We start from the raw sequence: 72089 nt of genomic DNA, 5'->3' as shown, positions 1-72089 counted from the left end.
AACCTCTGTGCACTGGAGGCGTTTTGGGTGATTTTTGCGGTGCTTGCAACTAAACCTTGATTTCAAGGACATTTGTTGTAAGCTGTTGGGAGAATGAGTGTAGATGTGGGAAAGATAGTAGAGTTGTCTTTAATGCACTTGTTTCACGACTTTGAAATGAGTGTCTCTTTTACTTAAAAGTGTAGTTCACCAAATCTGTGCATCGGCAGATCATCTTAACAACATGTTTTGAGGGATAGTTCAACTTTATGTTGAAAATAGACTTATTTTACAAGTTAAAGAATTGAGTTTGATCATTTTTTAAATCCATTCAGCTGTTATCCAGGTCTGGCAAAAGCACTTTTAGCTAGGCCTGTCACAATAATCAGTACCTCGACTTATTGCACAACAAATGAACATGACCTCAATCATTTTTGGTGATGCAATATATATCACCCCATACATAATTAAACACCAATTCTAGCAATGTTTTAGCTTATTGCACAACCTCTCTATCTCTGTTGAAGGTGTCAGTATGGTTGAAAAACACTGTAGTGCTTACTTTAATTACTGTAGTATATTTTCATGTGCGTGTCTGACAACTGAAAATCGATCTGGTAGCAGATATCGCAGCCTCTATTACTTTTTACCTTGCACTTTTTTGTTAACATTTATTATTATTTTTTATTTGCTTAGGATATACACGTTTACGTTTGGATTTCAATCCCTAATTATTTAACTGTTAAAATGACAAGCATTTTAAGAAATATATTCTTAAAAAAATATATTATTTGTTCTCTGGTAGAATGTACTTGCATTATTTAGCTATTATATTGTTCTTCTCGGATTATATAGGGAGTTGCTTAAAATTGTCTTAAAAATTACAATAATATTGTTTATCGCAATATATTTTAGTGCAAAAATAGATATCATGACAGGCCTACTTTTAACTTAGCTAAGCATAGATCATTGAATCGTATTATATCGTTTGCATTTCACCCAAAAAATGATCAAATACTTTTTGTATTTAAATCTTGACCATTATGTAGTTACATCTTGCTCTAAGACCGACAGAAAATGAGTAGTTGCTCATTTCTAGGCTGATATGGCTAGGAACCACATCTGTTCAAGTATAATAATCAAGCAGCAACCAGTAACGATAACCAGTGTAGCTGCCTGCTTGCACAGGCAGTGTGTCTTGCTGTGGAAACATTGGTGAGATGATTCAGAACATTTTTAACTGAAAGAGAGGCCATATTGACTTAGAAAATAGCAACTTTTAATTTTTAATTAGTCTTAGTACACGTATGTATATGTGTGTGTAATATATTATATGAAAAGATAACTGCATTTATTTTTTTGTCATTTGTAGATATCATGCTTTTGTGTAGTGCATTTAAACTATAATTGCAAAAAAAATGCTTCTAACAGCTTTTTAATAGGTTTTAAATAGTATTACGTTGAGGATTCAAAAAACTTAATTTCTGAAAATGTTGAAATCTGTTATCTTTTACCTTTTGTTAATGTGTGTATCTTTTTTTCTTTCTAAAATTAGGTCCTGTTCATATTGCAGTATTTTATCATAATTCCTGTATAGAAGAACTTTATTGTGTCATATCACCATATCTTGCCAGTACACAACCCCAATACTTGATATAATGCTGTTATTTAGTAATTTTGTTTTTGACTGAAATGTCATATTTCCCTTTCACCTTTTATGACATCCCAACTAAGACCGGAAGCTTTTTGTGTCTTGCTCAACATTATAGGGTCAAAGTGTGTTCATCGTGTGTTTAAGTGATGCTTTATCTTTGTGTTTTATTATTTTCATAATGCCACCATACACACACAGAATTATGGGAAACTTATTGTTACACAAGTCTTGTTGACTCATGGACCATCGAAATGAGTTGTTCGTATAGGGTTGGATATAAAATGTACACATGAAATGTGCACAAAAACCTATTTTTACATTCAATGTTCAGAATGCAAGTACTTGTTTTACACCCTCAAAAAGTGATGAGTAACACTTTCAAAATAATTTATTAGTTAATGTGTTCACTAACATTAACTAAGTATGAATAATCTTGTGTAGCATTTATTAATTATAGTCCAGCATTTATTAATGTGTTATTAAAATTCAAATTTGTGCTTTTTAACATTATTTAATGCACAGGGAATGAACATGTTAAGTTAACAATGACAGAGATGAACAAATACCATAATAAATGTAATTTGAATTGTTTGTTCGTGTTAGTAAATACATTTACTGATGAATGATTATTTTTAAAGTGTTACCAAGTCATGTACTCGCTTAAATGTGAAACACTGCACTTCCAGTTAGATTATACCTCATTTTCAATATCACTGTTTATAAAAGAAAAATTATTACTTTCACCCTCATTTATGATTTTTAAAAATAAAATAAATAAATAAAATTTGCCAATTAGCAATGTCTTCTGTATTGTCTCTAAACATTGGAAATTCTTTAGTTTCCGGAGTTTTCTACTCTTTTCAAATAAAATTTTATTCATTTTTACCATAATTTAAGGATGACCTACTAAAATGTCATTGATCGTGATGGGTCATTGATCTGCTTTGGAACAATAATTATTGTGAAAAAGTAAACTTGTACCAATTTTAACTGTACCTGTATTGTAACAATTGCAATTGTAACAACCGTTAATACAAAAAAAGGTCAGATTATTTAAAATAATAATAGTTTGGTGCCAAGTTAAGAGCGCAGCCACTAAATACTAATTAATTTGCCAAAAATAAATATATTTTTACATGTTTACTCGTTTGTCAGCAAGAGAAGTTTTTTAAATCATTCATTCATCTTTTGGCTTATTCCCTTTATTATTCAACAGTTGCCACAGTGGAATGAACGCCAACATCCAGACACTCTTGCATTCACACTCATACACTACAGCCAATTTTTAACTTATTTAATTCACCTGTACCACGTCTTTGTACTTGTGGGGGAAACCGGAGCATCCAAAACATGCAAACTCCACACAGAAATGCCAACTGACTCAGCCGAGGCTCGAACCAGCAACCTTCTCGCTGTGAGGTGATTGTGCTACCCACTGCGCCCCCCCGTTTTTTAAATCATTTAAAATATCTAATTTTACACGTCTCTTTTAATAAGTACATTTTAGAAGATATTCATTTTTACATAATGATAATAGAACTTTATTTCACCAATATTTTGACATTTTATTTGAAACACTCGAATTCAAACTTCTTTCCTTTTGTATAAAGTTGCTTATTTTTGTTTGATGCAGTCTTCAAAATGGCACGTCCTGACTTTATAAACAGGAAATGAAATGATGACTCTCCAGAAATATTCTGCTCTAATCTAACATAACTTGAAAACTACTTTCATGAAGAGTTGCAGGATCTTCTCCATACATGGCAGTCTTCTCCATCTCCATGACTTTCTCTTCGTGTTTCCATTTGACCTCTACAATGGCATTTTGCCAGAGGGAATCATTTGCTGTTGTGTCTATCTCCAGTGAGCTGAAACACAGAGCCTCTTTTCTTTCTTCTGCTTCTTAGCCTCTATTCCCAGTCACTTCCAGGAAGTGTTTCCTCCTCGCTGGAATGTTTATAAAGTTTGTCTCTCTTTTTTTGCTTTTATGTCGCAGTGCAACTCTCATCCTCCCTTCCGCTCTGGAATGAGTGCATGTTCGTGATGCCATTTTTAGTCATGTGCTCCTGCTAAATCAGTTGAGCTGTATTCTCTGCCAGGCTTCATAATTGCTCATTTCATTGTGCATAAAAATGTATATAGATATATTCTTATGTTCGGAATGTAATGTATCACAGTTCTCTCCTACCATGACTCTAATTTACATCCTCCAAAACACATGTCCTGACATTTTATCCTACTCATCAGGTTATGCTACCAACCCTGTATTTGAATAGCTCTGGGGTTGAAGTTAGAGATTAGCTAGGTTAAGGTGATATTACAGCTTCATATCACACTACTCCTCATTAAAATTTACACTGGTAGAAAAATCTGATGGGTAGCATATTACGTCATCAAAATGTGCTACCTATGTTTTGAATGGGAGGTAGGATGATTTGATCGATCTATATAGGATACGTGGCTGGCCGGAATGGCGATTTGCACATCAATATAGCAGCATTTTTTATGACGTTGTATAACAATGTTTTGTTTTTACAGTACTGTGAAGGTTGGGGTAGGGTTGACATTATTAAAATAAAATTAATGGGAAATTTAATAAATAATATAAATCATTTTCGTTAACTTCCGGCCGCAACCATATCTGATCTAGCAACAACCTATTTGCCTTAAGCGATCTGATTGGCTGATGCTTCCATTTGGCGCTTGAAAACTTGAGAAATTCCCAACTTCTGCAGCGAGCAACACCGCTGAATTAGCGCAGATGGGTCCACAATTCAGTTCAGCAATGTTTGACATCACCCATTGAAAGTGAATGGGAAACGTTGACACTGACGCCCCGTGTGAATGGGGCAGTGACATTACAACATTATTATTTTGTGCTGTCAGGCAATTATTTGTTTCCACAAAAAAGCTATGTACATAATAGTGTATGTTTTGACTATTTTTTAATATGTATATATAATTACACTTGCGTATAAATAAATATTTTCATATTTGTATATATACATTAAACAACAAATCTGTAAATGTATATTATATATTTTTAATGTAACAATCAGCGTATAAATTGTTTTTATATGTAAAATATATATATATATATATATACATATATATATATATATATATATATATATATATGTATATACATATATATATATATACATGCAGACATACAGATAGATAGATAGATAGATAGATAGATAGATAGATAGATAGATAGATAGATAGATAGATAGATAGATAGATAGATAGATAGATAGATAGATAGATAGATAGATAGATAGATAGATACTGTGTTTTATGTAAAAATATTTATTATATAAATAGACATTTTCATCCATGTGTATTGATTATATAAATATGCTCAGAAAAATGACAATGTCAGTAACAAAGACATTACAAAATTATCATTACTTGCTGCTTGGGAAAACTCGGGTCGCCGTGAGCACCATGGTTCTATATGTCAGCGCACTTAACCACTAGGCTATTGGCGCCGAAGTCTGCGTGAGTTCTAATGCCCCAGTAAAAAGTGAAAGGGACACCAAACTGTTATTGGGCACCGTCTTTCAGATGAGACGTTAAACTGAGGTTCTTACTCTCTGTGGTCATTAAAAATCACATGACACATCTTATAAGGAGTAGGGATGTGGCCCCAGTGTTCTGGCCAAATTCCCTCCATCAGCTCTTACGATCATGGCCTCCCAATCATCCCCATCTACCAAATTGGCTCAATCACTGTCTCTCCACTCCACCTATAGTTGGTGTTTGGTGAGCGCATCGCCATTGTCCTGTGGCTGCCGTCGCACCATCCAAGTGGATGCACACTGGTGGTGGTGTGGAGATAACCCCCTCTCATGACTGTGAAGCGCTTTGGGTGTATGACCATACACAATAAATGCGCTATAAAAATATACATTACTTACTGGCATACAATAATTTAAAAAATATTCTGTATAAATATATTTTTGTTTGTATACATTTTCATATGTAAAAATAAAAGGCCATTTTCTCAAATAGACATGTTACAAACAAACCGAGTTGACCAATGTACTTAATAACAGTAGCTAAAAGCCATAAACAACAAGAGTCAAAGACAAAAACAAGTTTAAACAAAATACAAAAATAAAAAAAATAAAAGCTTTTACCTGGGAAAGTATGAAAAATAAACCCGATTATGTGTTAAATGGGACAGGAAAGTTTTTAGGTTTGATGTAAAAACAGACAAAGATGGTGCCAATGTAATAGAAAGGGGCAAATTATTACTAATGATTTAGTAGCATGTATGCGTGTGTTTATACATATTAAATATATACAGTGTATTCAAATATATAAATGCAAATTTATTTTTGATTGCAACCAATTACTTTTGATTCTATAATTAAACTTCCTATTAAATTTTCCCAATGTGTGTCCTCGTCACTCAAATATTTATGTTTGTCTTTCTTTTTCTTCCATGTGACAGTGCAACTCTCATCCTCCCTTCTGGCCTGAATAAGTGCATGTTGGTGTCTTAAGGAGTGTTTTCAGCCATGTGCTCCAGCGGGCAACCTCTGTGTGCGGGAAACAGACCCAGCAGTCGTGGGGGCTCCAGCTCTGGCTCTCAGTATGCCCTGTGTGCTCTTGGCGTGGGTTTGGTGGCACTCGGAGTGGTCATGATCGTATGGAGCATCGTCCCTTCTGAAGCTGCACAGGTGCACAATGTTACAGCCGCCAATAATGGAAGTACCAACACCGACCAAACCAAAACGTCATCCATCGCATTTGTGCTTGTTGGCTCCGGGGCTGCCATGCTCTTGCTCGCCATATGTTTAGGGGTGAGGAACAGGAAGCGGAGGAGACAGGGGGAATCTGCAGGTGCGAACGGTGCTGATTATGTGGATCATGTGCGTAGAGTTCCGGATGAGGAGTGAGTATGAGCTGTGCTTTTGTTCAAAGGGATTTTTAATTTAGATTAAGGAAATTCTTTTAAATAACTGAATGCCACAGTCATATTAAAACCACAGTCAAATGTTCAGATATGTTGTCATTAGCTATGTTTCCATCCGCCTATTTTTATGCGCATTTTGAAAGTGCCGTGCACATAAAAAAAAAACCATTGATGGAAACGCCAAGATGCGCATCAATTTTGAAAACGCACATAACTGAGTATGATAAACTTTTTATTCGATAAGAAAATATGCTCATAAACTACAATGGAAACACTTTTGCGGAACAAACTCCAGTATGCACATTAAAAAAGGTCATGTGATTTTCTTATAAGAGTTCATGTGATCAGAAAAATGTGTGTGAATGGACAAACCAGCAGGCTAAGCATCTGATCATCTGAAATGTTGTTTTGTCCATTCTTAAACGTCCTGACCATCTCAGTATTAGTGTTATATTAATATTGACCTCCAGAATCAAGAGCGTCTGTGTTTCGCTTCTCACGCCTTCAAATGCCAGAGTGTGTTCACTGTGTGTCAGCATTGCCTTCTGAGGTGCAAGTCATTTATTAAATGAAGAAAAGATTCACACAGCTTCTTTTATCACAGCAAATTCCGTTTTACTGTTGATAATTGATGCTAGATAATCAGGAAGTGACGATTTTGTTTGCTTTTGGAAACGCTGCTTTATGCTTTTGTGCGGTAATCAAGTTTTGCGCAGTTAATTCGCATTTTTGGATGGAAACATAGCTACTGTTGAAAGTAAATATGTGCAATTAAGCAGCATGAGATGATAACAGTTCAAAGCAAATAAATTAAATTACTAAGAAATAAATAAAGGAAGGAGAGTGCATCTATTAAATGTAAGGCATGATCCAAAGGCTTTTTAAAAACTGTTTCAAAGATTAAAAGGTTACTCACAGGTTTGTCATGGAATTTCTGGAATATCATGGAATTTTGCAAGGTCTGGCCACTTGTTAAAGGTGCCCTATGCAAGTTTGACACTCAGTGGTTATTGCACTCCTGGATCAAAACACAAGCAAGCGCAGGCTGCCAGATTGACATGAGTGTACCTGACAATTGAGCCTAAAGGTTAATTTGAACCGTTTTCTAACTGAAAGAAACGGTACAATAAAAGTAATATTTTTCATACTAAAAGGAGTCAGTTTTTGGCTTTACCATTATAAAAATGGTAATTTACAGGGTATTTTAGAAACAGCTTCTATTTCACACAGATGAACAACAGGATGTACTATGATCACCTCATGTCCTTTTTTCAGTGTTGAATGCTAATAATGTGAGTTTCAATGGCATTTTACATTTTATATTGCCATTTACTGAAAGCAGCAGCAGATAGTTTACCTCAGATCTTTAAAAAAAAAAAAACTTTAGAACTTTGATTCAGTGAAAGCCAAGGTACAAAACAAATATAAGTGATTCAGCATGTTCATATAATAATTTTAAAGTGGTTTAAAATATATTAATTAGATTTTAAACCGTACATTCTATGCTTCTGAATGACCGTACTTAAATTTCTGTCATGTTTCATCTGGTGCAAATGGCCAAATTGCTTATCACTGCAAATCTCATCTTGTAATATGTTGTTAGGACAAAGGTTATAATGTAACCGGCTCACCTAATGTTTGTTTGTAATGTTTATATTATTTGCTAATTAATAACCTCATGTGGACCTATGAAATTAGGGTTTGGTTGATAGACGATGCCATCGTCCATTGCGATCGCTAATAGACAAACCAAGGCTGAGCCGGCGAAACGAAACCGATCTACGTCGACACTGGCGTTTCATCTAGCTTTTCTGAACAGATCTTCGTCCACACTATACCGCTGAAAACGCACATCACGTGACCACACACACAAACACACACTGGTATGCCTGCAGCATATGCACACATCTGAGCTTCAGGCAGTCAACAGTTGCTTTGAGCACAAAAATCCTGCGCAAAAATCCTGCGGGAAAAGTGATTTACAGGTTGTAATTTGTGTGTAACTTTTTTTTATTTAATATGGTTATGGGTAAATAAAGACCAGGTGGGTCAGGTAGTTAAAACGGCAGGCTACAAATAATTAATTTGTTATAAATATTTAATTATTCATAAATAATTAATTCAACGCTGCTTACAATGATGATACCATCATCCATTGCAATGCTTTACATTAGACATCGTACGATACCAAATTGGTCGACATCGCCCAAATATAGTCTGAATTTGCATCTCATTTCGGAGTCAGCTTCCACCAGAGGTCACATTTCAGTCATGGACGCATACTTTGAGAGCCTTTATGACTAAATGAATATAAAACATGGTTTTCCAGCTAGGCAACCCGGGGTGCTGAAATATAATTGGTAAACTGGCATTAGGTGGGTTAAAAGAACCAAGACAAAGACAGCGTTATGACACAGAAAACATTCTTAAAGCATAATATCTGACTTCAGCATTTTTTTTCAGATAAACAAGAATGTTCTTTTGGCATGTTTCTTTAATATTTGAAAACATATTATGGTATTTTTATGCTTAAGAAGATTAAAAAACTTACATACAGCACTTTTAAGTGTGATGTCATGCGAAGCGGTTTTTGTGTCCAAGCTCTTTATCAAACTGTATGGGGAGACTGTAATACTTTTGAAAATCTCGATCGCAATATATATGTCCATGCCTAATATTCAAAAGCCAGAAAGTGATCAATTTTTTATATGTTGTTAAAATATTGGTGTCTGTGATTCAGCAAGCCCAGAGACTGTTTTGTACACCATGGTTGCATTTAAAATTCACTTTGATGTGTGATATGACTAAAAAGTGGTCATGAATGAATATTTTCTCAATACAATTAAGCAGCACCTTTGACCCGATTCCATACCTTGATTATTATTCTATATGTCAGGATTTAACAACTTAACTCCACAAGCGGATTCCAGACATTTATTTCATGCAGGCATGTTTTATTTATTCATTTATTTATTATTTATTAAAAGTCATGGAATATCATGGATTTTTGTTTGTCAACTAAATTGTACTTTTTATGTATTTCTTTTCTATAAAATGTTTTTTTTTTATCAGATTGTTTCACGTTTTGCCTATTGTTATGCTTAAGGCTATTTTTTCGAGCCATTTTATTTTTTTCCCCGTTGTCATACGGCATTCAAATAGATTAAAACATTATAATAGGAAAATTGGAGTTAAATTACAACATCAAAAAGCATCACACGTTGTTTTGTTTTGCTAAAAATTATTGGAAGTAAAAATCTTGGCACATTTAAAGGCCCCCTAAAATTAAAATATTGTTTTATAGATATTACTATCAGTATGTTAGTCTTATGATATCTATAAACTAGTGTGCTGTGCACCAAAACATTGACAAAATTGGCATTTGGAAGATTTAAACATCCACAGCTTGCAGTTTATCATGTCATTGTCATCCCCTCATACTTTAGTTTCTTATCAAATCTTCTAGCCAATGAAATGCTCTGTAGTATCTGACGTGTCCCGTCGGCTTAATTAGGCTTCTCATTGCTTTTCATTTGATGCACTTGAGCTCCGCCACTCTAACTTTCAGAGCTATGATTTAAAACTAAATGCTACATTATTGGCTGTTTTGTTTTAAAGAGGAGGAGTTACTTTGTCCCGCCCTCTCTTCATGCTTCATTTGAGATTGTCAAACGTTGAATAGAAAATGCACATTTTAAAGCACCTCCCAGACCTTTAAATTACAATGACCATGCTGCTCTTATAAGAAAAAGAAGGTAGATGGGTTATAGAAAATTTGCTTTTAGTCAGTAAAATGAGGGAAAAGTCAGGGAATTTGACATTTGACCTAATGTGGGAACCCTGTGCTCGCCTTCAAGTGATTTCAAAACATTGAGTTTGTTTTTGTTTTTGGGTTTGAAGATATTTTGATGAATGTTAGTGACCTGTAGTCTGTTGGTGGCCGACTTCAATAGAAACAAAAATATTTGGAAGACAATGGCTGCTAGTTTAAGCATTCTTCAGAATATTCTGTTGTGTGTAAAAAGTAAACAGAACTTGATGAGACAAGTGGAGAGCGACTAAATGGTGACAGGATGTTCATTTCTGGGTGAACTGTTGCCTTTAATGTCTGTTTAGGCTATGAATGAGTGAGAATTGGTTAACAATTAAATATAAAATACTAAATAAAAAAATTAAAGGCACTTTCATAAATATATATGGGGTTATATTAATGAAAAGAAAATGTGTTTCAATAAATTGTGATAAATTGAAAATATTTCAAAATATAATTTATTTATACATTAACAGCTGTAAAACTTTATGTATTGCATATATATATATATATATATATATATATATATATATATATATATATATATATATATATATATATATATATATATATATATATAAAACAAACTATTTATTTAATAAATATATACATATTTAGTAAATTAAGAAACTTGTTTGAATTTTTAAATGTAATCACACACACACACACATCTTTAAGGATTCATTTAATTTCTTTTGCTAAAATTAGTTACACTGTACATTAACATGAAAAATAATTCTGTAGTATTTATTAATCATAACATTAATTTCAACTAGGGTTGTGCAATTTGGGGAAAGTAGCTAATTGCATTTTTTTTTTTGACAGAAATTTCTATTTGATCTTAATTTTGTAGTCAAGCGTCAGCTTAATAATCTGTATCATAGCTTCTAAAATGCAGTGAGGGTTTGTAAAAAAAGGAACTGAAATTATATTACCATAAGTTAAACATTGGGCGACGCTGTAGCGCAGTAGGTAGCACAGCAAGTGCCTCACAGCAAGAAGGGTCGCTGGTTGGAGCCTTGGCTGGGTCAGTTGGCATTTCTGTGTGGAGTTTGCATGTTCTTCCTGTGTTTTCGTGGGTTTCCTCCGGGTGCTCCGGTTTCCCCCACAGTCCAAAGACATACGCTATAGGTGAATTGGGTTTCTGATAACTATTTTTAATGTTATCAGACAATGATTTTATCTGGAGAGACTTTAAATAATTTTTTTCAATGTGAATCCTTCTAAAATTGTACAATTTTTATCAAAAGTAAACCTTTAAAACAGTTTTTATTTTATATATTGTCATTATTATAATTATTATTATTCATGTATTTTATCTTGTGTCTTTATTGCTGTTGATGACTTTTAATTGTTAGAATATTTGTAAAATTTTAGAATAAAAAAAAAAAGCGATTTATAAAATGTGGTAAACTTGATCTTTTTTTTTTTTGCCATGAAACAGCTAGAGACCTCAACATTCTCTCTTTCTCCATGTCTATATTAGCTCAGCTGATGAAGCAGCACCAACCTACGATGTTCCGACCTACGAGGAGGCAGTGACCAGCGGCCAGTACCCCATTCGTCAGAGCAACTTACGCCAAAGCTACCAGCTACCCTCCTACGAAGATCTGATCACTGCTGTTGAAAATGAAGGCCAGCCACCGAAAGAAGGTAACACCCAAGAAGCCCTTCAGCCTCCTCCAGGCCCCGAACCACAGCCTGCAGCCCCAGCTCGCAGCACCAGCAGAGCCAGCCGAATCCTCAGACCCCTGCGGGTGCGCAGGATCAAGTCCGAGAAGCTCCACGTCAAGGATATTCGCCTGAACATCCAGAACCCTGCGCAGGGTGGAGTGGTGACCATTGAACCACTGACTCCACCACCGCAATATGAGGACAAACCCCCTCAGCTGCCCACCGGAGCAGTATAATAAGTTCTGTGCACAAGCCTAAAGTTTTCCATGGGTTCAAAATATGCCAAATGATGAATTAGAATATGTTTGTGCGTGTGCACTGTCTCTGCGCTTTTTGGACAAAACACTAAAGCCTACTTGAATGTGTTTCAGCAGACCTTTTCTTATTTGAAGAGCAGTATGTTGTTGTTGTTGTTGTTGTTTTTTATTTGAATCTAAATGAGGAAGGATATGAATGCCACTGAGCAGCTCTTGTGAGAGAGAGAGATTCATAGTTTACTTCCAAAGAACTACAATGTACGTTGCTAAAGCTAATAACAATAGAAATTATTATTAGATGATGACTTAGTTTTGTCATTTGCCAGATGTCATCTAGTTACTGTTGAAAATACCTTTTTGAAAACAAAAAAACTAAAACATTTCAAAAACATTGGGAAGGCTTTGTGAAAATCTGAATGTTCTGGTTGTCCAGCTTCATTTTTACTTTCAATTTTTATTGCAATTCTCTCAAACTGGATTCCTGGAGGGCCGCAGCTCTGCACAGTTCTGCTTTAACCCTAATCAAACACGGCTGATCCAACTAATCAAGGTGTTCAAGACTGCTAGAGACTATCAAGCAGGTGTGAGTCAGCCGTGGTTGGATCTAAAACTATGCAGAGCTGTGGCCCTCCAGGAATTGAGTTTGAGACCATTTATTTAATGCATTTGCACCAGATAACCAATTTACGTAAATGCTAAATTAATTTGTACTAATAACTAATTTGCTAAACTAATTTATTAGGTTTTACTCTGATTATTTCAATTCTAACATAATTAAATGTTCTGTATGTTTTTAAATATGCATCCCTGCCTGATCTGTTTGGAGTAAACCGTTTTAACTTTTTTATATATTGCTTACTGTATATAAAGGGTGCAAAATTTCCCTAAACTAATGGGAATTTAACCTCACCCCAATCGTGTTAGTGTGCATTACTGTAAAATTATATGATGTGTTATTAAAAAGAATTTCTGGCAACAACAAATGAAATTGCACCTTGGGGGACTTTAGTTTCTTGCAGAACTAAAGACTAATTTACTGAAGTTTGAAAGATTTGGCTCCCATTACACCTGCAGTTTGGAAATACAAACCATCATACAGCAGATGACGTAGTTTCAATCATAAAAAAAAAAAAATTTTTGTGTACGTGAGCTAAATTGCCTTTTCAGTCAGCACCTTTTAGGAAATGTACTTTTTTTTCTTTTTTTAATTTACAATTGTTGCTTAGTTTTAAGTCAGTGTAGTTTTTTGATTGGGGTGATCAATCTTGGAAACTTCATGGTGTTACTGTAGATTTTCCTTGTAAAAAAAAAGCAATAGGATTGTGGTAATTGTGACAATTAATATTTTAAAGCATAAGTGCTGTATTTTATTTATTTCTTGTGGGATTAAATAAAACTCTCTGAATCATTTTTTTTGTTTGTCTCTACAGTTCCCTGTATACGTTTAGAAAAAAACGTATGGGGGGGTTGTAACGCCCCCTAGTGGTTGACAATTGTACAACCAGCATTGCGTTACTGTAAATCATCAGAGATTCCCAAACTATGGCCCGCGATTTGGCCCATCATCCCAAATGAGAAGAGGGAGAATTTTTGTGGAGCGTCGGAGGTTAATGCTCTTAATACACATTGCCATTTCTATAGAATAGATAGAGCACAATTCAGAAGTCCTCAGTGAGCAAATCAAGGATGACTAGTGTATTCGGCAACTCCAAAGAGTTATAAAGGGAATTCTTATGTTTTCATTATAATAGGATATATATATAGCCCCCCTGTTGTAAATTAAGACAAGTGTGATTGCATTTTTCCAGTCTCATTTTTTTTCAGTTGTTGTTTAACAACCTGAATAATGATTTCAGTATTATGCTTATTTGACTCTGTGACTATAGCAGAGTGAATGAAGGTGAGTAAATTATTCATTCATTAATTTTCTTGTCGGCTTAGTGCCTTTAATTAGTTTTTTTTTTTATTTCTCTGAAACAACAGAACAATATTATGTATATATTTCCATAATTCATTTTATTACTCTTACCACACTCACTGTATTAATTTCCTCTTTAATTTTTTTCATTTATTTATCATGTTATTGTCTCATTTTGTCGCACTTGCTTTGTATTTCTTTTTTCTCATTTTAGACATCAGCCTGTGTGTGGACTGAAACCTGACAGGTATTTGAAGCCAAATCAAACTGTAGTCACGTGTCGCCCATGAGAGCTTAGCACTCATAATCAATCACTACATGAACAAGATTTCATAGGAAATTGATTGAACCTAGTGTTGAATTTCACACCACCCCACTCGAGGCCTGTGTGCCAAAATGAACCATTAGATAAATGCCTGTGATTTTCTAAGTTCCATGAAAAACAAATTAGGCTGTTACAGTTTCACCCAATCTAAACAGAGCCGTTTGAGTTATGCCTCCACTAAACTCTGCTCTTGCAGTTTACAACATTTCTCATAACGGCACTTTGAGATAAAAGTGCATTTTTATTGTTGAGTAGGTTTTGTGCAAATATTTTCAGTACTGCACAGTTGTTCTCAAGAAATCAACACTGAATAACCTAAACTAAAGCAATCCAAATGTTTCAGATTTTTGGGTTTAAAACTGTGCAACACTTTAAACAACTTTAATTAGTTGTGGCTTCAAACAGTAGTATATCAGCATATTATATGGCGAGCTTGAATGTTTTATTTTCATCAGTCAATCATGTGGTTTATTGTAGCTTTATGACATGGTAATAACTGTGCAGAGTTTTTAGTTCTTCTAGATGTTTTGTTTTATACATGATAATCAAGTGTTTTAGTGAAAACTTCCAATTTGTATTTAATGTCAGCTTATTTGTATCTGAGAGTGAACAGATGTTTTTAATTGTTTATTTCTTGTGTGTGTGTGTGTGTGTGTGTGTGTGTGTGTGTGTGTATATATATATATATATATATATATATATATATATATATATATATATATATATATTTATTGGATAAAAGTTTTAATAGATGCATTGTTATAGTTTGCATGAATTTAAATATTTATTTAAATTTATTACAAAATTAAAATTAGAAATCAGAAATTAAATAGTGTGTGAGTGTGTGTGTGTGTGTGTGTGTGCGTGTGTTTGCGCGTTAATATACATTTTAATTAACATGTTTTAACATCTCTCAGTGTGTGCTTATAAAATCATTTAAATATGTAAATAAGACAACATTTATTATATATTTAAATGCAAAATCATATATAATAAATTTATTTCCAATATCTAAAATTTAAATGTAAGGTATTAATGCAAAAATAGTCATTTTATTAATATATTTAACAGTAATATTTTATTTAAAATCTTAAATAATTTAAAACAAAAATACAAATATAGTTATTCCTTTTAAAATGCATAAAAATGTGTGAAAATTATTATATTAGAAAAAAAATCAATGTATCTATTAAGAAAGAGTGTTCATTTTCACCGCGTAAAATATTGAAACACTTTGGCAAGACGATCAAAATAAAACATAAGCTGACATCAATGATTAAATGACTTATCGGTTGTTCCACTCAAAGGTATGTAATCCGCTGCTGTTCATATGTATAAGCTTTAAAGTTTATTAATGAAAGTTACTATAGACCGTGTACGTAGACTCCTCCTCTTGCTGCAGCGCCTTTACGTGTAGTTTGTGTTCCCGCTTTTGCAGCTGCTCGGGCTGCGGGGGGAGGCGGCGCGTCTCCTGGAACAGCCAGCCCGGGGAGTCAGTCACATTCTTGGCCGGGATTCAATGACTGAACCAGACACAAACAAACACTGAGGGAGAGAGAAAGAGAGAGAGGGAGAGCGAGACTTGCACACACTCTCATAGTAAAGCGGAGGCAACTGCGCTTTTACACCAGCCACGCATTTTGCGCGTGAGTACTGTGATTTACACGGATTGAAGAATTACATTTCGACCAAAACTTTACACTTTTTGTGGGGGAGGATTTTCGCCTCGCTCGGAACTCCGGTTCTTTCTGGTACGACTTACAGAATCGGACATGAAGCAGTTGAATGGATTACGAGGCGGTGTTTTACGCTTTCGGAACTGACACGGACTGTCGCGACTCACATTTATGAATCTGTTGTGATTAAACTGCCCAGGTTTAAACATGGAGGCTCCTTCCAGCTTTCAGCCGCATCCAGGACTTCAGCAAACTCTCAAGCAGTTTCACTTGAGCTCCATGAGCTCCCTCGGCGGACCGGCAGCCTTCTCGGCCCGGTGGCAGCAGGACATGCTGTTCAAAAAGGACGGTAAGAGCGCCGAGGTGCTCGTGAACCTCCCCGCGCAGACGCCCCCGGTCATGCCGGGACCCCTGTTCATCCCGTCCGACCGCTCCACCGAGAGGTGCGAGACGGTCCTGGAGCGGGAGACTATTTCGTGCTTCGTGGTGGGCGGCGAGAAGCGCCTGTGCCTGCCGCAGATCCTCAATAGCGTCCTGCGAGACTTTTCCCTCCAGCAGATCAACTCTGTGTGCGACGACCTGCACATCTACTGCTCCAGGTGCACGGCGGACCAGCTGGAGATCCTCAAAGTTATGGGCATCCTGCCCTTCTCGGCCCCCTCGTGCGGACTCATCACACAAACAGACGCCGAGCGCCTCTGCAATGCCCTCATCTACGGCGGCACGTTCCCCCCGCACGCCGACAAAGAGTTGTCCTGCTCCATTGAGCTGGAGCGCACAGAGAAGAGCTTCAAAGTTTACCACGAATGCTTTGGGAAGTGCAAGGGCCTGTTCGTACCCGAACTCTACACCAGCCCCAACGCGGCGTGCATACAGTGCTTGGACTGCAGGCTCATGTTCCCGACCCACAAGTTCGTGGTGCACAGTCATAAAAGGCTGGAGAACAGAACCTGTCACTGGGGCTTCGACTCGTCCAACTGGAGGGCTTATATTCTTCTAGATCAAGACTATAGCGAGAAAGAGGAGAACAGCACACTGCAGCAGCTCCTCACTGAGTTAAAGGGAAAATTTGAAATGGGGAACAAGCACAAGACATCTTACAAGGTGAGCTCAGCCCTTCAACATGCAAATCTGCATGAAAATCTAGTGCTCCAGAGTTATTGTGCAATATTTTACTCCTATATGTTTATGAATGGTGTGTAATTTTACTTTATTGATTCTCATACTTTTGTATTGATCTTTTGCACTGTCTTGTGCGCAATTTGATCACACACCACCTATTAAGCTTGCCATCACCTAAAAATGTCCTATATCTGTGGTTTGTAATTAGTTTTTTCTACAAGACCCAGATTTAAACATACACAGTAGTGATCACTAATTTTTTTTTATTGTAAAAGCAAAAATGTTTTGAGACCATCCATGTGGACCTTAGATCTCCAACAATTTATTAATTTAAAAAGTACTTAAAATGAGTCGAGACAAGGTGACCTCAGCGTAATAATCTGGCCTCTAGTGCTTCAAACATATTATTGTGTAATTTTTTACTCCCATATATTTATTACTGCTGTGTAATTTTTCTTTATTGATTTTCATATATTGATCTTTTTTCCTGTCTTTGGTGCAATATGATCACACAACACCTATTACACTTGGTGTCACATCAGAAAACTGTCCTATAGCTGCGGTTTTACTTGCTGTTCAGATTTAAAGTAGCGACCACATTAAAATGGCTATTCAATCAAGAAAAAATGGTTCACGTCAAATAGTTTCATTGCACAAACACGCTGTACAATGCAAACCTTGCCTTTCCTTTCAGTCTATATTGTTTGTTCAATTTTAACATAAGGATAATGGGTACTATTTAATACCCATAGACCCTTTTATTGAACAGTTCTTAAAATAAAACCTATTTTGTTTGTATAAAGAACATTCCAGTAATCTTAAATGTTTTTTCTGGGTTATAAAAAAAGGTTATATGGATGTTAAAGATTCCAATTAGGAGCACATACACTGGTATAAAGCCTTTATGTTTAAGAATATGTTTTTGAATGCAGCACAAGCTCTCCTCTGTCAGAAACATGGGAAGTTTTATCCCCCTTTCGAATCATTTTGCATCATTCTTTACCAACTTTTTAAGATCATAACAGACCAACTGAAAACCACTGACCTATTGGTGACTTCCAATGCCATCTTGGGGGAAAAAAGTGCACAGTCGGACCACCAACCAACCTCCCCAGTGCATTTGTCTTGTGCCTCTGGATGCACTCAGGGCCATCTGCATATGATAAATGGAGCCTCAATTATGTATTTTATAGGAGCCAGAGATAGATGGGAACGCTTGGGGAAGCCAGCCGAGGAGGAGGAGGATAAGGGTGCTGTGTAGGACATTGTTTTGTGTGTGTGTTTTGGGTGGGGGGCAGGTTGGGGTTGAGGTCAATCTCCAAAAAGCAGTTGTTGTGGGGTCAGCGCTGCCCTTGGTCTGATCAGGCTCCTCACCAGGGTCAGAGACACGGCAAGCGGACAAAAGCATGGCAGTCTCGGGCTGGCTGCTCCTTCCACGCAGCAGCTGTTGAGTGTGATTGTGCTAATGGGTCTACACACATATATGTATGTGTTACCATGGTGTCACTTCGTCGGGCTTGGGATGCATGGTGTGGCGAATGCAGTTTCGTTAATGTGGGAAATGTGAGAGACATGGCACATTTTAGAAATGCAGCGTCATGTATATTTAATAAAAATGGCTTCTCTATATGAAAATGCTGGCTGATGTTTTGTCATGGCTGACTTGCCCTTTGGTGCACCTTGCATCTGGTTAGTTTAAAAAAGTGTAGCTTTTATGTACAGTTATCATTAGATGGTTTGATGTAACCGTGCATGCATAGCCTATATTTGTTTAAAATGTGTAGTAAGCATATTCCACTATCAGGATGTTCGTACAGTGCAGTAGTCGTAATGTATCCAGTAGGGTGGATTTTGTACAGTTTCTATGGTTCATTGTCAGAAGTGTCCCAGTTAGCAAGCTGGCTGGGTCCATGGGGAACGGTGTAAGAGTGAACCTGTATATTAGCCATCACCGCATGAGGTTGCTTGCAAAAAATTCAAGAAACAACAGCTAAGCACTTTTCATCAAACCTCAGTTTAATTGAAGCTTCTTATTTATTTGTTTTTGTAATTAAAACATTTAACTCTTAAGCTCTTTTCCTGTCTTGGAGAGAATATTTGCTTCATTTTGTATCTTGCAGAGAGTGTATTTTAGAGAATTACTGCTTCCAAATATTACTTTGATGGGAGACTGGTTGCCATGGTTAGAAGGTTTCTGAATCCTCAGGATTTTTATGTAATATACTTGTTCGCTGCAGTCAGGGCATACTGAGTTTGCTTTATTTTTAATCATGTTGGAGGATCTGAATTACAACTGGGCCGAAAAACAATATTATATTGAATTGCGATAAAATTTATGTTAATAAAAATAATAAGCTCCGGACTTTTTTACTCTAAATTGATCTATGAGCCAATCACACAGCAGAAATGTGCAACAATGGGAATCTTAAAGTGTGTTGATTAGGCATGGGCGGGTATAAGATTCTAAGATAACTTTGGAGAAAAATATCACTGTATCACGGCATTGTGATAACTGCACTAAAACATATATATATATATATATAACAATTAAAACAATATATTAAATTTTTTGAGAGATTTATAATATATATATATTTTTTTTAATTTGGAGCAGTAAACACATTAGGCTAAATAATGAAAATAAATTATTGACTTCTGTTGTCTTCATTAGTTTCAAAAACACTGATTTCTTTACAATTTAAAACAGCATCGTTGGAGATCTTTTCTGCTGGAGATACTATTCTAAAAAAATGTAAATAAAAAATTGTACACATACTTTAGGAATGGTATTACAGAAAATTTTGGAGGTTTTAAAACCCTGACTTTTCCAAACTGTGGTATACCTTAAAAACGATTATCATCTCATGCCTAGTGTTAATATTAGAGACTTACCAAATTTTTGGCCACCAAAAATGTATTTGCTGAAAATGTTAGCCATTTAATGGGCCCTCTAATTGTGGCTTCAGTCTTTGTTTGGGAACTCTTTTAAATCTGGAAGTAGGGTTGGGGGATTAACCGAAAAGTAATCAAAGTCAACATTCATAACCTATTATCGATCTATTTTTTTCAGAATAATTTTTTCAATTACTTTCCCTACCGTGTGTGGAGTCACGTGACCCCACTTTGTCAAGGCTAATTTATAGTTATTATATTAGGATTTCTATATATTATATTATTCTGATATTATACGTCTGCCAAGAGACCGTGTACGGTACGGCGCAGCCTTTGTATACCTGTGCACCTCAAAAAATTTAACTACACGTCAGCGTTACGTAGCAAAACTCTTTGTGATTGGTTGGTTTGGTATCACTGATGAGGGTGGGTGGCGGAGAGAGCCGCGTTTTAGCCAATGTGTGTTTTAATTTCAGTAGTTCAGCGTTGATGCTCAATAAATAATCAGAGATAGATAGTGCATGTTTACTTCAATTATTTTAAAATCAAGTAATGCACCCTACATTTAAAAATCTCTAACTTGTAACTTGAATTATGAGGGCAAAAACATAAAATAAATAAATAAAATAATCGTTCATTAATTGTAATCGAGTTAAAATGTTTTTGATTTTAGGCCAAATCACTCAGCCCTATCTAGAAGCATTAAAAACTTATATGGAAATATATATTGTTATCCGTCAATATGGAAAATAATTATCGAGCTTGCATTTTTGCCATATCGTCCGGTTATAATCTGAATTCATGTCTGGACTAGCTGAAATAATGGGGTAGATGGCTGGAAGATGGTGGCGAGTTTCTCATTAAGAATCTGTCGCCTCTGTCCGCCAGGGCCTTGACGTGCCGTCAAAGGGCCGTGACATGTGACCTCTCTCCAAAGCCAGTCAGCCAACAACCCCACCCCCTTTCCTTTCAGACAGTCCGGTCATTCGTGCGGCCCATGATTCTGCTACTGGACAGATGGTTGTTTGATAAAAGACAGAAAAATATATTACAAATAAAAAGATAACCAAAAATCACACTAGATTACATTTTGCTTGTGTCATTTGTGGGGTTTTAAACGTACTGTTTTTATCCAGTGTTGTCCTCTTCTATTTTTTATTATTTTCATATTCTAATATTAATTTGACATAAATTTTATTGTATTACTTTATTTTAAAGTACTTTTTTCACATTTATTAAGTTTAATATCCAAGACTGAATATTCCTCAGAATTTTGTTAAATGTCATGCCAATTAATTCCCTGATTTAATTATAATTTTCATATTTTAATATTAAATTTTGTATACTAATGTTTTGTGTTCCAGTTTTATCAGTATTGAATGAACCGATGCACCTTGTGTTGTTTAATTTGAGTTCCAGCCTCCTCTTTAACTGCATATTTCAAGTGCATGTGTATTGTCCTGCCAGAAATGAAGTAAGACTCCAGCGAGAAAAGTGCTGTGTAATAAATTGGATGCAGTGGGGCTGCGGAGCTTGGGGTGGGGGGATATCAAACTCCCCTTTGTTCTGCTCTCTCACTTTATCAAATTACAGATGACTCCCAACCTGAGACCAAACCAATCAACTGAGTGTCCGACCCAAGGTGGCTGCGGCCAAAATAAATGCACACGGCCTGGGGGATGGAGGTCACAATGTGCGTGCGAGTTTGCATTTATAATGCCAGGATCAGCTGTGGGGAAAGGATTAAAATGAACGCACAGCCTACTCATTTCCATTCCCATCTGTCTGCTGACCTCGCCGTTGCAACCTGCACTGACCAGCCATGCTCTGCTTCCAGACTGCCAGCAATTTCATCCCATTTCCCCAGCCTCCTCCCCACCCAAACATTGCAAGTGCTACTTATTCATCCATTGCAGCCAGGCAGGCCTATTCATCCAGAGTCCATAGCACATCACGTCAGCCCTCAGCCGGCACACAACCCCCGCTGCTCAGAATCAGATGCTCAAACAACACTGGCTGCCTGGGGTTTGACTTAGCTGAGTCAAAATCTACTTTCAGACGCCTATTCTCTGAATTTTAAAAGGGCCGCTTGATGGCTTAACAGTCCCCAAGAGATGCTGTCTCATCCCCTCCCTGGAGGGATGGAGGTGAGGGGGTGGTCAGAGGCTCTCAGAGGTTGTGCCCTCTATTCTCTGCTGTGTGACCTCTTGTTTAAAGGGCGTCAGCTGGAGCTCTCCACTGGCTGATGCTGAGGTGAAGACCTGCCACCTCTTTTGTTCACAACAGCTTTGTTACTCAAGCCGTCATCTCTTATTGTGTCTCTGGCTTCATTTCGGTGCCCGCTGCACGACCGATGGCTCCATGATAATGAGTTTGTTGTTGTACCGCACAATAATGGATGACATAAAAAGCTGTCTGGGAAGAGTTGATCATAACTGTAGAATTTGTCAACAGAGGGAGTAAAAAGAACATTTTTGTCTTGTTCTTTTGACAGTTTTTAGGGCTGCAGGATATTGGATAAAACCTTTTGGTCCATTTCCACTGAGGGGTAGTCAATTGTTTCCGTTTTCAGTGTCAAAAGTTGTGAATGGTACCAAATTAGTTAACTGTACCATGCCACTTTTTAAAATCCTTTCAAAAGGGAACCAAGCATACTAAGTAGAAAACTGATGGATTTACAGATAGTCACTTTTGCATAGTATGCAATTTGATGATTTTTTTTTTTATCAAAATGCATCCATGATCTACTTTTGAAGAAATATTGTGGGATCCTGCTACAGCACACATTGTATCCTGCAATTTTGGCACCTCTGTCTCAATAAGCTTTATAACGCAACATACATTCACATCATATTAACTCAGTGATAGAGCTGGGCGATTTGGCCTAAAATCAAAAACTTGATTAATTGAACTTTTTAACTCTGCTACGATTAATGAATGATCATTTTATTTATTTATTTAACAAGTTTTGTATGGTAAATATGCTGATATTTTTGAATGAAGGGCGCATTACTTGATTTTTAAATATTAAAAAAAAACTTGTACCATCTGCTAACTATTGAAGATCAACGTTGAACAAATTAAATTAAAACACATTGCTTAAAACCAACAGTCACCTTTTTCTTATAAAAAAGTAAAAACTAATAACGTGCACTTTTGGAAACAAAATTTATTATTTTCACTGTTAAATTTGTAATATTTAAAAGTAGAAAATAAGCAGTAAATAATATTTTAAACATTGAGTTTCTTGAATCTTTTCTAAACAAATAATTGAATGTAAATAATCATTTTATTGTAATGGAAATGTAATGTAATGGAAAATATGTCTTCTCTGGCACAGCTTCCAATTATCGTCAATGTAGTGCAAACTTGCACATGTAGTTATATTTTTTGTGAGGTGCACAGATATGTGATGGATATGTGCGTTCAACGCAGAAGTGTAAAGTAGCCAGGGTCATGTGACTCCACACGTGGTAGGGAAAGTAATTGAAAAAATAGACCTGGAAAAATTTGATCGATTATAGGTTCTGTTTGTCGATTTCAATTACTTTTTGAGTCTAGTCAGTGGCAAAGTTACACTTACAGGACACTGGACTAATACGTTTTTAAAACGGCTAACACATCTTATAGGCGACTATTTAGTAAGACTATAAATTAATAAGGACTGTGATTTTCTAAATTATTATTAAACAAATGATTCATTGCTAAATAAGAAACAGCAAAGGGTGCCAATGTGCGTTAATGATTTACATTGCAAAAGCAATTTAGTCACGGATGTTAATTCTAGGTGAAATAGGGGCTTTTGTAATTAAAACTTAGTTTTATTTACAGTATAATTTTATGTAGTGCAACTGTGCAACCCAAATCTGTACACTTTTGTTTCTGTCTGCTGCCAACATGAAATGGTCCTCTTAGGTGTAGTGTTGATTTGCTACTACAGTAATATTGATCTTTAATCAGTATGTAATTAGCGTTGAGTGTCACCAAATCAGGCGTCTGCTTTCTGAGTAAATCTCTATGAAGTCTGATGACGGCATCAGTTAAGGTTTAGAGTTGCGCAGGCTGGCACTGCCACCAGTCTGTGGGAACAGATGGCAGAATGATGGTGGTGTTGTTTTATGATCAGTTTCTCAGATCAGGCCCCTTAGTCGATAGCGATCATCAGCTTCATGATTAATATGGCAACCCATCTGCTCTGGAGATGGAAAATCCTGGAGTACACAGCTGTCACTGTGCAACAAACCCAGTGTCTTAATTGAGCCCCTTGCAAGTCCGCTAATCCGCTATTGCTTGGCGAAGTCCAACTTTCATTCCGATGGAAATGGCTTAAATGTAGCTTTAATTTAGTGTCGCTCTTCCTCATTACATACATGTCCTTGTATGACTTGCTATATTCCCTCCCTGATTCATGAGCTGGAGGATTCATTTTTATTTAATCTGTTTGGAATTTCAATCATTTCTTGGCCTGCTCGAGCAAATTTGGACTATTAAAAAGCCTGATCTGAATGTGCTCGAATTACTGATACGCACCCATTTTTATTTCATCCAAAAGAAATGGTGAGGAATCCAAACAAACCGTACTCTAGCATTGTGTCTTGCCCACAGTGATTCTTTTAAAATTACAATTTAGTCCAATAAAGCCATCTAAACCACTGCTGAAGGAATCAGAGATGTACTTGAGCGCGTTTACTTCCTACAGATGTCGGCTTTTGTTAGAGTTGCTCGGGGAAGGTTGAGGACTGTGTGGTGAAGATGTTTCCTCAGGGTCTGTCAGTGGGATGATGTAGCTTCGGTCTGCGTGCGTGTGCCATATGACAAACTGGCATGTTGCTCTCGCCTACGAACCTCCCACTGACCGCCCCCAAAGCTACCATGAGGATAAGCTCATGAATCTCAAATGAAGCTGATTTTGCAATCTTTAGATATCATATGGATGCACACGTATCACTGTTGCTGGGTCACATCTCATGTATTGGTGCTGACTTGTGGCATCGTATGTTTGTCCTCTGGTAATTACCAAGTAGGCATGGGATGATAACCGGTTTCAAGGTATACCGCAGTTTGGAAAAGTCAAGGTTTTAAAATCTGCCAAAATTTTCTGTTATAACCCATTGTATGGTATGTGTAGGATTTTTTCTAAAAATAGATATCCAAAGATGCCATTTTAAATTGTAAAGAAATCAGTGTTTTTAAAACTAAAAAATACAGCAGAAGTCAATGAACTATTTGAATTATTTAGCCTGACGTGTTTACTGCTTCAAAATACATAAAATGTCTCTCAAAATAAAATATATTGTGTTCATAGGGGAAAAACTTTAAATTTTTTTTACCTAGACATTTAAAAAACATATATAAGAGCAGTAATCACAATCTAAACTGTGATATTTTTATCCAAGGTTATCATACTGTCAGAATCTTATACCAGCACATGCCTTTTACCAAGCGTAATTATAATGTGTTTTGTAATAAAATTGTTGTACTATTAGTAGTGGCTATACTGAAGTCAGAGCTGTGGTCTAGTTAGCGCACATGACTTATTGTGTTGTACTACTAAGTAGGTGAAGTGAGTTCAAATCTATCCGCTTACTCTGTTTCCCAAACTTGCTCCCCCCTCATCATTTCCTGTCCAATCTTGGCTTTCCTCTAAGATCTTAAAGTGGAAAAAATGAAAGTTTCTCCATTACTTGCTTGAACTTGTGTCTTATTTTCTTCTCTACTATCTCACGCTCATGACACTCATGAGCAAAAGAAACAAGCATTGCAAAAGTGAAAGTGTTCCTTTTGCACTATCATGCACTCTAAATGTGAAAAACTAAAAGAAATGTAAGTTTTAATTCACTGAAAATCTTCCTTCCTTGTTCACTAGAAAAGTAGATCCTGTTTCATGAATATTATTAACATGCATTTTCAGTGATCAGATCATGAGTGGTCAATTCATCTGGTGCATAAGCGTCCACCTGTGTTCAGACTTTAAGAATGCAGAGAAGAATAAATACCTTGTTTCAGTGTGCTTACACATAACATTCCACATAATCATTACGTTTGGTTAGTATTAGATGTTTTTGTTCAAATGTATTCAACTACAGCGTTTAAGGCTCATTAATACTTCTGCGTCAAGCGCATGCGTGTTCCGGCATATGCACAGTCGCATAGCCCTCGCCATGGCTGACACCGATGCTGACGCACACCTTTCAAAAAATGTAACTATACGATGTAACGACGTGAAGCACAAGCTCAGTGATTGGTTAGCTTGTGTAGTGAGGGCAGTGCTGAGAGCCGTGAGCGCAGTGGAGCGAGTGTTTATAAGTGTCGAACCTTGTAAAGGAGTTCCAGATGGAAACTTTTGTTTTGTGTTTACCTTATGATTAAAGTTGTTGCAGGCCGCCGGTTCCCACCTCTAAATAAGCGAGTTTTAGCTTCTTGTACATTAAGGTAGCATTCAGAAAAAGCTAAACACCCTGAAGAAACACAACACAGAGGAACATAAAAGCCTACTGCCAGTTAATGTTTCGGACGTGTTATTGCAGAGCAACACAAATTGCACGCAGAAGTATACATTCACAACTACACACAAGGCACGCACTGTGGGTCACGCTGATCACTCGACGCAGAAGTAGAGACCAGCCTATACACTACAGGAGCAATCCAAATATTCTGAAATTAATCAAACGATCAATACTTTTAATACTTTGTTTACCCCTGTTTAGTGTCATTCAACTGCAGTCGAATTGACAAAAAAAAAATTTGATACAAGGTGTAAATGAGCCCATTGTAATTTGAAATTTTACCAAACCAGTTTGAACTGCTGTGTTTTCTTACTAATCTGCTTCTCTAATTTAACCAACCATGTCAAAGTGTCATTGAGTAGCCCACTAATCAATAATCAGTAAGCATGACACAAGTTTTGGTTTGTCATGTGAATGGAAAAGACTTTTAATGTAGTGCAAGACTACACTAAATTCTTACTTTTATGGTGGTTTTAAGCTTGAAAGCTCTGGCCCTCATTCATGTAATTGCACATTATTCCCATTTGCTTTGGTGGATCCATAGAAGCAAGCACGTCCTAAGGCATCAGAGCGTGTATATAATGAATTTTCATTTTAAGGTGAACGGCTGCTTATGTATATAAAATGGCAGTAGTTTAATTAAATTACTAGCAAACTGGCTTTTGCACATTTGATTCTTTACTAGGCTTAGGGGAGAAAAGCTTCAGTTTTTTGTATGTGAGCTGTCTGGGCATTTATAAAAAGAGGGATTTTGTGTTTTTAAGCAGCCCGTGGCCTCTCGTTCACTCCTCTGAGGCACGCAGACGGCTCTCGCTCCACGCCCAAGCAGCATTATTCAGAAAACTTCTGTGATTGGAGAGTCAGCGTAGTTGCTAAGCAAAGCTGCTCTTCCTTTGCTAAATAAGAACTTGATGCTTCCTGGCTGGTGGGCTGAGGGGAGCGTGCCAGCTCTCTCATGCTCGCTCACTCACCGCTCACTCTGCCTGTCTTTCTCTCGCTCACACGCACACATGCACTTTCTCTCTTTAACACATACACAAACAAGTCTCTGCAACACTCGTATTCAGGCCTTCTTGTGGCGATTGTGTTACCGTGGCTCAAGCCTAGCCTTGCAAAAAAGGGAGAAGAAATGATGATGTCAGGATGACCTGATCCATAACCTCCATTTCCCTATGCCTCTCGGCTTCGGATGAGTGCAAGTCTGTCTCTCCCTCTCTCTGCTCTCTGGGTGGTGCAAGGATGGAGGTTTTCCTGCGTTTGCCCTCCTTGTGTTTAAGGGTTTGGGTTATGAGGCACGTTCAGATTTTTCCAGAAAGGCTGATTCACTCCTCCAGCCCTCAGACAGCTGGCAAGACCTCCATTTTCCACTCGCTGCGATGGTCCACCACAACATGGTGTTTCAGAAATGCTTCTGGAACGCTCTCCAAGATGGCGTTCACAAAAACGGAAAGTTTTGTGGCTGGAGAGGTTGCATAGAGTGCTCTAGCTTTCTAAGGCTAATGCTATCAAGTATCATGTCTAGTCAGTGAAAATCAACTGTTTAAAAATGTTCCCTTTTCCACGCTTCAGCAAGTCGAATGCATAATACATGCAGAGGAACTGCAGTTGCTTAAAGAGGTGGTTCACCCAAAAAGTAATGCTCATTTGCTCACTCCTGTGTGGTCTAAATTTTTCATGTAGTGACAGAAAGTTTTAGGCTTTATAAACTCAATGTTTCCACTGAGCATTACGGTTAAGTTCAGTAAAGTACAGTATGGTTTGGTAAGGTCACTTAGATTTTTCTCTGCACACAGTACCATTTCAGTCGGTGGGGTGTACGCTGTGCTTAATTTATGAATTGTGAGGTCCCGGAACAGATCGGGATAATGGATCTGGCATGTTACCCGTGGATGGAGAGGTGCCACGCACGAAAATGGAGAGAGAGGCGGAGGTTGGTGCGGTGGAAGGCGGAGGGATGTCTCGGACGAAAGTGAAGAGGGTTGGGACTGGGGAGTAGTGGAAGAAAGTAAAAGTAAACAGCAGACCGTTGGGGGGGGGAGCAGTTGAGGAGAGGGATCAGTAAAATATGGTGCTAGATCAGATTTCAGAGGTTCCGGATCCGCCGTGTTCCAGCACAAATTAAGCCCTGGGTGTACGACAAAGTTGCGATTGACGCCATTCTCTATCAGAAGAATATAGATGTGCGGCATGTTCACGCAATTAGAGAGGGAAAGCGGCACCTCTCATTAGCTATGTTTCCATTCACCTATTTTTATGCACATTTTAAATACATTTTATGGATACATTTTGAAAATGCAAATAAACTATAATGCAAACACTTTCACCAAACAATGTTCCAGTATGTGCATTAAAAAGAGTCATGTGATTTTGTTATAAGAAATTGTGATGATAAAAAATGTGTGTGAATAGACAAACCAGGCTGAGCACATTGTAAAACATCTGAAATGTTGTTTAGGTTAATGTAAAGCGCCTCACCCATTTCAGTATTACTGTTATTATTAATTACCTCCAGAATCAAGAGCGTCTATGCTCCATGCCTTTAAACGCCACCATGTGTTCATTGCATGTCGCCATTTGTCTTCTGAGGTGCAAGTAACTTATTCAATAGAGAAAAAGATCACGCAGCTTCTCCTACCACAACAAATTCTGTTTTTACTTTTGATATTTATGCCAGTTAATCAGGAAGTGACGATTTTGTTCACTATCTCACTGGATGAAAAGTTTTACGCATAAATTTAATTCACATCTTTGGATGGAAACAGCTATTGTTTATGCACATTTTAGACACCCTAATAAATAATGTATAATATAGGTTGGATTCTGTTATTGCCTCTTGGCAAGATAGCTTTTTTTAATGGTTTCAGTTATGCTTTTTCAAAGTGGTACAGGTTACGTTTTTATATTTCATCATTCATTCATTTTCTTTTCGGCTTAGTCCCTTTATTAATCTAGGGTCGCCTTAGCGGAATAAACCGCTAACTTATCCAGCATATGTTTTACACAGCAAATTCCCTTCCAGCTGCAACCCATCACTGGGGAACATCCATACACTCATTCACACACATACACTGCGGACCATTTTAGCTTACCCAATTCGCCTGTACCACATGTGTTTGGACTGTGGGGAAAACCGGAGAGAAAACGCACGCGAACACGGGGAGAACATGCAAACTCCACACAGAAATGCCAACTGACCCAGTTGAGGCTCAAACCAGCAACCTTCTTGCTGTGAGGCGACAGCACTACCTACTACCTAACTTTTTTTTATTGTTCTGTCATTTTGTTTTTAATGTAAAACTATTACATATGTTTAAAATCAAAAACTTTTTTCAATTATTTTTAAGTCCAAGAAGTTTTTATTATTATTTTGTGCTTTATTTTTTGGTTACTGATTGATTACCATAATAACACTTTAACATGTTGAAATATGAGTTTTCATGTACATTTCTAAACTAGTAGTGTTTTGAAAGTTATGAATGCATAATAATTGTGATAACTGTGATTATTTCTCAGACTATAATCGTACAACCAAAATCTATAATTGTTGCGGCCCTACTCCCTTCAATATTTCTTGTTGCATGTTGAATGTGGTTGTGTTGAATGTTCTTTTATTGTAATTTAATATTTAAAAAAAATACAAAAGCATTGTAACAAAAAAGCTTTAAATTTTTTTTTTGTTGAACCCTCTTTTCTTGTTACACTTTTCTGCGAGTTAAAAAACAAAACAGCGATTAATAAAAGTGACCGTAAAAAGGATACAGATGGGAGAAGGAAACTTGGTCTTTTATGCTTCTCCTGTGGCACCAACAAGCAGACCTCTTGTAAGCCATCTCCCCCAGTGGCTTGAGTGTATGCCAGATTTCTGCTTGGCACTGGAGATCAGGTATTAAATGCTAGCGAAGCACAATGAAATGTGGTGTGCTGTTAAACACGTACTAAATTTCTGCTATTGGAGCCTTTAGCAATGCGACGCCGAGGCCTGGAGCGAGAGCCCATATCAAACGCATTCAGCACGGCTGCCTCCTCACTCTATACAGCACAGCAAGGTTTGTGTGGGACTATTTATCCAGTACCAAAACTGCTGCCACTTTCTCCTTTTTTTTTGCGGATGACACCCCCTCACTGGCTACTCTAATTCCAAGCATCTGTTCCATCGCTTCGCTCTCTTTTTCTATTCTCTCCATTTCTCTAGAAGGAGCTTTATTCAAACAGCCTGATGTGTTGTTACAGACATGTCACCCTCAATTACTCAGTTGTGCTCTGCATTGGCTTCTTTCTCGCTTCTAATCCGTCCATTCTCTCTCTCTCTCTCTCTCTCTCTCTCTCTCTCTCTCTCTCTCTCTCTCTCTCTCTCTGTCTGTTTCTCTCTGTCTCTGCAGTTAGCAGGACCGTCAGTGGAAAGACCGTCGGCTCAGCATATTCTGCTTATTAAAAATCTAGAATTTTTATACTTGGTGTCAATGTGAAATATATTGCACCAATATTTTAAGTATGTATTTGTATGTATTTAAGTGCATCTGTTGTTAATTTTGTCTGTCTGTAGTTTGTTTTCAAGTAAATAATACTTTAATTTGAGTGAAAATACATTATTAGAAAGAAAAATAAACAGCAATGATGTGTTATGTTACAAAAGAAACTATATTTCTAGTGGGCGATGCACGAATAATCGGAAAAAAAATTGCCATCTCGATTTGACCCTACACACCATCTTAATTCTGCTTTTCTATGATTCAGCCGATTATATTTTCAAGGTCAGTAGAGGAGCGTAAACAAAGTCCCTTTAAGGCAAGTCATTTCACTTAGCGGCCCTCTTTGAAACACCTCTCGGGCAGTATGCTCGGGCATTCTCTCTGAATGGGGAATTCTTCAAAACTGCTTGCTAAGCTTGACATTGAATTTCATATTAGGAATCACCAATAAAATTAAACAACAACTGTGTCTTTAGATTCATTTCTGAACATCTAAATCACGCAAAATCTGCAGAAACTCATGTCTGGTCTGAGCCCCTCCCCGGAGAATCGTCAGTCTATAGCGAACGATAATAAACTAATAGGCGGGGCTTTATTCAACATATTAACAGTTACACTTTTCCCCATTCAAAAAGATATGATTGACATGTCTTGTGTATTATATAGTCTTTGGCATAAAGACAGTCGCACAAGTCTTCACATTGTTTTACATACGTTGCTTAGCAACAGGGACACCTCCAAATGGTGTTAAATTGTCATATACTGTATTTATAAGGTATAATTTACCCCAAAATGTCATTTCTCCCTTAATGTAATGACATTTGCGGCCACGAAATCTTGCAAGGGCTGACACACTGTTTGTTTACTACCGAGAGGACCCATCAAAGGACATCATTGTGCCCAACAATGATGTCTACTTTAGTAAACAGAACCTGCATAGGCTGTGAATAAGAGGTAATAAAGTTGTAAATAACGTTCAGAGCGATTGTTTGGTAGCCGCGAGGAAAGTATTATTTTCCTGTATGTTTTTATTTGAAACCGAAAGCATGATCATATCGCATTGTAGAGTTCTAATTACGTCAAGCGTTTGATATGTTTTTTCTTTAAAAGCTTTGAGATAAGATTTACTTTTTGCAAGTATATTAATTTAGAGTGGGTTTCCCAGAATAAAGGCATTAGGGGCTATTTACATTTGACGTCTTTTGCACAAGCAAGTTATTCTCAATGTACAACCGAAACAATGCTGGTGAAAGCAAACTGACACGTGTGCAGAAAGCCAGTCCCTGATCCCGGTTGTTTACATGCAAGTCGACAAAACTAAAGTGTACATCATATAATGATGATGTTACTTTGACTAAGCATGGCTATGGAGCAGAAAGGAGGAATAATGAGTCGGGGAGGTAACTAAGACTTCATAACGTTAATTCTCAGCCATGAGTCGGGGTCTAAGACAATAGATAATTCTATAAAACCTTTTTTTATATGTAAGTATTCATTATTTTATATTTTTTAACATTAATTTAATATTCATGCCAAAGTCTTATATAAATAAGACTTAAAATATAAAAATATTTACAGACACTTAATTGTGTCTTTACGTTGTTTTTCAGTTACATTTAGGATTGATTTCTGTTATTTATTTAGAATAGTAATTGTATAGTAATAATAATAATAACAATAAACAACTTGTTATATTTATTGAAAAAAAAGAAATATATTTAAATGTATTTATAATATTTTTTTAAATTAATTTCTAACAAATGCTTTTTATTCATTGAAGAATCCCGACGAATTGTAGCACTTTCCACAAGTACTAGCACTCTTTAGGGTCACTGTACTTCTAGATCACGCTTATTTTGAGCCCTGGTTGAGTTTTTCTGGCCGGGGTGTCATTCCTCCCTCTCTTTCTGGCTCTTAGGGCAATGTGATAGCGTGCCTGCACCCAGTGTCTGCTTTTATTTATAGTCCACCAGTGACCACAGACATGGGCAGCCCAAGCCCGGGCAGGCCAGAGCTGAGCAGCTTGAAATAGAGAGCTTTTGATGCCATAATGACCCAGCTATTATCAGGTCTGTGTCTTAAAATGGGGACCAGCTATAGTGGTCAAGGAGGACGGAAAGCTAGCTGCTAGCTTACACCATCTCTTACAAAAAAACAAGCTGCTTTGCGGATTATCATTATAAACAGGGTAATCACTGCTCCTTCAGGCAGCAACAGCTTAATTGGCTTCGCCATACACCGGTCTTGGTTTGCTCATCTGTGACTGTCTCCAGGTAGACTCATGAGCTCACCTGGGCGACGGACCACTCAATAGGGCCCTTTTGATTGTCTGGGCCTTCGTTTTGGAGGAGGTGGTGCTGAGGAGTGCATGCAAAAGCTGAAGAGGTTGAGTGTGAATGAAGTGAGGAATGTGTGATTATGGTGTGACTGGACTGACGCACAGAGCTTTGATGTGTGGTAGACGTGAAGTCAGCTTGTAAAAGATTCACTCAGTATGCATATGGGAGGTGAGAGATTCATGACCAGTTGCCAGATGAGGTTTCCAAGTGCCTTTTTTTTCTCTAGACTTCTTTTTAAATAACTTTTTGTTTATAAATGGTACATGCATTTATTTGGTCTGTAAAAATTGAAGATAGTGGTAATATTTTGGTAATATAAATAGTAATATTTTGAAATATTTGTATTGTTAAAATTTTTTATATGAACGCATTTTAAATTGTACTTTATTCAAGAGATTTCAGGACCATTTTTTAAAATGGGAATGCTGGGAATAGGGCTCTGCAATTAACCGCTATCACAATCACAATTTAAAACATTACAATTTAATTTCCCCTGCCCAGAGCAAATGCGTGACTGCCGTCCATGTGTGATAGTCATACTAGCTAATTGAGTGAGCACACTTTCGTTGTTAAAAAGAAAAACAAACAGGAAAGCGTTTATGACTGGGATGATGGCGTCTGCCGCTTCAAAAGCACTAATAAACAATTGAATGCCAACGAAAAACAGGACATTGGTAATATGATAATATTTTGGTTTCAAAGTCACAGGCAACGAACAAAAACAGGTCATTTGTAAGAATTGTTGCCACAGCATGAGGAAAAATAACAACCAGCACCTAAAAAAGCACCACATGCTTTTTGAGGAGTGTCTTGCTAAAGTCAATTGAAAGTATTGCCAATGGCTCTCAATCTAGCAGCAAGCAACTAATTAGTTTGCTGAGTGTTCTGTATTTTTATTATTATTATTATTATTTTGTTTGTATAATAAGCTATACTATATTCTTAATTTGAGTTCAAAATATTAACAGAAAGGAAAAGTCATTTTGTTTGTTTACTGTTTGCTCTAGAAAAAAAACCAGTGCTTCATTTCTGAATATTTAAAAACAAATTTGAATAAATGTTTAACTTGAGTTAATATAATTTCAGTTCCTTTAACTAACCCTCACTGCATCCTAGCAGTAAGAAGCTACAATACAGATCATTTAGCTGAAGCTTGACTACAAAATTAAATTGCAAATCAAAGCGAAATAGTAATATGTGTAAAAAAAAAATCACAATTAGATATTTTCCCAAATCGCACAACCCTAGCTGAAAGCATGATGAATATTTAGCTATTGGTAAAATGCAGTGCTCATGGCTGGCACTTTTTGGTCAGCCGTCCATTCACAGTAGAGGAGGGCGGTGTAAATACCAACCAACTCGCAACATTCCTGTATTCTGACATCAACAAGCCCTACAAATGGGGAAAAATGGATGGGAATGGAATTGCCTCACAATGTATGATCATTTTAGTCAGAATTAGATCTACCTAATTAGTTGCTAGTAATCATGATACAGTGGATATTCAGAATGATCACAACCACAGTTTCAGTAGATCGCTAGAAATTTTAGCAGGCCGAAAATCTCTTATGGTGAGCACATGCTCTTGCAGATCCTGCAATGTGAATGCTGCATGTTTACACAATGCAATGTTGATGCTATAACGACATATTGCGCAGCCCTAGTCCACATGTACATACAGTTTAGTTTAAGGGCAATTTTAGCTTTTTGTATTATTATTTTTCCTGCAGGGCTTGTCTACAAACCCATATGGGCAAAAACAAGTTTAGTTCTGTCTGGAGTCTTATGTAAGCGCATACCGCAGGACATACAAATAAAAACCTAGATGGATATGATAGAAAAGGAATGTCTGGGTCAAACCCTACAAGCCTGAGTTACAAACGCAGTAAAACAGCCGCCGAGGCATTTCTGTCACTTTGAAAAATCTGTGGCTTAGGCATGCTGCTCAATTCACACGTTTTAGCGAGTCCTAACTGTACGGGCCACTGATAGAATTAGTCTTTCCAAAAGGATTAGTCACCCTATCATCAAGCCTTCTTCCTAATTTATCTCCCTTTGTTGTGGTGCAGGCTGCATTAAATGGGATCAGGGGCCTTGGCCAGAGACAGTGGGAGGAAGTGGCCCTTTGTGTGCCTGGCAGGTGCACAGGGGTGTGGAATGACGCTGGCATTTTTCTTACAGGGGGGTTGGGAGGGGGCTTCTGCATGTTTGAGACCAAACCTGCTGGTCTTAAATCAAGCTTCCATGGCGTTTCTTCATCTCTTTCTTTCCTTAACCATCTCCACCGCTGGATAAGTGCTCCTGAGATATCCCAGAAACCCCTGCAACTCCACTTGAACCCTTAATCAAAGGACTCCTCTGGGGTTGGCAGTAAATTCTTCAGGCAAATGTTTTTTGCACTCTCTCTGTCTCCCTTTCTCTCACTCTCTCTTTCTTCTGCACTCCCTCCTCTCCGTTTTCTCCTCTCACATCTGGTGCACAGTCCTTGTCTGCTTTTACTGTGCTGAGGTCATTTTCATCCTATGAGGAAAGTGAAACCTTATGAGGGGAACTGCCAGGGACATGCACAGCGAGGAGGGGTTGTTACAGGCCATTTTAGTGGGGCTCCGTTTTTAATGCTGTTTTACCAATGGTTGTTAACAAGGCCGTTCTTGGTGATTCAGAAATGCAAGCTGTTTTCATACGAAATCTCACACATGTGGCGTAGAAGAAAGTACAACAGCTTATGAAATATTTCGTGAAAGAAACCCACCGGTGCAGATTTCGAAGTAGGTTTTCGCTTCCCCGCCATCATGATTTATTTTTTTCTCCTTTGAGAGCCAATTTTTCAGGGTCATTTACAGCACTGTATTTTCATTGAGATTCCTGACAAGCTTTGGCTTTGCTTTGCTTGCAGAAGGCCTCACTGCAAAAACCTGAGACAGCTGTGGCCGCTGCTGAAGTGTTCTGCATTCAGCAAGGAAACCCAAGTGCTGCATATGCAGAAAGTGGGAGACGTTTCCTGGAATGCAAACAACCTCCCTGTCTGATTCTTGCTGAAAATGGGCCAAAGAGGTGTCTTTTTGGAAGGATCGCATCTTTATTGAGATTCAGACAGGCCTTTATGTATGATTTCCGCTCGTCTTAGCACCACCGGTGCAGTGCCTATAATCTCTCTCTTCTTTCTTCCTCTCTTCCTTTCATCTCACTCTCCTTCTTTCCACCAGAGAATATGAAGAAAATGTGCTGAAGCTGCATTTGTCCCTGCTGGCTGACACAAAAAGCAAATTTAGGACTCCCCTCCCTTCTTTCAATTAAAGCTTCTCATGAATATGGAGTTTTTCTGACCGTGCTGGAGCGAGGCACAAAATGAGAGCTCGCCTGTGAAAATATGAAAGTGACTTAAGCTCAAACAATTGAAGAATTTAGAAAGAAGATTAGGGATCAGGCTGAGGGCACATGGTGTTGGTAATCATATTTCTGCATATTAAAGCCCTAGGGGCTTTTCGAGAATGCACGGAAATGCATGGATAATGAGCCTCTTTGGTTGCCTTCAGTCAGATGTTGCTGATTAAACTGGTCAAATGCTTGTTAGATCAGAAGGAATTCTGCCCTTCTGTTGTCGTGTTAGGAAAAGTTTAATCTCTTCTCATATATTTTGCTTTTGTAAACATCTGATTTGCATTAAAGATTGACAAGTGGTCACCTCGAGGTGTTTTAGCTAATACACATAGCTTCAAAACAGACTCATCTGATGCCATTTGATGTCGTTGGGACGGTGTGAAAAGGAGTGGTCTAGTCCACTCTGTGTTTTACAACGGCCCTGTCAGCTTAATGAGGTGAGTGTTAACCTCTATCACTTCAATTGCTCATAGTCCCAGCACCCCTAATGACCCAGGAAGCCCTGGCCGGGGTTGTAGGGAGGTCAGGTTGAATTACAGGACATAAACAACAACACAAGCCTCCCATCAGCAAAGAAAATAAAAGCAAAGGCAGCTGAGGTAAGAGGGTGGAGCTGATGGCAGTTGTTGTTTTTTTTTTGGGGGGTGGGGGGGGGGTGGTTAAGCTAATCTTTTGAATTGATAACTAGCAGAGGAAAGTATTGATTGATTGATTGTTTAGAGTTTTTTTATGGTGATCTTGCACTTGTAAACTCCATTTGACCTGAAAGCAGACTGTGAAGAAATAATTTGAAGATGGATATAGATGCTGAAAATGGACACTGAAAACGAGGATAGATGGATAGTAAGAAGATTGGATTAAGATAGATAGATAATCATAACACAATTCAATAAAAATTCAAATTTAATAAAAATAGTGATAGAAACTGATAATAGGGATGGATGGATAAGAAGGAAATGTGGATTAATGTTCAAATAGATATTGAAAAATGGCTATAAAGATTGAAAATGGGGATGAATAATATGCATTGAATGAGATTCCGATGGATATTAAAAATGGGTGTACATACAGAAAATAGATATGCATGGATGGATAGATCCTTAGAACGACATTCAGACTGAAAGATATCCAAAGAGATATTGGTAGATGTGTATAGACTGAAATAGATATATAGCTAGATCGGGAGTGAATGTCAGTTCACTGAGGTCAACTGGTTTTACTGGAGTTGGAGACAAGTCCAGAGACAAGGGGTCCTGGGGCACACAGACTCCCCCACCATCTGGCAGCCATAAAAGGGTTGGAAGTTTGAGTTTTAGGGGCTTTTTTACAGCCTTCCAGTGTGAGACATGGCAAGGCACTCTGGATGCCCCCGAGCTCCTCAGCTTCCTCCACAGCCCTCTGTTGCAGGTCAGAAGTTCATTGCCTTTCTCCCCTTTAAAATACCTTGGAGCTTTATTTGGTGGGAAGTGGGTTTTATGCAGGGATCTTTTGCATTTGTCTGGTCACTGAGAGAATTTTACAAGGCAGGACAGCAGACGTGATTCACACAGATGGCGAGAAGTTGGACCCTGGTGAGTCAACCAATGAGTTTTGTGTTGATATGCGTCATCATGTGCCTCATCAGTTCGCTCTGAAACTTCAAACAGCCCCACTGACACGGAACGGAATAATAATGAGAGCATTTAAAAAACCTTTTTGTTGATCTTGATGAATCTAAATGGCATTCAGATTCATGTTTATTATGTTCGTACAGTTTATACAAAAGGAGAGAAATAAAAGAATATATAAAAGCCATTGTGGAATTAGCCTAAATTCCAGTCTGATATTTTTCAGACATACAATCTTGCATGCTTTGCTCATTGGGCTTTTCAGGTCTGATCAAGTCCAGATTCCTTCAGAAATTATATCCTCCGCAGAGGCTGAACCAACTTTAACACCTTCTACAGCTCGAGTAACAATGCCCTCTCGTAAATATCAGTTAACAGAGAGGGACTAAATCAAGCCGAGGGCGCAAAGACAAATTTGATCTTGTATTTTCTTTCATTAAGAAATTCAGTCGGAAGCACGATGACCTTCTTCCAACTTCTTGGCCGTGTCTTTGTTTCCTGTCAGAATTCCATCTAGTATATCTGAGCGTGGTTGAGTTTCCAGTCTCTTTATGGCCCCCACTGGTTTCAGCATCCTCTTCGGAGGATAAAAAGTGCTGACAGTGGAAGAGTAAAAACTGTGTTTGGCAGGCACGCCCTTGAAGGTTTCTGTGTCACTCAAGCCCATTGAATTTTTAATTATTTCCTGGCTGTGGTATTCTGCTCTACTTCACTAGGGCGCCTGGCTCCATGCTGTCTCACAGCTCAGATGGTAGACACTGTGTTAGACATTTGCGGTTAAATCTGCTCAAATTCTTAGACGCCTACTGCAAGCAGGTGAGACTTTGGTTCAGTGGAGCTTTTTTAAAGACCAAGACCAAGAAAATTCATTCACTCTGCAGAACACAATAAAAGATTTTACAAATCTAGTACAAATTTTGGTATTGTCCATAAAAAAAAAAAACGTCTACAAATCTGCTCAAACTGCACTAGAAAAGAAAAAAAAAACTTTATAAAACAAAAACCGTGAATCATTTTGATAAGTGATTTTATAGCGTTTATTAAAATATTCTGTATAAAATCATATGCATTGCATATGATCCCTGCAGCATCAACATATACAAAACAGACCCTACAACATTAGTAAATTAAGATTAAAAATGAGATGTTAATCTGATACATGAAATCACAGATATGAGGTGATTAAAAACTGTGACTCAAACATTGTTTGGAAAATTTTCTTCAGTTCACCATTGAAGTCAAGTAAAGTCATGTTTATTTTTAAAGCACAATATACACCACCTGATAAAAGTCTTGTCGTCTTTTCAAGTTTTAGGAACAACAAATAATAACTTGACTTCTAGTTGATCATTTGTTATCAGCAGTGGCTTATATGAAAGACTAAAGCCTCTAGATTACGCTTATTTTACCTTAATTAAATATGATCAATTTTTTAATTAGGACAAAAAGTCATCTGGAATGGCAAAGAAAGTGTTGTTGCAGGACCCCCAGAGTTCATCAAGATTTTTTGAATTCATCTCGGATGCCTCTTCCTTCATCTTACCCGAGACATGCTCAATAATGTTCATGTCTGGTGACTGGGCTGGCCAATCCTGGAGCACCTTGACCTTGTTTGCTTTCAGGAACTTTGATGTGGAGGCTGAAGTATGAGAAGGAGCGGCGCTATCCTGCTGAAGAATTTGCCCTCTCCTGTGGTTTATAATTGAATGAGCAGCACAAATGTCTTGATACCTCAGGCTGTTCCCATCCTCTCTGCAGATTTCTCGCAACTTCACTGATTTCTGTCAAAATCTTGGGTCCATGCAGGTTCCAATAGGTCTTCTGCAGTATTTGTGATGATTGGGATGCATGGTTGATTGGAAAAATCTACCTTCTGCCACTTATTTAAATTATCAACTCGAAGTCAAGTTATTATTTGTTGCTCTCACAACTGCAATCGATGACAAGACTTTTGTCAGGTATTATTTAATATAAATTATAAATTATAGTATAAATTTGTATAAATTAGATTTTTTTATGTCAAAGAAGGTGGAGCCTCAAAGCCACACTCACCTAATGCATCATTGCAATGGATGAGTTGTAGCTTAAAGGTGTTTTCCAGGATTTTCCGCTCTGGTAAGATGTTTCAATCTCCTGACAAAAACTCTGATTTTGGCCTGATTTTTATCTGAATGATGTCACAACAGTTTTCCAATATCACAACCTACACCGTAAGCTACCGCAACACACAATCCTTAAAAAAAAGAGCAAAACTGAAACCCCCCTATTTACAGCGCCAACGTTTCCTGAAAAAGGGTCTGCTGGAGACAGACAGCACTTCCCACTTCACTACGAATCCCGCACGCAGCTTTTGTCTCTGACTGATGCATTTAGCATTCAGATCCATCATTATCCCCTGCCCGGCAGACAGCAGTAATGTAATCTCTGTTGATTTACGGGCAGAAGTGTACATCCTAACTCCCAACAGCTGGATCTGCTCTCTTCCAGCGCTGTCTGATCATGCCTATTGGATTTGCCCCTTATAATTATCATAATAATGACTTCAAATGCGTTTGACGCCAGGACCTCTGATTGCACTTGACAAGAGCTTCTCCAGGCCGGTGAGCTGCACATCAAAGACGTGTTCGGAGGGTGCAGCGCTTCCAGCATTTGGCCCCAGATTTATTGAGAGGCTCTTAACATATTTCAGGCCGTCTCTTTCCTTCACTTTTCCTGTCACGTTGAGGTCTCCTGATGTCCAGGAGAGGAAAAGAGTAATAAGAAAGAAAGCGGGAGATTTCGAATGAACGGCTGGAAATAATGATCTCTGTTCTAAGTTAGTGGTTACATCAACAGCAGTGATTCAGGGAGGAAAAATGTGGTTTATGTCTCTTTAAGTCTCTAGGCTGTCTGCAAAATGCATTAGTCCTTTGGAGCAGACACAGGCCAGGGCAGAGGGAGGAGCCCAGGGCTGCGGAGGGAGGGCCGTCTGGAGGATGGAACAGCCGCAGTCTGGGCCTCCAGCCTCCTGGCTAGACTGCTGAAAGTTATTATTGAGTTCCTGAGCAGAGCAGAGCCTCCCCTCCCTGCTGCCATACTGGTGTCTGTTCGCTCTGTGTGTGAGTGTGTGTGTGTGTGTGTTCTCGTTTACTGGCTGCCAGTTCTGCATGGCCTTATACAGTAACACAGAACACAATTTAGCATTTTTAAGAGGAGTCTACTCATCTCTTTTGAAATGGTGACATTTTAAGTTCAGTTGGTGTAATGCACTCACAGTTTTAAGATTGTTACATTCCAAATGTACAGCCTTTTCCTTAATCAAGCTTTGTTTATAATATATTATTTTGCATAGAAGTTCATTATAGATAAGTGATAGTATGTGCTTAAATAATTAATAAATGCTTTTAAAATTGTTATTCATTGTTAACAAGCTCTTCTTATTTTTTTAATACAATATATATATATATATATATATATATATATATATATATATATATATATATATATATATACACACACACACACACTACTGGTCAAAAGTTTAAATGTTTTAAAATAAGCTTATCCTGCATACCGAGGCATTTATTTCATAACAAATACAGTAAAAATTGTGAAAAGTTCTTGCACTATAAAATAACTGTTCAAAAGTAGTTTATGATCTAATTTAATAATTTATTGCAGTGATTTTGATGATGAATTTTGAGCTCGTTACTATAGTCTTCATTATCGTTCAGAAATAACTTTAATATTAATTATTATATATATATATATATATATATATATATATATATATATATATATATATATATATATATATATATATAACATCACAATGTTTATATCTTTGTTTTCCATTTAGAGGAGAAACAACATTAATAAAAAAGCAACAAAAAAAAGGGGGGGGGGATAAAAAGGAAATTTTTAAAAATTCTAAAAATAAATGATGACACAGGTTGTTTAAGTTACTTACAGATTATTCTGGATAAAACATTGAAAAGAAATTCTAATTATCTAAGGAAGGCATGCACCGGTTTATCAATATGATGATGATTTGTTAAAATAAATCTTTGGAAATAGAGGTAATGTGTAAGTAGGCCAAGTTAATGTCAGTTTATTTGTGTTGTCCTGTTTCATTTAATACATTTCTGGAATTTGAATTTGAATTAGGATATATAAAGGGTGGACACTCTTTCTCAAACACCGTAATTTGACTTTAAACATGTATGAAGTGTTTTCCAAAACTAAAGAGAAGGACATATTATTGATCCACTATACAATAGATGGTCTTTCCATTTTCCTCCAGTACAAAGCTATTAGACAATTTGCTTGGAGTAACAATAATGATATGAATATTATTTTAATCTTGTATATATATATATATATATATATATATATATATATATATATATATATATATATATATATATATATATATATATATATATATATATATATATATATATATATATATATATATATATATATATATGGTTAAATAAATACTGATTTTTTTGGGGTCAGTTTATAACATAACAGATAGATAATTATTATTAATTGCTTACAGGGAGTTCGCTGGGTCTTAAAAAGATACATTTTAGGCCCTTTAAAAGTATTAAAAGTCTTAAATGCTATTTTGATTATGCAATATATGGTTGTATGCTAAAAGATGCTAAAGTTTGCCTAAATTAAATCTGTGCATATCAGGATGCTGTGTAGTTTATGAAATCAATAAAATCCTACTAGATTTGAGACCATGCTGCTTTATTTACTGCAGAACCGAGGCAACACCATTATTTCTGCAGTTCTATAGCCACCAACCTGCTGAATTAGCTAGATTTAATAAATTGTTTTTTAGTATATGAATAATGTTTTAGTTTCGGATTAGTTTCTTGCATTAATATTTAGTAAATATACTGTCATTTAAATTCTCGCCAGTGTTTCCTGTTAAAAAGTGTTTATAAGGTCTTAAAATGTTAGAAAAGTGTATTTAAAAAGGTCTTAAAAGGTACTGAATTTCACTCCTTGATTCCTGTATATACTCTGGCTTATATTGTCAATTCAGAAACCATTAGTATTAAGTCAGTTATCTACCATGATTGTTTTTTTTTTTTAATTCATATATATATATATATATATATATATATTTTTTTTTTTTTTTTTTTTTTCAGGATTCAATTGTGCATTTTCATTTTCTGCATTTTTTATTTTGATTACTTTTGCATTCATTTAATTCTCTTGAAAAGCTCCAAATTGTAAAATAACAACTAATTAATACCCATATCACTTTTGGGATGTCTAAATTTACTTTCACATTTAACATATTTAAAATTAATTAATTCATAATTTTTTATTATTTTTTTTTTTCAAAAACTGTTTAACTAAATGGGAACTCTTCAAATATAGTGTTAACGTAGTACACGTGCATGGTAAAGGTTGTTGCAGTTGGTCTTATATGGTATAGAATTCCGTCCAGACGTAAGAGCGGACGCAGATGGTCAAATGTCCCTCAGCTGTTAGTGGACAGGCCACATGGGTCAGTGTGGATTGGTTGCTGGGAAAGCTGGGAGATTACATGCTAACCCTTGGCCATCTTTTGAGGCAGGGCTCAGAACAGGAGCACCGGGCCCTAATCCCTCTGACCGGATCAGACTGAACAAATTAACACAGAGCAGTGTGTCCTCGAAACACCGGGAACGTACACACACAGCACACTCATGAGACATTTATATAACACACTGGCCTGTATCTTCATCTCTCCTGTGTTTCAGACATGAGCTGGCACTGACTCACGAGTAAGCTACTCTAACCTTCAGCCATTTTTGGCACATGTTTCGAAATGCCAGATTTTCTGCAATTCTAGGTAAAATGAAGGTACTTCACAGGCTTTATGGAAGCAGGGCTCTGGCAAAAGTACGTTTAATGGTTGTCAGGTGTAGGGGTCCTTTTAACAATTGTCCAGAAGATTGCCTGGCTAATGTTAGCTGCAGGAGCAAAATTCGGAGAGGGTCTGCTCTGCGAACGCCCTGGAGTGGAGATGGTGAATTCAGTATTTTGTTGTGCTCTGCTGGTTGAGTCAGAGCTGAGCTCAAGATGTTATGCGGTTGCTATGGAGAAAAACATTGGCCCTTTCAGATTCAGAGGAGCACTGTAAAATGAAAATGGTCCAGGAAAAAAAGAAGTTTCCAGGAATTTTCAGACTAACAAAGCACGTCAAGTGAGCTGAATAATGTAATTCCTGCTGACTAGCATTAGCTGGTACACCAGATTAGGTTGTGATTTAGATTTTGAACTTCAGATGCTGATTTCCTTAGCAGCTAAACTTCCAAACCAATGCGGAAAATCAAAACTGGTCTTTTTGGTAGCTTTGTGAAGTTGTGAAACAGATTTTACTCTATCCGAGCCCCAGCTAGGTCAGTTGGCATTTTTGCATGTGGTATAGGTGAATTGGGTAAGCTAAATTGTCCGTAGTGTATGAGTGTGAATGAGAGTTTATGGATGTTTCCCAGTGATGGGTTGCAGCTGGAATGGCATCCACTGCGTAAAACATATGCTGGATAAGTAGACGGTTCATTCCACTGTGGCGACCCCGGATTAATAAAGGGACTAAGCTAAAAAGAAAATGAATAAATGAAAGCTTTGTCATCATTTGACTCATCCTCATGTCATTGACATTCTTCTGTAAACTTTACTTTTCAATAGTAACCATAATATTTTGGTTACCAGGATCCTTTAAAATATCTTTAGTCTTGCTCAGATGAAAGAAACTCATCCTGGTTTGGAATGATATGAGGATGAGTAAATGATGACAGAATTGTTTTCGGTTTTGGATGAACTGTCTTTTCTTTTTAGGTTTAATCAATCAATCAAGCCTCCCAGCTTTTGTTTGAAGGTTTTTCACCATTTGTTTGCTTGCACTGAAAGTGTGAGCGAGCGTCTTTATTGCTTTAAGAAAGAATGAGCCTCTTTGTTTCACGATTAATCTCTTTTTGTAATCATCTGCTTTATTAAGCTGAGCTTTAATCGCTGAGTGTTCCATGTGGATGTAGATACTACCTAATGGAAAAGGGATTTTTCCATGGGATGATAACCGTTTTCAAGGTATACCACGGTTTGGAAAAGTCAAAGTTTTAAAATTGCCTACATTTTCTGCTCTACCATTCCTACGGTATATATAAGGTTTTATTTTATGTTTTGTTTTAAGATTTTAAGGACAACATTATCTCCAACAGAAAAGAAAATCAAAGATGCCCTTTATAAATTGCAAAGAAATCTGTGTTTTTAAAACTAATGAAGACAACAGAAGTCAATGATTCATTTTCAATATTTAGCCTAACATGTTTACTGCACCAAAATATGTTAAAAGTTTCTCAAAATAAAATATATTGTGTTAAAAGAGGAAAACATATTTAGTTTTTAACCAGACATTTAAAAAGAACAAATTTTAGAGCAGTAATCACGATACTGTGAAACAGTGGTATTTATATCCAAGGTTATCATACTGTCAAAATCTTATACCAGCCCATGCCTAGAGACTTGACAGCTCTTCACTCTTTCTTGTTATAATACAATTCCAAACTTGTATTTCTTGTACTTTAAAAAGCAGTTCTCTTCTTTTCCTTCTACCACTCAATCCACTGTTTTCCTTTCCTGTTGTTTATAATGCTTCCTGTCATTCTACGACATCCATTAGCACTTCCACTTCCATTCTGCTGCACTTATATTTGTTTTGACGAACGCTGGGGGAACATTGGGCTTTCAAAATGACTGTAAAAAGCAGAACAAACTAAAATAATCCATCCCCAGCCTTGGCTGTATCAAACCTTAATTATAGGGCCCACTCCCCTCTCTGCCTTCCTCGCAAATGCACTGAGAGCATTTCACAGAAACTGGCATGTTTTCCATTACTGTAGGTCCACTTGCTGTGATTAGCCTCAGTCTCAAATGGACATGCTGCGAAAGGTCAAGTGATGGTCTCCGTCCTGGATTGGTGCACGCTCTTGTCCTATTGCTCATGGAGTTGCACGAAGGATGTCTGCGCTGTCTTTACAGCACCTTTGTGTTGTCGATCGTCAGCGTTTAGATAGCGTCAGGGGTTGGGAATGCCGAAGGGTGGTTGGAAGCAGTAAAATTTCAGACAGATTTATAGCCTCACTTGAGCCAATTACCACCACAGCACCCCTCCCCATCTCAGAGCAGACACAGTGAAGGTGCTGTGACATCGCTGAGACCCTAAACACTGACCCTAACTTCACCCTACCGTTTCACAGCAGGAGTTTTACAGCTTCAGCAGCCCCTTCGTACCCTGAAACCTTCTGACCTTCCCTTGGCATTCACTCTCCGATCACCCTCTCAAATAAACATGACGCCACACCTTATTTGGCAGAGAAATCGCCACTATTGCTGTCAGTCCAACACAACAACGTATAAATACCAAGTGTACATCAGATTGTGCACATTTGAAATATTCTTCCTTGTCCAGTTTCTGCTCTTCCTCTCTCCAGAATGTATGAAAAGTAAGAATGTCTTTATAGTGGTTTTAAAAAGAGTTGAGTCTTTTCTGACTTTGAAACCATGGCCAGACATCTTGTGGACAAATCAAGTTGCGCAAAAACAAATTAATGCGCAAGTGTGTGTGCTGTGTTTACATTGTATACACAAATACTACAATCAGGCGGTGCATGTACAGAATACGCTTACTGTTCTGGTGACAAAATTTGCATCACAGGCGTTTTACGTGCACCCTGGCATACGTGTAAAGCGTGAAGTATACTTTAGGCTTAATCTTTTGCATGTTATTTGAGCCACATTCTGGAGTGCCTGGGTGTGCAAGGTTAGGTGTTGCTGTTGGTGATTGTGTATTCAGTCTCTGACAGACCAAAGCAGCTCTCTGACAGAACACATATCCTGTATGTCCTGCCCTATTTAGCTGTCATGACTGATTGATCACAGGCTTGAGCATTACATACAAGTGAGTGCAAAAAATAACATTGGTTGCGTTCCATGTATGTGGCAAATATTTCTTTGATGCATATGCCTTTTAAACATTTTAAAACATAATAACCTCACTGCATGCCAGGGTCCATTAATTCGATTTGATTTTTTCCTTTTTCTTCAGGTAACTATAGAATTGGTAGAAATTCACTGGGAAGATATTAGGGAAATGGAATGGAACTCAAACTACACTTGGGAGTGTAGCATACTAATGTTGTCTGCATTAGTAGGTCTGGTGGCTTCCTCGTCTTGATTTACCATCAATATTTTTGCTCCATTTCTGTAATTTCTTTGCATCAGGCAGGAGGTTTAGCTTGCTGTTAGCAGAGTCGGGAGGGGCGCACAGCTGCTAACAGAAGTCCTCACTCTCACTAGAGGAACTAAAGCCCCATCTGCTCAGTCAATCACTCAGGCACGAGAAGCAAAGCCAGCCAGCCATTCCACCCTCTGCACACAGGGACGGCTAGAAACTGCAGAGAGAAAGGGCGGGAATATCACCCTTTTATTTAGTGTTGGGTCAGAGGCTTGTGGCCTTCTTGAAGCCCTTCTAGCTGATATGTGATATTATGTTCGTCTTTATTTTGTAGTTCTTGTGTTGATGTGTTGAAGAGGTAGGCAGTGAGACTTTAATCGTCTTTCTGCACTTAACTGCTTGCGCATTAGCATTAGAACTAAAGCACACAGATTAAAATTTAGGCAGGCCTGGTATTCAAAACCCAGGCAAACATTAGCAGACCTCTTTTTTAGAAACTTTGTGTGACAATTATATTTATATGCAGTTAGAACTAAAAGTCTAAGACCACCAAATTTCATTAGTAATCATACTATTGATATAACAAACAAAAGTATACATTTTGGTAAAATAGTTCAGAGGTTGCTTAATATTTTAGCCATATTCAAGCTTATAATTTAGGAATAGTCCAAGTAACTTTTGCTGCATGATATCGAAGTCTCGAAATGTATGGCATAAAAAACACAATGAAAATGTATTACATTTTCCCTCATGTTGGCGAATGTTGAATACCACAATTAATTCATTGCACTTTTCAGAACATAAGAAGATTTTTCTTAAATTCCAAAGTGAATTATCAAACTATAGGCATCAAATATAAACCATTGAGCCTAATGAGAGATGCATGTGAGCCAAAGTTGGTAAGTAGATCACTTCTTCCTATGAATTTTAGTCCCACAGCCTATACCACAAACAAACTGAAAACGTACTGATGGACGCAGATTAGCAGCACTAAGTAATAATCTTTAGTGTTCAGAGTTTCTGCAGATGTTTACAGTAATGGCTTTTCTTTTTCCCATCATCCCCTCGAGCTTTCCAGTTTGCATGTTCCTGCATTATTAGTGTTCTAAATGTGAAGAGAAGCAGAAAGACATTGTGCGAATGTGTACGTGCCTTGTGGGATGCTTTGTCTCCGCCTCAGCATAAGCATTACGCATCAAAACATGCAGAGATTGATTCATTTAATTACAAACTGAAAACTGATGTAAAAGAAAATTTGGTTAAACAAATAAAAAAGGTGGTTCTGGCCTACTAAGATTGATGGCTTATCAACCCAAACAAACCAGACACTTTAAAAAAATAAGAAGAAAAAACCTACATGGTACTGAGGAAGAATTGGTATGTTCAGTTGGTTCAGTCTTTCAGTTGTACGTTTCTATTATAATGTCAAACAGTAAGTCAAGACCTGCCAATCTTGGCAATAAATATCATCCAAATTTGCTCTTGCTGTACAAAAAGTTTCTTATTAGTCTTTACACCTGCTACACTAACCTATATCTCAAATGACATTGGAAAAAAATGCATAAGTGTAGTGCGAAAAAGAATCTGGGTTTTCAGTTTAGGCATATGTTAGCAGTTAGTTTTTTGATATTTTTCTTTAGTCACTGTATCTGTGTTTAAACTCAGTAAGTAAGTTTGTTGAACTGATGACTTTCATGGATAATCACAGTAATTTCTGTTGTGCAGGTGAACACAATGGCAATTCGGCGCTGTTTAAGAACATGCTCAATGTTAGAGGGAAATTGACATTTTTTAAATTTCAGTATCGATTGGTACCGAATTCCAGTATCATGCAACACTACTAGACACTGGGAAGAACTGTATGTGTGCGTTTTGTAGGATCCATTTTATTTGCACTGTAGCAGTGGACTACTTTTTTTGGAGGACTTATTAACAGTCCATACCCTTATGTGCCTGCTGGAATACGCCATATTGAAGCAGATGGATTCCTCCATCAGTCTCAGAGCAGGATTACGCATTACGCCCCTCCTCTGCCTTAAAAGTCTGTTCCCTGTTCAGCTCAAACAGCAGCAAAACTCCAGTCCAAAGACTATTAGCACAATCCAATCAAGATTGGTTTTCCCTAAGGCTCCATATCTGACTTCTTGAAGAGGAAGGACTTGAGGGGAAACGTGATGGCACAGTTTTTCTCTGCAAGGAATGATCTGCCAGCTGACACCTGGTGACAACCGGGCTTAATATAAAATTGCGAGACCCTCCAAAGCACTTGCACTTGCATGAGGACAGCTGGCATTATCTTCTCCTTTCTCTCTCACATACTTTTATTTACACACTTTCATCCTGTATGGTCTTCCAGAAGCCCCCTTAATCAGAGAGCCCATCTCCAGCGCATCTCAGCAAAGCTCCTACTCAAGTGTGTTTCGCCAGTTTTGCCCTTGACTTTGGCAGAGCACGGCAAAGCACACACAGATCTGGGGATTACATGCAGGATTTCCGTGGGGGGAAAGAAAAGCTGTAATAGGAAACTTGTTGTGCCTGGTTGCTGCGCACCACCACCGCCACAGCACTTTCAGGCAGTGTGGCGCATTATTGTGAGGATGTTTGTTGCTCAAACAAGTTCAACAGAGCAGACTATTTTTGTTTCACGGCAAATGAAACTCCACTTGTTTGGCTTCCAAGTGATATCAGCAGAGATTTGAAGCACACACCATGTCCCTGAACGAGCTGGATGGTGTAACTCGAAGGTCGAAATTTGCTTCATTAGTCATTCGAAATCAGAAGCAAAAGTGGTCAGATGATATCCAATCCATTTTATGAAAACATTCACCCATGGCTCTTGGATGGAGCCATGCATTCCTAACTGTTTTACTCAATATTTGTTTAGGATGTCTGCACATGTTGGACCATTGGCAAAAATGACATTTTTCAATCCTTTTCAAATCCGTATCAGCCCCAGTCAAAACTAGGAATGCATGCTATATCGGGATGTTATCAGCTATTATATTTGGCCTATTAGGATAGAATAGCATGTTCTTATAATATTTTTATGTATCCACCATGGGATAATTTAATTCATGAACCGATTTCATGCAAAAAAAAGCATTGGTTATGTTGGCACGAACATGCACGTTTCATCCTTGTATGTTCAGCCTCGCGTTTGCCGTAAAGGGCTCCTTTATAACATGCCTTCAAAGAAATCTTGCACAATAGGCAGTTGAAAGGGCATAGGATTGAATGGCCACTTTAAGAGTAAGCCGTACTTGGCCTTCAAGTATACATTCCTGCTGCTTTGTGTTTCCTCTGTGGTCCTGCTCCTCGAACCCGCCCACTCACATTCAGGAACCAGACGCTCTGGGTTCCCACAGGGCCATCAGCCAAAGCAAACTACAGAGAGGAAATGTGGCCCTCACTCACTCACTCACTTGCTCACTCTTTCAATCACTCGCTCATGTGCTCCAGCATTAATGGAGGCCTTGTTATATTTTCTCAGTCATGATTAACAATATAGAGCATGCTACATTTTATCCAACATGAATATTTCATCTGTATTTATAGTCTAGGCTAGGGCAACACATAGTGCTTTGCAATAACCTCATTTAGAGTTCTTCAAAATTGTATCATAAATCCAGATGGCCACAAGCTTCCTTGAAGGTTTATATAAGGCTCCAGGTTTGCACCCAGATGTTGTGCATGTCCTAATCTGGATCAATTGTGTGGTTTTGATACAGTCTGCCCTGCATGTGTGTCACGAGGCCACACGTTTGATGTGGTGATGAGTGAGTCCCGTGTCACGGCTGCCCTGATTTCAGATCAGCGGACGTTGCATCAGCGGCTCCCTTGTGGTGTCTGGGAGGGTGCACAGTCAAAGACTATTATGTCTGGGACGCCCTGGTCTTCCTGGAACTCCAGACCTCAGGGAAGGAACAAACACAGACAGACGTTCTTTGTTGGGTGTGCAGTGGTTGTTCATCGCTTGAGTCATGTTTTGACTTACCCATCCGCATTTTTGGAAGGGAAAAAAAACAACAAATTTCCCTTTGCGCAAGGCAAGCAGGTGTTCAGACTTCTAACAAAACATGGGTAGTGAGCCAGTTGTACATTTTGATGCTTTGCTTGACCCTCTGAACCCAGATAAATATTGTCTGTCAATGGTGATTACCTAAAACTCATTATATTGGACAATGTTTTCTACCATGTTGTGTATTTTCTGTTTTGAATTTTGTTTTATGAATTTTTGTTTCAACGTGATCAATCTGGGCAGTTTAATCACACACTGAATTGTTTTTGGTATTTTGTCGCATCCAAAAAGTTGGGGGAATAAGTCAGATATTTGTGTCTGATTATGATTACTTTCCAAATTCACCCACCCTAAAAAGGTTTCTTAATGATTCCACATAATAATTATATATATAACTATATCTAGTGGTGTAACGAGTTACAAATCCTACGGTTCGGATCATGTTATGGTTTTTAGTTACGTATCGGACCATTTTTTGGATCAGCCAAAAAGGGGAAGAGACAAATTTGCTTTCCATTTATTATAAAAACAGTACTGCAAGAAACTTTTGGTTTTAACAAACAGAACTTAGAACTTGTAATTTTATGAAAAATAAAATAAAGAATTAATCACCGGAATAAAAATAAATAGTAAAATAATCAGTACTGTGAAAAATTTACTGTTATTAGTACTGGAGATGATAACGTTAAATGTAGATATCTAACATTATCATTTTTACCATTCATATTTTTTGTCTCATTTTTAATAAATGATTCGATTAATTATTCATAAAACTTCATGTTTAATTGCTAGATGTGTCATTTTTGAAGAATTATTTAGTGGCAAATTTTTGATGGCTGGTTGTCACCACCTATTGGTTAAAAAGTGTAATTGCTGCCTACAACTTTAATTTTTGAGCATCAGTGAAATGCATATGACAGTGATTTTAACCTTTACCATAAACATTAGTGCTTTTATCTAAACTATAAACTGTTATCCCAGGACTTTGTGTTATTTTACTGTTTGTAACTTCATAATAACTAACTCAAAAGACTCTGAATCCTTTCTTTGTTTTTGCATATTTCAAACACAGATTTTAATGCAGCAATTCGAAGGATTAGTAAACCTATAGAAATCACTATAATTTATAATGTTTTTTGCGTGGATGTTGAGATCCCGATCTTTAATGAATAATTGCGGCTTATACTGAATGCAGGCTAAACAAGCAGTGACAGAAAACACCTTTAATAACCTAAGAAACCCTCCACATCCTCTATAACATCCCACAATTTCTTCCGTCTTCATTACATTTTACAGCTAAGCCGAAATGCTTTGCTGAGTAAATGAGAGGCGATATCTTTGCGATCGTTACAGATTTAGGATTAATCTACAAAAAAAAAATGAATCTACGTGGTCGTGTGTTCTGAACCATGGGTTGTGTTCCATACAAACCACAGATTAACCGTGATGTGTTACACCCCTATATATAATACAATTGTATTGTCTTCATTTACTAACAGTCATGAAGTAGGTTCTAATTCAATTGTAGTACCTAAGAATATCCTGTTTAAAATGCCTGCTTGTAGCATTAAATTTTTTTTTTACTAAATGGCATTGCCAAACACTGATGTGGCTAGTACTATATACCACAGCATTTGAGTTTAGTTTCACAACATTGTCATCTGTACTGTATGTGATACATGCAAGACTTTTGCAGTTTTAAAAAACATCGTCACATGAATACACCCTTAAACTGTTCATTTTTAGTGACTCGTTTTAACAGACTAATAAAAGGAATTATCCCTGATAAATAATTTGCCCTTGAATCGAACTGTTCTTTATTTATTACATACAATTAAACTTCTAATTGGCAAACTAAAGCCATTTTTTTTTCACCTTTGGACATTTAACACAATTTTAGCTCTGTTTAAAGCCCTAACAGGTGGAAAAGAAATCAAAAATCAGTTCTACAGTAATGTATGCGATAATAAAAGGATTAATTAATATATATTACTTTCCACTCATGAGGTATATGTATTCAATACCTTGTCAGTATTAGAATATTTCACATTCTATGGCTATTTAGTTATTCAGAAAGTGCGCTGAATAGTTAAGAGGCTGCTCTCAAAGCCACTACTCTCAGCCTGAAGAGTTCTTGATCATGAATTGGTCCGCGCTACTCCATTTTCAGCATTGCAAAGTAAGTGTGTGCTTTGCATGTGTGTTTCTCGGCTTCAAGGACCATGTTACCCGACCGTAAACTCGTCACTGAAGCAAAGCGTGGAGGCAAGTGTGTATTAGGCGTGTGTGAGTCAGATCCGCGTTGAAAGAATGGTCTTCAAACAGCCTCGGTCACATACCGTGCAACCCACGCCTTGTGATAACAGTAAGGGCTTATTATTGTAGTTAAGACTGGCACAGAGAGCCAATGCTAAATAATGTGGACTAAAAGATTCCTGTCAGCAAGACTTCTGTGGCAGGTGTCAGACCAAAATAAAGCACCACATCTCCCCCTTGTGTTGTGTTATAGTCAACAACTCTTCTCTATCCAGTTCTAATTCTCACCCATATGCTGTTTTTCACCCAAAAACACCACATTTGCTCATTCGTGGTGATTTATTTTCATACCAGCACACCTTCTTGACTTTATCCTCAGCTAACTTTCACGTTGACTCTGGATGCTCGGGTTATGGAGGTGTTTCAATTCTTGAACTTTGAGTCAGAAGGCGCAGGTTTGAACAGGCTGATGGTACGACAAATGTAAACACATTCAGGACATGACATGCTGAAACCTCAGGGCAAAGGGAAGGGTTTACTAACTGTCTTCCTTTTTTTAGGAAGCCTTTTAAGTTGTATGAATACCTGTAGTGTTTGGGTTTTATTTGTGCCGATGCTAAATTTACCCCGATTTTTTTTTTTCTCAGATATATGATGAGAGCTTTAAGTCAGTTTGACACCTACGTGGTCAAAGTTCTACCCCAGTCTTGCCTTCACTGTGTGTTTTTCATCTCATAAAGTGTTGTTTTTGTGTTTTGTTTTGCAGGCATACAGTCCTATTCCCTCCAAAAAGCTTAAACATGATCGCTCCAGATCGCCATCAGCAGATAGAGAGAAGCCAGCTGATTGGCTACAGTCTCTGGCGGCTTCTGCTAACAAGGTTGGTTTCTAAAATGATTTTGATATAGTTTTATTTGTATTTTATGGTTTTGAAGCTGCTTGGTTATTTAGAATTTAACTATATAGTGAAAGCATAGTGTAAATGTAGCTCAGTGTAACAATGGCTAATAATTAGTTGTTAAATAGCAGTATTATTTATACAACAGTACTGTCTAGTTCTTGAATCTGATTAGCTGATAGCCGAGCGATATTCTGCAAAAACAGCACTTGTTCAGACTCCTTACTCTTGTGTATTACTCCGCTCACATAGAGTAACAGCGGATCAATAAACTCACTACAGTTTGACAAATATTGCAGCTGTTGGACAACATAATGTACTTTTGAGGCTTTTTAGACGAGAATGTAGTTGTTTAGATTGCAACTATACAATTTATTTTTAAGGATAGTGCCTATTTTAAATATTTATAATTTCTGACATTCAGCACGTCTGCTGCCATTAGCCTGTCACTGAGCAAAGCAAAGAGGGTTGACATTCTGCCACAAGATGGCGACAGAGACCACATAATAAGCCCTTTAGAGAAGGAAAAACTTATTGTAATTTTATATTACAGTTGATCAAATCATTATAAAACTAGTAAGTGACACTCGATCACTCGCTCTTGCATGTTGTATTGCTGTAATTATACCATAGTAATCTGGTAGCTGGTAGCTCTAGTAAGATTTAGTAATCTGCTTTTACTTTTTCGGGATTCATTATTGTGATCTTCTGATTGCAACAGAAAACTAATGAGAAATCTCTGTAAACTGATGGCATATCATGCCGTTCAGTCTTAAAATGTGAGCAAAATCACCTGTTTTGTCATCACTCTCTACTAAAGAATCATCCAAATACTAGCTCTGAAGTGACATTGGTGAATTAGCAACAGTTTCTGCTGTTCTGACATCAGCTGCAGATGTGAATGAAAGGCAGAAGAAAGTAGTTCCTCATACAAAAGGATTTTTGAGACTGTAGTCTAGTGGGACACTAACGCACACCTCCCACCAGTGACGATATACAGCCATATCGCAATGCTACTCATGTGATATTACCCATATATAAATATATAGTAAAGTCAGAGATACTGATGCTTTGATACCAAAATCAGTTATTTTTATGTGAATTTATGAGTAAATTTACACATCCCATCATTATAATGTACTATATGAAAATGCATAATATTTTTTAGATTTGCTAAAGATTCAATTCAACTGTATAATTATAGTTAATTAGTTAGTTAAGGTCAATTAAATAGTTAATATCATTGCATCTCTAATTAAACACTCTTCTTTTTCTTCGATAGGATCTTAAGCAGCTCCAGTTCAAGCAGAGACCTTCAGCCTTCAGGCCCTGGTCTCCCAGAGTTCCCTCTGCTGAGCGAGAGACTCCCAATCACAAGTATGAGAGGTACGCCAACTGTTTCACTAATTCAGTGATCATAAGCCATTAGTCCTTAATTCATCATCTCCATTGTGAAATGCATAAATATATTTCTTTGAGGAAGACGTGTAATTAATGTCTTCTGTTCATCTGACATTCAGATCGCTCGCTAAAACGCAAGACAATCTGGCAGTTCCAAATGTGTCTCTGCCCATTGCTGCCTTCAAAAATAATGAGCAGCCAGCACACCGTTTCTCTCAGCCCACTGAGAGCCACAACACAGGCAAGACGGAGAGCTCCAGGCCAAGAAAGAGATGGCCGTCAGCAGAGAGACAATCACAGCCAGCCACCAAAACCTCTCTGTGCACTCCAATCAAACAGCGGCTGCAGGAGAACCACGACTCAGATGAGGAAATCCAGGTGGACAACTGTGCTGAAGGTCAGAAAAGAAGAGAATTTGCATTATGTAAAAATATAATGTATACAGTCATATGACTCTGAAAAATTTAGCAACAAAAATGTAACTTTGCAACACTAGGTGCATTTCTATATATATATATATATATATATATATATATATATATATATATATATATATATATATATATATATAAAATGTATGTATGTATGTATAAAAAATAATTTTATATATATATATATATATATATATATATATATATATATATATATATATATATATATATACATACACACATATACACACACACACACACACATATTCATTCATTTTCTTTTAAGCTTAGTCCATTTATTAATCAGGGGTCACCACAGTGGAATGAACAATATGTTATTACATAGCAGATACCCTTCTAGCTGCAACCCATCACTTGGAAACACCCATACACTCTTGCATTTTCAAATAAAATTGAAAAATTTGTAAAAAATTATAAAAACAAATTTTCCTGTACTATAAACCTATTTTTGCTGACCTTATGCCTAGAAAATCCAAATTATATCCAAACCCAACTATTTATAGACCTCAGCTTGCTTCATGACAAAATATGTATAGCTTTGCTTTGGGCAAAGATCCAAAGACCAAACGATACTCAATGGATAAGACCTGTCAAGCCTTCCATTAGAAAAAGATTACTTGTATACTAAAAGCCAAACAGCATGTATTAGAAAATATATGGAGTCCTTTCATCACATTTAACAGAGGAAGATGTGGATGAAAAATGTTTTGTGGGCAATAGAGTTCCTATCTGGCAGTTCCGTATTGATTAGCTCAATACATGTTTCTAGAACTTTGTTCAGTATGATTATAAGAGTCAATTTTAAATAGATTACCTCTTACCTCAATAGGAGAAGCTTTTTTTAAGTATGTTTTTTTGTTTTGTTTTGTGTTTATTTCTATAAAATATAATATATTGATTTGTTTATTTAGTAAATGCAGCAATGTTGATTTTGTTAAGAGTTTAGTATAATTGTAAAAGGCTGCATTGAGCAAAATAAAAACATTTGGCCTAATGCAAACTGTAAATTTTTCGCTCTCATGAGGTGATTTGGAGGCAAATTAATAAAAAATTTTTTTGCAAAGCTGCAACAAACTTTTTTTGCTTTTAGAGGTCACATGGTATAAAATCACACAGTCAATCTGTTTATTTATAGAAACTTGCACAACTCAAATATAGTTGATCTGCTCGTATAGAACTTCAGAATCCTCAGTTTCTCTGTGGAGTGATATTGTTTGTCTGGTGCACATGTATCTCATTTTATCAAAAGTAATGTCAAGTATGTTGACTGCAGTATAGTGAACATACTTATGAAATATATCACCATAACTTTTAGAATGACTATGAAACGATGAGTTTTAGTCACATAACACATAACGCTGTTTTTAGTATTAATGTTGTGAAATGTTTGTCGTAAGTGTGTGGTGTGGTATATATTCAGTTCATCTTTATTTATATAGCGCTTTTAAAATGTAGATTGTGTCAAAGCAGCTTAACATAGAAGTTCTAGTAAACTAAAACTGTGTCAGTTCATTTTATTTCAGTTCAGTGTGGTTTAATTTTTACTGCTGAAAGACCAAAATGTTGTATATCTATTACACTGAGGAACAAATTGTCCCATTTACAGTTACAGTAATGTAAATCCTGTCATTTCCGCAATTGTTTTTATCAACATTCTAAAATTTTTGCAAAAGTTTTGTGCATACTTGTGATGGAATCATGTCTACTGTTTCGATTTAGAGTAAAATAAATAGTGTGCTTTTACTTCATCACCTGTATTGTCTATTTTCTGATTGCAGTTGCTGTCTCTCGTTCGCTGATGTCTCCTCCCTTCACCAATGGTGTCGGGGTGATGACCCTCAGCCCTCACAGCTCTGCAGAGGTGCATGATGGGAGGGCGAGACTGGCAGCGGGTCATTGTTCAGAGCTGGAGCTCCTCAAGCAGACGCTCAGCAGTGACCTGAGCTCCAAAGAGGCCAGAGAGAAGTTCCTGCAGGAGATCATCCGCATGAGGGTGAAGCAGGAGGAGAAACTGGCAGCCGCTCTGCAAGCCAAACGCAGCCTGCAGCAGGTGTGGACTGATAAATATTCAGCAATATACATAATAAATATACATATGTGTTGAAATACACATAAACCTGACAAAAGTTACATTTATATACAATTTATATTAATAAATTTTATATAAATCTATTTAAACACTAAAAATAGAGTAGATCAGTTTCTAGATATAGAAATAGTAATGTTTTCTATGAATGTATATTTTTATGGTGAAGAATGTAACCTTTAAAACTGTTAGGTAAGTAGTATATATATATGTATTTTATATATGTTTTTAATACAAACCAAAATATTACTTCATATTCTATGAAATCTGTTTTAAATAATACCATTAGTAATAATACAATTCTGAATATTTCAAATATAACACTTCTTCACTTATTTAATTTATTATTTCAATATTTTTGAATATTTTGTATGTTGATAAGTCCACTAACTGAAATACAGTTTGATGAAGTACTGAAATACTAAAGCTAAAACTGAAAAATAAATAAAATAAATAAAGCTAATACAAAACAAACTGATCTAAAATACTGTAACAAAAATAAATTTAATAATGATGTTAATAGTTAAAAGAGATAATATAATAATATTAGAGGTGGCGCAGTGGGTAGCGATGTCACCTCACAGCAAGAAGATCGCTGGTTCAAGCCCCAGCTGAGTCACAGTTGGCATTTCTGTGTGGAGTTTGTATGTTCTCCCCATGTTCGCATGGGTTCCCCACAGTCCATTGACATGTGGTATAGGTGAATTGAATTTTTTAAATTGTCCATAGTGTATGAGTGTGAAAGAGAGTGTGATTGGTTGTTTTTTTCCCTGATGGGTTGCAGCTGGAAGGGCATCCGCTGCATAAAACATATGCTGGATAAGTTGGCGGTTCATTCTGCTGTGACGACCCTTGATAAATAAAGGGACCAAGCCGAAAAATAAATGAATGAATGAATAATAATAGAATAGTTGGTAAATGTAGTCTCCAGATTGCTTTGTCGGCTTCACATGTTGTCCATGATCAGTAACACTGATTGTCTCTGACAGGAGCTGGAGTTTGTCAGGGTGACTAAGAAGGGCCGGCTGAGGGAGGCCATCGAAGCCAAGCGGAACCTAAGGAAGGAGATCGAGCGCCTCCGTGTGGAGTGTGAGAAGAAGGTGCGGGACGCCAGCGAGTCCTGCGACAGGCTGAAGAGGGATTTGGACAGAGAGAGACGGACCCGTGTCTGTGACAAGAACTGTGAAGCAGGACGTCTGAGGGCCAAATACTCCTCACAGGTAAAATCCGGCTGCTGGATTTGATCTGAACGATTTGAACTTCACTTTATATGTAATAAAGTATAATGACAAGAGGATTACATTTCTAATCACAAGCTTTTAGTTCAATGATGCTTTTGAATAAATACCAAGTACAGATAATGTCACTAATGATCACTAATAACTAATGCCATCACTAATGTATCAATCACTAATAATATAATATAATATAATATAATATAATATAATATAATATAATATAATATAATATAATATAATAATAGCCTGATGAATGTTAAATGGATCAAATACATAAGCTATAAAATAGTTAGTATATCTTAATGAAAGTGTTTTAAACTTTTCTTATTTAAAACATGATTAAAACTGTAATTTTATTTTTGAGTTTAAAAATCTCAAACAAGTGACAAGTTAGAACAGCCAATAGTTGTTTATTAATATTAGTATCATTTTTATTGCATTTAAGAATGCATTTGCTTGTAGGTGCATAAAAGTACAACTAAAGTATTTAATACATTAATTCATGTAATAATATTAATATTATTTAATTATTTATTTATTTTACCACCAACAGTAAAAATACGAGACTAATAATTATGTTTTTTTTTCTTTCCTTTTCAAACATTATAATATTTGGTTAAAAAAAAAACTCTGCAATGAGATACTGGGGAAAAATGACAATGAGATTAATACATTAATAAATGTAATTACTTTTTGTTAAACAAATATGATAATCATGCTTAACCATATAATATTTCCAGGTATTGTTCAAAATAATGTACAAATAAAGAAGTAACATCGTTTTACACTTAACAAAAAAGCTTGAGTGTTAGATTAAGGCTCTGGATTTATATTATATTATATTATATTATATTATATTATATTATATTATATTATATTATATTATATTATATTATATTATAATACAGACAGAATTTAAAAGCTGACACTTGTTTCATTTTAAAAGCAGGAAGATTAGCTTTCAGATTTCAGGCATGCTAACAATGTAGTTTGGTCTGTTTGTTTTTTATTGAACATAAATTGAAAACTAATTTTAAGATAATCAGTTGTAATCCAAGAATCAAAGCAACAATTAATTATAAAATCAACCTCGTCCTTTTTTCCAGTGATGTCTAAATGATTTTTTTTAAACTTTCAAGCAAGTGACAAATTGGAAAAGCGAATAGTTATTTATTAATAACAGTATCATTTTTTATTGCATTAAAGAAGTATGCAGGTGCATTACAAAGGCATCTAATTTCATTTATTCCAAGTGATTAATAATTTAATTAAAATATTATTAATAATATTATTGATTTAATTGTACATAAAACAGTAAAAATACAAAACTATTAATTATGGTTGTTGTTGTTGTTGTTTTTCAAACATTAAAAGTTTTTATTTTAGGAAAAAAAAAACTGCTATGAGACACTGGGACAAAATGAACGCAGATTAATACATCAGATTATGTACAGTTGAAGTCAGAATTATTAGTCCCCCATTAATTTTTTTTCCTAATTTCTGTTTAATGGGGAGATTTTTTTTCAGCACGTTTCTAAGCATAATAGTTTTAATAACTCATTTCTAAAAACTGATTTATTTTATCTTTGCCATGATAACAGTAAATAATATTTGACTAGATATTGTCAAGATATTGTCTAGATATTGTTGTTTACTTTATTTTCCTTTATATAGTTCAGAGAGTAAGGAATGTGTTTAATCACCACCCAGTGTTTTTTTCTTCAATATTGTGAAATGAATGCGTTATGGTTTTCTCCCCCTCTCTTGTAATAACTCTCTGATTGAGAATCGCTAATAAAAAGAGTTCAACCAAATAATAAAAAATCAAGTAACATTGTTTCACACTCACCAACAGTGATTGAGTGGGCTCTGGGTTTGCATTATTTTGTAATACAGACAACATTTTTAAAGCTGACACTTGTTTTGTTTCTAAACTAACAGAATAGGAAGATTAGCAGATTCCAGGCATGCTAAAATTGTAGTTTGGTCCATTTATTTGATCAAACACCAATTGAAAACAGACATCAGGATAATTGCTTGTAATCTATAAAGCAAATCAACCTCATTCCAATGATGTCTAAAAGTTTATTTGTGATTCTCTCTATCAGATTGAGGATCTGCAGATGAAGCTCCAGCAGGCAGAAGTGGACCGTGAACAGCTGAGAGAAGACCTGCTGAAGGAACGAGACGCCCGACAAAACCTGGAGCGGGTCGTAAAAGAGCTTCAGGAGCAACTGGGCCACAAAGCAGAAACGGAGGCTAACACACAGCCCACCAAAGGAGATCAAGACATTTCTTAAACATTCACACTAATGAGTTTAGACTTTGATTTGAGGATGAGTAGAGGACGCCTCTAAAGCCTCATGGAAAAAAAAACTACCGTACTGCAGCACAGAAGAATGGTAAAGAAACGAATTCACAGCGTACGTTTACCAAATGAACTGAATCATGAACTCAAGAAACTGGAAAAGGAAACGTAAACGTGTGAAACAGACTCGCCTTCAGTTAGCTTCTCAAAGCTAATCGAAGGAAACTATTTTGTTATAAGCTATTTAAAAAAATTTTCGCAAAGATACTTGAAGAATATTTGGGAAGCGAGCGTGTTTTCTATTCACTTTGCGCTGACAGTAGCAGGCCAACGATCTGCTAGTGCCACCGAGACTCTGTAAACTAGAAAGTGTTACAAGCCAGAATTCTACATAGCACACCGGTGTTGTCATTATCATTGTTTGCTCGCTTTCATTTGACCTTTTTTGGTTTGTTTTGGCTGTTGTATTGAAATAGTTTGCATGTGCGACCATGCTATGGTGCAGAAAAGCTTTATTATAAACCTACGTTCATTTTTATTATGGTATGTTTAATTATCATGTACTTAAAACCCTATAGTATTGACGTCGATCAATATGAGATGAATCCTTACCCTCTCTCCTGAACTTCAGTATCAAGTATTAATTGCTTTAATTATCGCTATTTTAAACAGTCTAAGCGACTGGCATCACTCCACGCTCCATTTCGACGGTAAAATGAATGTTTTGTTGGTTCAGAATCGGAATTAAGTGACAGAAATCAATTATCAGTCACTCCTTTTAGGGCTTGTTTAAGGTATAAAAAAAGAAGCTGTTAAAGAAAATAACATTTCTACTTATATAGAAAATAAGGATATATATTTTTTTACTTTCTACCAAAAAAAAAAGAATTGCACTTTTAAGAAAAGATAGTTGTATTGTGTATTTGAAGCCCTCTGTTTTTTCAGATCTCAAACACCGAGTATTGAATAAAACCGTTTTCGTACATTTGTTACAGATGTGAATACCACTGAAACGTTAAAAAATAAAGCTGTAAATATGATAGCTTGCTTTACATTTCACTCTAAATGCTTTTTTTGTTGTTGTTGCTCCAAACCAATAGACTGTATGTATAAAATAATGTAACACGAAAATGAATTTCTCCTATCATATTTTCAACTAGAGGGCATTTACTGTATAAAATCCTTATATTAACAAGAAAAAAAAGTTGTAGATCATTATATTTCTGAATAATTTCAGTCCCTTTGGAAATCACTTTATATATAATTACCAAAGCAAAGAGTTTGGCTTCAGAAATGTGACTGACGAACTGTAAAGAGTTTCTCTGATGATCTTTTATCTCCCCTGTCTTGAATAAACCTGCAGTAATACATATGCTAACCTCTCCATCGCTCTATTTATTCTGGGTACATTTTTCCTTCAGCCTTCTCTATAAGGAGACCCGTCTGCTTGCCTGTGTCACTTTTTAACTCCTCTCGATGTTCTCATGCGTCAACACTAGAGATGTGCATTGTGTTCAGGGTCTTGTCATAGTTTTGGTTTTGATGTTGGTCATTTTCGTCACTTGTTTTAATGTTCTCCCCCCCACCTATAATAATATCATTAAACAAAATCAACCATTCTTGTGTTTTCTAACATTTTTTTTGCTGTATGGTATTTAAGAATTATAACTCTATACATATACAAACATGATACACTTCATACATATGCACCCACAATGCATTCTATACATATACAAACATGATACATTCTATACATATGCACACTCGATGCATTCTATACATATACAAACATGATACATTCGATACATATGCACACGTGATACATTCTATACATATGCACACTCGATACATTCTATACATATACAAACATGATACACTCAATACATATGCACACATGATACATTCTATACATATATAGACATGATACACTCAATGCATATGCACAAATAATACATTCTATACATATACACACACGACACACTGATGTCAAGGTCTGGGATGGAACCTGGGTCTCTGGCTGGAAAGCTGAGTTCCTTAACCACTGAGCTATTGGGAGCTGATAAATTCATACAACGAACAATGCACTCTATACATATGCACACATGATACATTCTATACATATGCACACATGATACATTCTATACATATGCACACATGATACATTCTATACATATACAAACATGATACACTCAATACATATGCACACATAATACATTCTATACATATGCGCACATGATACACTATACATATGCACACATGATACATTCTATACATATGCAAACATACTCTATACATATGAACATATTATACATTATTTACATATACAAACATGATACTCTATACAAACATGATACATTCCATACATTTGCACACAATAAACTCTATACATATACAAACATGATACACTTCATACTTCGGCACACATGATACATTCTATACACAAATACACACGATACACGGATGTCAACGTGTGGTATAGAACCCGGGTGTCTGGCTTGAAAGGTGAGTTCTTAATCCCTAAGCTACTAGGACTAGTACTAGGATGAATTCATATGGCGAACAATGCACACCATACACATAAAAACATGATACACTACATACATATGCACACATGATACATTCTATACATATGCAAACATGATACACTCAATACTTATGCACACACGATACAATCTTTACATAAACACGATGCACAGATGTCAAGGTCTTGGATAGAACCCGGGTCTCTGGCTTGAAAGATGACTTCCTGAACCACTGAGCAATTGGGAGCTGATAACCTCATTCGACGAACAATGCACAGTTGATACACTCCATACATATGCACACATGTAACATTTTATACATGACATGTTTTTTACATATGCACACATGATACATTCTATACAGCTGCACACATGATAAACTATACATATACAAACATGATACACATCATACATACGCACAAATGATGCATTCTATACATATACACACACGACACACTGATGTCAAGGTCTGGGATAGAACCTGGCTGTCTGGCTTGAAAGGTGAGTTCCTTAACCACAGAGCTACTGGGAGTTGATGAACACATACGACGAACAATGTACACCATCCAGATGCACACATAATAAACTCTATACATATACAAACATAATATACTTCATACATATGCACAAATGATACATTCTATATACTGTATATGCACACAATGCATTTTATACATATACAAACATGATAAACTCAATACATATGCACACATGATACATTCTATACATATACAAACATGATATACAATACATTTGCACAAAATATACATTCTATACATCTACACACATGATACATTTTATAGCTATGCTCACATGATACATTCTATACATATACAAACATGATACACTCAATGCATATGCAAAAACTATACATTATATACATATACACACACGACACACTGACATCAAGGTCTGGGATAAAACCCGGGTCTCTGGCTTGAAAGGTGAGTTCCTTAACCACTGAGCTACTACATAGTAGCTGATGAACTCTTATGACGAACAATGCATAACATACAGATGCACACATGATGCACTCCATACATATGCACACATGATACATTCTATACATGATACAGTTTTTACATATGCACACTCAATACATATGCACACATGATACATTCTATACATATACAAACATAATATACTCTATACGTATGAACATATTATGCATTATTTACATATACAAACATGATACTCTCTATACAAACATGATACATTCCATACATTTGCACACGTTACATTCTATACATATGCACATGTAATAAACTCTATACATATGCAAACATGATACACTTCATACATATGCACACATGATGCATTCTATACTTATACAAACATGATACACTCAATACATATGCACACATGATATATTCTATACTTACACAAACATGATACACTCAATGCATATGCACAAATTATACATTCTATACATAAACACAATACACTCCATACATATGCACATATGATACACTCTATACATATACACACACGACACACTGATGTCAAGGTCTGGGATAGAACACAGGTCTCTGGCTTCAAAGGTGAGTTGACTTCATACAGATGCACACATGATACACTCCATACGTCTGCACACATGATACATTCTATACATATACACACAATACATTTTATACATATAAACATGTTATGCTCTATACATATGAACACATTATATAGACATACAAACATGATACACTCCATACATGATACATTCTATACATATACAAACATTATACACCAGTGGTTCTCAAACTTTTTCCACCAAGTACCACCTCAGAAAAAATGATCTCTCCAAGTACCACCATAATGACCAGTATTGAAATAAAATAGCATAGTTGGTCAAATTAAGCAGCTACAGCACTGCACAGTTCGAAAACAAGTCAGAGTCATATTCATTTAACGAAATTATATTCCATACAAAATTTGAAGCTTATCAGTCGGTTCTTATGCCGACTCGTAGTGCTGCATTCTGAAAAGTTAAGATGTTTTCAACTAGGGATGCCTGGAACACGCAAGTGCTTCGTGCTGCTTACTCCTTAGTCCTTACAAATTTTGCTAGCCTGCAGGTTAAATTTTGGCACTCAAGTGACTGAGGTGTAACAAGAGAATATGGTCATTTTCCAAATTAAAAGATTTTACAAAATAAATAAAATAATTAATGATTTTTTGTGCAGTCCGGTACCAGTTGATCTATAGACTGGTGCCGGTCTGTGGTCCAAGAGTTGGAGACTACTACTCTAGCACGTACAGTATCTGCTCTGCCAGCACCACGCACCTCTTTCTCTAGTTCAATTGAATAGATTTTTAGCAGCTGATGACGCGATGCACTAAAGTAAACATTCCAAGCACAACGATTTGATCGTAGGCTTTAAGGAACAGACAATACTTATCACATTGGTGTTATTGTATACACATCAAATGATTAAAATTGTTTCATTTGTTACTCATTGATTCCTCCGCGTACCACTAGAAGTAAGCCTGCGTACCACTAGTGGTACACGTACCACAGTTTGAGAACCACTATTATACACTATACAAATGCACACATTATACACTCTATACATATGAACACATGATACACTCCATACATATGCACACATGATAAATTCTATACATAAACATTCTATACATAAACACACAAGATACTGATGTCAAGGTCTGGCGACCCCAGATTAATAAAGGGACTAAGCCGAAAAGGAAATAAATGAGAGAATAATAGTTTATTAACTACAACCAACATGTGGATTTAACCTGCACTGTAATCTGGTGTGAAACCGGACCCCTTGCTTTCAGTATAAATCAAAGACATTTGCCATTTTTAAGAATTAATGAGGGTATTTTTAAACAGAAACTTTGTTAATGTTTAGAAAAAACAACCATTAATGAATTCATGCAATAACAATAGTTTATAGGCTGTGGTTCACATTATTGATCTTTTAGAAATCACAGAATGGGTCAGTTTTGTTATTTCATGTTGTAATGTAGAAAAGAAAAAAAACGGGCAATTAAAAACACACAAATCCTCCAATGTAAAGACTAAAGAGACTGTATTGTCATTGCAGCGATACAACGAAATTCATTTAACGTGGCAGCTCTCAGGAACTGCATTATATAACATATAATTTTATAATAACTATATAATAATTTATAATGCATACAGTGAAATAATTGTGCAGTGCATGTGTATGTACAGTAGCTCGTGTGCAAACAGAAATGTTAAGTATTGCACAAGTTAATAAATCCACATAAATTTCCTCCAAGTTCTCCAGTTTCCCCCACAGTCCAAAGACATGCACTATAAGCCTTTAAGTGAATTGGATTAACTACATTGTCCATAGTGGATGTGTATGAATGAGAGTGTAGGGGTGTTTCCCAGTGATGGGTTGCAGCTGGTAGGGCATCCGATGCGTACAATGTGCTGGATAGGCTGGCGGTTCATTTTGCTGTGGCGACCCCAGATTAATAAAGGGACAAAGCAAAAAAGAAAATAAATGAATGAATGAATAATTAATAATGAATTCTATAAAATGATACATAACACTACACTAGACAAAATATATAGGCCTATTTAGCAGTTTAATAAGAGCAGCTAATCCTACTTTAAAGACTATAAGAACAGTGGTTCTACATTAAAAATACAACAATATAAGTTTAAAATAGCCTATAAACAATAGTGAAGCCAAGAGAAACGTCATGTTTCCTTTTGCCGCCATTCCTTCAGTCCCATTAGTAAAACAAAAATATTGAAATATCATCCTCTATCCTTATTCCTCAAGTCCATGCACCGACAATTAAAATCCCCCAGTACGAGTAATGCCTTCACCTCATCCTGGATTAGAGATTTACTGACCGCTGACACGTGTGGCTCCTCGGTTCTTCCCGTCCCAGATTCCCCGAAAACCTGCAGCCACAACGACAACTAAAAACCCTGAAGAATATCTGAAGAAAACGCGATATCAATGGACCAGAGAGAGGGTCGGCCGCTAAGAGGATCAGTCCAGAAGAGGTGCCAGCTGGAATTAAAGCATTCGTGTACACTGAGAAGTGTCGGCTCATCATTTCAGTAACACCTGTCCCGCTGGACGGACGAGAGCTGACCTTATGAGTGACCACCGGATGGAGGAACATGCCCACAGGTCCAGGTTATGACCACACAAGTGTCCCGCAGTAATGAACTCATCTCCAGCTATGGCACCGTCTTCTCCGGTCTTGTTTTCACCGTCGCTCGCCCGGAGGCCCCCAAGTCCCGGCCGGAGACCCAACACAAATTTCAGATCGGCCTCTCCGTCCATCATGACTTCACCCAAACTGTGGCAGAAAGCCGCGATTTCGCGTTTGGCGGAGGAGTTTTTCTGGATAGGGGGAAGCATCGTCGCCTCACCAAAGTGGAGAATGGGCCAGATTGGTAAGCATTTAGACACTTAAGGGTGCTTAAATTGGATAGTTTACTCAATAAATTGAAACTTCACGTAGCACACACTCTCAAGCGGTACCAGACTTTTAAGAAGATAGCCTACATTGAAGCATGTGACTTGGAAACATCATTGACATCCTTTTAGTTGGAAGAAAATAACTGTCAATGGAAGTCAATGGCAACTGAAAAAACTTTGGAACAAGTGGAGTAGGCTAGGTTAAAAGATAACAGAACATAAAAGATGACAGAATATAAATGTATTGACAGATGACACAATATAATAGCATTGCGTGGTTTAAATCAGCCACTTTCCAGCACTTTTATATTTCCAGAAGTATATAGGCCTATTACTATGTTGAATTTGATGTTTACTGCAGTAATTTGTTAGTTTATGCAGTGTTACTCTGAGTGAACTTGAAATGACTGTGTACTAAATGATTGGCCGGTGTAAGATATGCACCTCACAGCATATGGAAACAAACAATCCCTGGAGATTAGACTGAGTAGCTGCGTCACATGACCCCTCTGTCCTTGATCCGCTCCTCCAAAGCAACGTTTTGAAAACATAGCCTGAAGTGACCGATAAAAGTAACCTTTGTTGACTTCTGGTACATCAACATGTCATTCTGACATTTTAGACGTCAAAAAAGATAATAGCATTTCAACTATATTTGTTGAATTTCAGAACAAGTGAAAACATTGTGGCCAATTGTCCCTTTCTAAAGGAAATTCTCAAAATAACTGTTTCCCATTCACTCACTAACCCTCGGCTTCGTCTCTGTTTTATCAGTGATCGCCACAGTAGATTGAACCAAACATAATAATGACAAATATTAACATTTTACTCAAACCCCTTCCTAAAAGACATAGTAAATCTTCAGTAAATCCTGAAATATTATTAATATTTTGTTGTAATTCAAACAAATTATGTTGCTGAATGTTTAAAAAGACATTGTCCTTGTAAGAAATCATTGTTGTACTTTCCATGATATGTGCCAGGCTGCCAGCACGCAGTAAACACCCTTACTAACCTACGTGTGTGTATGTGTGCCTTGTATTCTTTACGTTGTGGGGACATTTAAAATATATCAATACCAGTACATTTTTGACCTTGTGGGGACATTGTTTTGTCCCCATGTGAAAAAGGGTTCATAAATCACACAGAATGAAGTGTATTAAAAATATAAAAATGCAAATTGTTTCCTGTGAGGGTCAGATTTAAAGGTGGGGTAGGGGTAAGGGGAAAGAATATGCACTTTCTACATAGTAAAAATTGTTACGGCTATGGAACGCTTTAAGTGTATGTGTGTGTGACGCAGCTGGGTAATCTGATTGAGATGGTACTTGATACGTCTGCTTGGACAATTAAACTGACATTTAAAAGGATTTTCTTTTAAAAGTGCACTCCTATTACATTGTAAAAAATGGATGGCTGTTTTGAAGTCAAATTAACTTTACAAATAATTGCTTCTTACTTTACATTAATGACTTAAACACTTAAAAGTTTTATGGCATGTGACTAAAATAATCCTGAAACACGATTAACTTATTTTATTAAGTTAAAGTAAGGCGAAAGCATATGCTTTCATGACATATTATTCATATATTTTTTACAGTGTGTTGATATCACATTTGCAGCCAGATACTACTAATAAAATGCTCTTTCGCAGTGGAGAGATGCATGTGCAACATGCAGGCCGGCTCTCAAATGATCAAACTGAGAGGAAAATCCAAGGCTCTGGTGCGTCTCTTTTATCTAGATGAGCACAAGTCCTGTATCCGCTGGAGGCCTTCAAGGAAACATGAGAGAGCAAAAAGTGAGTGAGATTGAAATCTGTTTATGTGCTGGCAGGATATGTGTCTAGTGCTTATTAAAATAAGTTATGTGATTTAATGGGGCATTGAATATTAGTTTGCAATTCATGTACATGGCTTTTCTTTTAAAAAGTGGAGATGTTTATGGCATATTAGCCTATTGCTCATGGATTACTGCATAAATAAATCCATAAACAAATGCATACATGAATGAATGAAGCAAAAAATTTCTTTGATAAAAGATAGTTTGATAAAACAGTGTGATCATACATAAATTACACTCTCAGAAATAAAGGTATGCAAACTGTCACCGGGGTGGTACCTCTTTAAAAGGTACACATTTGTTCTTAAAGGGTCCATATTGGTACCTCAAATGTATATATTAGTACCTACAAATTTTAAGATGAACACTTTTGTACTTTTTTTAGGTACTAATATGTACCCTAGATGTATTAATATAGACCTTTTGGGTACAAATTTGTTTTTTTTTTGTAAAGATACTACCCTAGTGACAGTTTGCGTACCTTTATTTCTGAGAGTGTATGATAAGAGTTTATGTGTTGAATATTTTGACCTAATCCACATTTGATTACAATTTTATGGGGTTTTTGAATGTTTAAACTTTGTTTTTGTACATTTTTTATGACAAAAATCCAAATAAGTGATGTATAACTATTTATAATATATATAGACATTACTCATTCTTTTAAAAAAATATTAGAAAATAGATTATAAAATGCAGAATATATTTTAGAGTAGAAAATATCACATGACTTCAGTGGATTTGTCACATGATCACATCACACTGCAAGATGGTGAGTGTAAAATAGTTTAACATCACAAAAATATTGACTGATACTATATTTATTGGGTTAAAAGCTTCACATTCTGGTAACTAAAGAGTAAAAGCATGCACATTTC

The 72089-nt window shown here is 36.6% G+C and overlaps 3 protein-coding genes across 6 annotated transcripts in view; all 3 read left to right on the top strand.

Moving 5' to 3' along the window:
* The window catches only part of tmem51b (transmembrane protein 51b), a 21151-nt gene extending 7440 nt beyond the window's left edge, over positions 1–13711 (top strand). Inside the window, exons 2-4 of one of the 3 annotated variants that reach the window (XM_073915529.1) lie at positions 6096–6539; positions 11858–12158; positions 12937–13711. In XM_073915529.1, coding sequence (XP_073771630.1) covers positions 6163–6539; positions 11858–12158; positions 12937–12963 — 705 coding nt within the window. In that variant the 5' untranslated portion in view covers positions 6096–6162 and the 3' untranslated portion in view covers positions 12964–13711. Of the gene's footprint in view, positions 1–6095; positions 6540–11857 lie in introns of all 3 variants that reach the window. The other 2 variants (XM_073915528.1, NM_001102617.2) reach the window with 2 other exon arrangements.
* Positions 13712–16100: 2389 nt separating this feature from the next.
* On the top strand, positions 16101–63302 carry skib (v-ski avian sarcoma viral oncogene homolog b). Its single transcript, NM_130938.1, is given in 7 exon segments — positions 16101–17325; positions 54801–54914; positions 56215–56318; positions 56453–56730; positions 58564–58835; positions 59861–60091; positions 62218–63302. Coding segments are annotated over 7 exon segments (2088 nt in total). The 5' UTR covers positions 16101–16428; the 3' UTR covers positions 62410–63302.
* A 5807-nt stretch (positions 63303–69109) lies between these two features.
* The window catches only part of plch2b (phospholipase C, eta 2b), a 26856-nt gene continuing 23876 nt past the window's right edge, over positions 69110–72089 (top strand). For both annotated transcript variants that reach the window (XM_073916765.1, XM_068224345.2), the window contains exons 1-2: positions 69110–69344; positions 71024–71170. In XM_073916765.1, coding sequence (XP_073772866.1) covers positions 69110–69344; positions 71024–71170 — 382 coding nt within the window. The remainder of the gene's footprint in view (positions 69345–71023; positions 71171–72089) is intronic.

The sequence above is a fragment of the Danio rerio genome, chromosome 11, assembly GCF_049306965.1.
Source record: "Danio rerio strain Tuebingen ecotype United States chromosome 11, GRCz12tu, whole genome shotgun sequence".
NCBI classification, from domain to species: Eukaryota; Metazoa; Chordata; class Actinopteri; order Cypriniformes; family Danionidae; genus Danio; species Danio rerio.
The sequence above is the reverse complement of the archived record's forward strand: the minus strand, read 5'-3'. Positions and strand labels throughout refer to the sequence as shown.